Raw genomic sequence first — 69,084 nt, 5'->3', positions numbered from 1 at the left:
TTGCATGGGCTCTTGCTCTTGGAGTTATGTCTTCGACGGCTTCAGCTGCGATTGTGGAACACATATTCAATGTAACGTGCTTTCCTCCTTTTAGAACTTCTTTTCCAACTATGTACTTACCACCACGAGGGTCTTATGTGCCGACCCGTTTTATATTCTTGTTCTATCCAGTCTTTTTTGTGTGCAGCATGATTTTGTTATGCATGCAAGACCTAATTTGATCGCTCATTTATCTATCTCTTAGTTCTCTGGGAATAACTATATCGAAGTAGCATTCGGAGTCTGTATAGTCTCACTTCTTGATGACCAGGTGTCCCCTGACTGCGAAAGCATGGATTAAACTTTGATTGCACGAAAAAGAAAAGCTGGCACGGGAGTAATTTTCTCCCTTTCAATGATCAATTTCATTCATCACGTCGATGCTCTCTTATCTAGAATTGACTTTCCTCTCAATTATCCACTCAAGGGGGTGTTCATATATGGGTGCAATGTTTTGTTTCAGGTGGAGAACGTGACGGTGAGGAGATTATGCCAGAAACATGTCATCACTGTAGTGAATGGAGCTCTTCCTGGCCCAACGATTCGAGTCACGGAAGGTGACACCCTCGTCGTTCATGTCTTAAACAAGTCCCAATACAACGTCACTATTCACTGGTAAGCAGTTTTGACCATGCAACTGCGTCAAATAAACTACATATGCACAGGAAGTTTGACCTTGACAAAGTACAAGGATAGTCTTTCTTTTCTGTTGTTTTCTTTCATTGCCTTCCAGCTGTTTATAATTGTTAACGAGACAAAGAAAGATGGAATCAGCAAATTGCCTTTTTACTAAACCATTGTTGATGACGTACGATCATGAGACTTCACCTCACCCGCGAATTGGTGAGCTATTCGCTTAAAATAAATGAGTATCAGAATAATGGGGGAAATAAACACCTTTGTCCCGATGAACTTCCCAAGTGGCTCCTTTGCGATGTCATTCATCTTCATCTTTGTCCCCTAAAGTTGCTAATGATGACACTTAGCTTGACTTACGCAGGCACGGAGTGTTTCAACTATTGAGTAGTTGGGCAGATGGACCGAATTATATTACGCAGTGTCCGATACGTCCCGGACATAGTTATATCCAAAAATTTACTATCACTAAACAGGAAGGCACGCTCTGGTGGCATGCTCACGTCTCGTTGCTCCGCACCACCGTCTACGGCGCTCTCATCATCCTCCCCAAGTCGGGTCACTACCCATTTCCCACACCCCACAAAGAATTTCCTATTATTTTAGGTATCACTCTTCACCCAAATTCTAGACTAGTCAAAGAAAGCGGATTCCATGATTGGATGATTTGTCAACATGATAATCAAATTAAGTTTGCTAGACTCGATTTTTCCAGAATTAATCTCTTTCAATATAAGCTTGACAAGCTGTTAAATGTGTGGTATCACAGGAGAGTGGTGGAACGGAAATGTGATCGATCTGCAGAACCAGGCACAGGCTCTCGGCGTGCCGCCTAGCAATTCAGATGCATTCACCATTAATGGAAGGCCCGGAGATCTCTATCCTTGCTCCAAAAAGCGTAAGCAACCACGAACAACATACCGCATCTTTCTCCTTCATATCACCTTGATGATTAAAAATAATTGCACAAGGTTCAGAGGAATGTTGAAATGGAACAAAGGTCAGAGAAATTTTAATTGGTGGTTTATCGATAATTAATAATTAGACACGTTTGTTTTCCTGCGCAGACACCTACAAGGTAAAGGCAGTGCATGGGAAGACCTACATGCTTCGCATAATCAATGCTGCACTCAATAACCAACTCTTCTTCAAGATAGCCAATCACAGATTCACTGTCGTCGCTGTCGACGCCTCATACACCGACCCCTACGTCACCAACGTCGCTGTCCTGGCCCCGGGCCAAACGGTTGACGTGCTCCTCACCACAAACCAGACCCCGGGGGCCTACTACATGGCGGCCCGCCCATATGATAGCGCCCAAAACGCACCGCCGCCTGATAACAGCACCACGACTGGGATCCTCGTTTACAACAAGCTGCCCTACACGAGCCCGATCATGCCTTTCTTGCCGGCCCTCAATGACACCCCCACAGCCCACAAGTTCTCCTCCTCCTTGACCAGCCTCAGGGGGAGCTCGAATTGGATGAGGGTGCCGACTAAGGTGGACGAGCAAATGTTCATAACAGTTGGACTGAGCCTCTCCCCGTGCGGGCCGACAGCCACGTGTAAGTTGATCCCCAATATTCCCTCCCTCCGGTTGTCCGCAAACATGAACAACGCGTCGTTCCAATCCCCGACAAGCCTGTCCCTCTTGCAAGCGCACTTCTTCAACGTCAAAGGGATCTACACCACTGATTTCCCCGACCAGCCGCCGCTTAACTTCGATTACACGAACCCTGCCAACAGCAACAACCTAACGTTGGCATTCGCTCCCCGGAGCACAAGGGTGAAGCAAGTGAAGTACAACGCAACGGTTGAGATCGTGTTCCAGGACACAACCATCATCGGCGCGGAGAATCACCCTATGCACTTGCACGGTTACAACTTCCACGTGGTGGGACAAGGGTTCGGGAACTTCAACCCAGTCCAGGATCGGAAGAAATTCAATCTCTTCAACCCAGTGATACGTAACACGATCGGTGTGCCCGTGGGTGGTTGGGCTGCCATCAGATTCCAAGCAAATAATCCAGGTAATAGTATTCTCTCTTTCATTATATTAATTATGATAGCATATACCACGTAAAATCATAATGTTAGAATATCGTTGGGGTCCAAAGAGGGATTTATTGTTTGTTTAAGTATGATTGACTAGTGTAATCGAGTAATTATATAGGGTTTAATCTAAGCATGATTATTTCCTAGCCAAAAAAGAAGATAATCAAGTATGATCAATGATCAGTTGCAAGTGTAGCGGATACATAGAACCTTTTCTTGGGAGTAATTAAGCAAGATAAAAGGGACTAAATCCACGAAACATGAAGCAATGTAATCATTATATTTAAGTTAACCTGTCAACCATTGTATTTTGTCCTTCATAGTGACGGTTCATACGTTGATATCATTTGGCTTGAACTCACATTTTTGTATTTGCAAGCATGAATGTTTTCCAGGGTAGGGTGTCAGAATATTAGACGGGACGAGTTGAAGGATAGTGACGGTTCAACAAATCCTTTAGACCAGTTCGATGATGAACGCAAAATATAACATACTGAAAAATCATGATTATTTTAATCACTCTAAACAGGTAGATTAATGTATCTCAACTTTTTGTGTATTCTATAGGTGTGTGGATATTGCACTGTCATCTGGACAGCCACTTGGCGATGGGACTGGCGACGGCTTTCGTAGTCGAGAACGGGCCCACCCTGTCATCGACATTGCCTCCGCCTCCTCCTGATCTGCCTCAGTGTTAGGACCGAGAGCACGCGGAACACGTTTCTAATTTGTCCGGTGGCTCGGCTATCTCTTTCCATTCTTTCCTCATGCAACCCCGCAACCCCATTACGATCAGTCATCCATCGCTTCGTTTCTTCGAAATGCCGTTACGATGAAGAGATTTCATGTTTTCCCACCCTTCGGTTCAAATGCTTTTGGCTTATTTAAAAACGCAATAACAGAGGATGCAAAGAGAAGAGTCTCTTGCATCCACTTCGGTTGTAACTCTAACTATTTGAAATCCGATATATGTGTTGCAGGATGTTCTTCTACAGCAACCAGGTGGGTTCATATGTTGTACCAAAAGAAAAAGTAAAGAAGAAAACAAGTAATTAAACGAACTGAAATGAAGTCTGGCTTGTGTGGTAGGAGTAAGTGATTGGACACCATTAGCTTTGCCAGATCCTTGAAAAGTGATCATGGGTTTTATACAAGCATTGAAACAAGACCTGGTCAGATAGAGTTTATAAATAAATACAATTTCTTGAGCCCATCCAAATTGGTCTCGCACCTAGCAAGCTGTCGAGAATTTCGCTACAAGGCCCATGGGAAGGTCTAATTACAAATTAATGTCATGATGAATGGGATTTTCCATCTGTTACTCCTTGTTTAGCAGTCAAGTTGAGGGCAGCCTTGCTGTTCAGGCATTGCCCGCCTATGCGATGTCCGTTTTCATAATACCCATATCCATTTGTTTAGCCATTAAGAAAAATATTGCCTACATTCGGTGGAAGAATTCAGAAGCTAGAAAGGGCATTCACTCGAAGAGATGGGTGCGTCTTGCATAGAAGAAATGTTCTATAATCTGTATTGCACTGAAGTTCTCAAAGTCGAATGCGACTTGGGCCAAGGCCTACCAACCAAATTTTCTTTATTTCAGATTGAAAGCTAAATGGAGTCTTTCCCCCATTTTCCTCTTCTTCCACTTCAATTAGCGCCTTTGAATGCTGCATCAATTTCTACAACAAGGACATATCCTCTCACCTTTACGACCTGCGATAAAATTGCTAGTTTGGTCCATTTGACATCCGCCCATCTTTTTCACAGCCCTCAAATTTCAGTTGTCTTGCCCTCCCCATTTTTTGTTCACATAAAATGAGGTACAAATATAATACATGTCATGCTACGATAAGCGCAGTATAAACATAAGTTAAAGATAGTTATGTTGGCACAAAACGAAAAGGAAAAAAAGAAGAAGATAAAGACGTCTAATCATAACCCAGTGCACTATTTAGCTAAGGTATATGCGGTGGCGTTACGCAAGAGAAAAAAGATAATGTAATTACTGCATAATTTGACCTTTATGTATATGCATCATTGCAATGTTTACCAAGAAACGAGGAATGGGATGGAAACCGGAGGCATTGACTCAAACTCCCGACCTTAAATGGCTTTAGTGATCGGTGACTACAGTTTGCAGAAATGACAAAGGATTTAAAGTGATCAAGTGCTCTACAAATCGAAACTCGTATCTTGAAACCCTCAAACCAGTCGGTAGTAGAAGAAGAGAAAACATTTATCTGGAAAGTGACTGTCCAACCTTACTCAGTCTTTGACCGGAGAAGCACAACCACGTCGGGTGCTCAACCAGTCAAAGGAGGATTGTGGAACTTTGATGGCTGAATTTACATACTAATAGTGTTGCTGACTGGTCAGCCAATGCCCACCGCAAAAGCTTATTGTCTTCCAACCGGGCCTTGTGTTGCCACAGGATTTTTGGATCTGATTATGTGAAGATGCATGTAATGCACTTTCTAGTACCACTAAACCAAAGGAAGAGATTTTCCTGACCAAAAGGAAAATTTTGACAGCAGGCGTTTAGAACTTTCTCGACAAACAAGCGCCGCTAGTGTGGTATGGCAGAATTAGTGGATGCTTCATCAAACATGGGTGAGAAAGAGCATGATTGTCTCTCTGTATGTAGATGATCTCATTTATACAAATAAGAATGAGAACATTTTTTAAGAATTCAAAGAAGACATGATGAAGATATTCAAGATAACAGACTTGGTGTAACAGTCCGAATTTTCGATCCTTTTCCCGGAATTTATTAAATGAATATTTTGACCAATGCACTTATAGTGAGATCTCACCCGGAACCGCGCATTCTCGGGATGCTAACCTTAGGGGTAAGGCCATTACGGGATTGAGTTCGCACGACCAAAGAACTCGACCTTGGTTCGACCTTCGACCATAAGGATTGTTGAGGGAATGTTTTGGGCCAACAGAGAGCGATCTAATTGATTGATCGTGTCCGAAGGGAACTAGCGACAGACCCTCGCAATTACATGACAATCGAGGTCGCCTTGGTTCGAGCAAACTTAAACGTGATTTGACTCAGTGTCGGTCACGGGTCGAGAGCGCGTAATCCCAATGAGCCACCCGTTAGCAAGAGATAAGCTAAAGTCGCGATTGTTCGATTCTAGTCATTTCTTGGAATTCGGGCCCGGGAATCGAGAATTTTGAAAGTGACAATTTTGAGCGACCGATGACGTTTTTGGCTTGGCCAACCTTGGGGCCACCCATTTCTACAAAAAAAATGAATTTCGGTCAGGGGCCGGAAAAATGACCATTTTGCCCCTGGGACCGCGAACGAATTTTAAGGACTGGATTAAGTTGGGGGACTGAGAAATACCCAGTATGGCCGAAAATTGAAGGACAAGAATGCCCCTCTCCCTTTTTGGATAATTACATTTTTGCCCTTTGGCTTGTTGGATACGATTTAACGGAGGCCGTCGGATAAGGATAAGATTAAATCTCGGCCATTGGATCGGAGGGGTAGTTGGAAGGGTATTTTGGTAAATTCCGAGGTGCAATTATTGGGTTAGATTATTTATATTCTCTCTCTCTCTCTCTCTCTCTCTCTCTCTCTCTCTCTCTCTCTCTCTCTCTCTCTCACCCCCCTCCCCACCGATCGGTCTCTCTCTCTCCGCTCCCCCGTGCATGAGCCCCTTGGCCGGCCACCAGTCCGCCCAGCCGCCTGGTCGCCGCCGGCCAGCCGTTCGCCGCCACTGCCCTTCCTTCCTCAGCCGCGCCTCACCACCACCCGTCTCCCTCTCTCTCTGTTTTCCTGTTCCGATCAGCCCAGCCACCGCCGAGCCACCTCTGGCCGCCCTCCCCTGTCCTGTACGACCAGGACGCCGCCCCCAACCGCCCGTGAGCCACCCTCCAGCAGCCCGTCAACGGAGGAGCAGCCGCACGCCCGCCTAGTCGCCGGCGACGCTGCTGCTGCTGTTGCTGGTGGTCCGGCTGTTCCAGCCCCTGTCCGGCCAGTTTGCCCTGTTTTTCTTAGGTAAGTGACCTCCCCAAATGTCGCCTAGGACTTCGGGTATTGCTAGGCTCGTTTAGGGCTCGGTTTAGGGGGTTTATGTGGCTGTTTTGGGCGTAGATCAAGGCTGGATGTTCGGGTTGTTATGGACTGATTTAGTGGTTGAAAATCTGTGGTTTGGTAGGTTCGGATATGGCTGAGATAGGGCTGAGGTGTTATGGATTGATTGTGGATAAATTGTGCGATTGATTGGTAGGAATATGCCTTGAATCGAATTGTGTATGTGGTTGTGCAAATTGTGGATGTTGGCTGGTTTAGAATATGTTCTGGGCTGATTGTGGTTTGGCTGTGTGCCTCGTGTGTGTGGCCGTGAGATGTGGTGGTGTGGTAGTGCGATTGCGCAATGAGTTCGCGTGTCAAGTATGGGTGTTTGTGTGGTGCTTGTGTGGTGAGAATGTATATTTGCGAAGTGTATGTGGAATGTGAGATTGGGTATGGCCGTGTGTACGTGTGGTACGTGTGGAGAGTGTGGAACGAAGGTACGGGAATGTAGGATTGGTTGGAAAAGGTCCGTCTTGAGGCGTGTTCGTTTACGCGGGACGATGCCGTCCCTGACGAGGTGACGATGCCCGGCCCGACGGGGTGTCGATGCCTGACGAGGTCAGAAGACCGTTGGCCTGATGCGTTTTACGCGGGCGCGGTAGAAGGGAAGTTGAGTGTAGGATTCCGTCCTGAGGCGTGTTCGTTTACGCGGGACGATGCCGTCCCTGACGAGGTGACGATGCCCGGCCCGACGGGGTGTCGATGCCTGACGAGGTCAGAGGACCGTTGGCCTGATGCGTTTTACGTGGGCACGATAGTGGTGGAAAAGTTGAGAATGAATTGGAATTGGCAGACGTGGGGGAATTGACGCATGGCGTGAGTTCGCATGCGAGTGTGGTTGGTATTGCATAGAGTAGTGTTCGATTATAGGGTAAAAACTACTAGGCATGGTATGGGACGTGCCCAAGTGGGTTTTGCATTATAATCGAGGCACGCGCGCGGCTGTGTTGTATTACTGTGGAATGTGGACTGTAATGTTATCTAACATGCAGGGACGTGCATGATGGGTTCCAGGTAAGAGTGCATGTGTTTGTGAGCATGATTGATCGTTGGGTGTTATGTGTGTTTCGTCTGGCGGTACGTGAGTGCCTACGTGGGGTTTGGGGTTGTACACTTATTGAGATTCGTCTCATAGTTGTATAATCCACAATTTCAGACCCCCAACCTTAGACCCAGGAGGCCCGTCTCCCCTTTTTGGAATTTTGAAGAGCTGCCCATGGTGCCTAGTGGAGCTGTAGGTGATCCTCTGGAGCAAAAGCCCGAAGACTCAAGCGCAGAACGGAAAATGGCGATCGGTAGTTTCCCCCTAGGGTATTTTAGGGGTTGTGCAGAATAGGTCGACCTATAGGGAAGCTAAGTTAACCGGGCCATCTGACCTTTTTGTTATGTCGGTGGTTCGAATGCTTGTCTGTTAAGTTTGCTGTAATACTCTGTTTGTATGCGTGGTGTAATAGCGTTGTATATATAAATGAATAGTTGTTGTTCTTTGACTGTCCTGTAGTCGTCTTTTATAGTCAGGGGTTTTGTGTTCGCTTCCGCATGTGTTTCTGATGTTTGGGTTGGGTCGGCGATGTTCCTGGGACGTCGCAACTATTCGACCAGAGCAGGGGATGTCGCGAGCTCGTTAGGGTTCGGGGCGTGACACTTGGGCTTGATGCATTGAGATCAACCAAAATGAATAAGGAGTTTTCATCTCACAGAAGTATTGGCAAAACAATCTTATGAAATTTTAATGATTCTAGGAATTCCTTGGACAGTACCAACGGATCGTTCATAAAGGTATGTGCTATTATCAGGTGATAAGGATCAACATTTCATACCATTATCAAATCTTGGAAGATGCTGGTAAATCATTCATCTCAAGATGACCGTTAATCGAGAAGAAAATAGCCGTTGACAAGGGTTGGACGGAAACTAGTCAGAACAACTCTCCAAATTTTGGTCAAACAATAAGAGGAACAGTTGATATAACAGCGGTAGCAGACTCTACTTTGGGAAACCATGCTTTTGTCAGTAGGTGCAGACTGTATGGGCAGCCTGGATCTTGGTGATCGGTCCAATCAACTCCCACGGCTCTTAACTCCTCAAAAGGATCTTCAACGAATAGATTGGAGGGTGAATGAGAAAGCTAGAAGGGATTGGACGGACAACTGAGAAAGCTTACTCTGTTATCATCAATCTTTTTCTATCTCAAGCAAACTGTGTTATTATCTATTTGATATTCTCTCCGTTATAGAGTTCTTGTTGCTTTGTAATCAGTAATAAGAGAAGTGTATAAATTTAATAGCTGTAAGACAAATTGGGTGGACCGCCCAAGATGGGCCAAACCCGGCCCGTGAGCCACAAGGGCCCACGAGGTAGTTATTTGCCTATCTATAATAGAAGGCACCTCTTGGAAAACATACGTGATTTTAACATATGTAAACACACTCCTTCGATACAACGTCTTCTCTGTTTTCCTTCGGAACGCACGTAAGTACGAAAGACGATCTAAGAATTCTCAAGCGCAAAAGTGGCACTTAATCTGTGATAATACCGGGTATGTTCGTTATGTGATATGCCTGTACGATCGGTGATACAAGTTGATGATCCTTGGGCACGTTTTCCGCATTGATCGAATTCGTTCCGAATATGTTTCGAACGCGATGATCGGGGATTGAGTTTTCCCAACATTGGTATCAGAGCCCGTTTACTTGTTTCCCGATCATGCATGTGTACCGTCTCTACCATTGAAGTGTATACTGCTTGTTTTTTTCGTTTCGGCCTTGTTTTTTGTTCGTTTTCGTCGCGTTGCCGAACTGTTCATGCATGTTTCGATTTTTGTTTTTCTTCAAAACTTGAATTTTATTGTATAAACAGAAAGGGCTCGTCAAGACGAGCAAAATGATGGGCAACGCGTCGCCGGAGGACGCCGCACGCGCCCTCACGCTCCGGCAAGGGCCGTGCGCACGACGGCGCGTGCGTACCACGCGCGGCCGTGCGAAACGGCGCGTCGGTCGCCGCTAACCACCGATGATGACGTCATCGTGACGTCATCAGGAGCGGACCCATTGACCCGACCCGTTGACCGTTGACCCAACCCCGTTTACCGTTGACCTGACCCATTGATCGAATCGGATTGACCGTTGACCGAACCGGTTGACCGTTGACCGGTCAAACCAGTCGAACCGGACCGGTTCAAACCGGCAGAATGACCCAGTTATTTCTTTCGGCCCGTTCGAGCTCATTTGAACTCTGATTTGGGCGTTCTTGGAATCGACGTGCTCGTATCGGAATGCTCTACGTTATGGTATATTCATATTACATTTTTACTGCACTTATGAATGTGAAAATGCACGATAAACCCTATGTACACGTACTTAGGGGTATATTCTTTGGTATTTTCTCTAGTATTTCTCTATAGTTTTTTGAAATACAAGTGCTAGATCATATGTATATGAATAAGCATTCCTTATCTTAATGTATCATGGATTATAAGTAATCCTTCGTTCTGCATTTGTTGCAGGAACAATGGTACATTTGAGACGCACTCCGATAATCCCCAGAACGGCAGCTCAAAAGGAGAAGCTTGAGAACTTAAGAGTCAAGCTAGCTCTTTATCGATGGGACGCTAGAGATGATATGATGAAACACATCATCAAGGTCAACAAAATGATACAGGATATCATTTGGAACGGTTTTGTAATGCCGGAATATGTAATGGTCGGAGCCCTAAAATGCACTATTCCTGAGGAGTTGGGAAGAATGCTTGATGAGGTTAGAGAAACCTTAAAGGGTCCAAGCTATAAGATGCTTATGGAGAATTTTCTGCAACAATACATAAGGGTCGGGGCAAGGAGAACACCAACCCTTGCATTGAATGGGTCTCGGCGCAAACCATGGCCCGGATCTAAGGTTTTTCCGGGAGCCTCTGTTTATGTTCCGAAAAAAATAAAACTTTCTAAAGAATTTTATGAGTCCTTTCCTGTCTATGTGTTGGATTGGTACACTTGATGTTGTTCTTTTAGGATTTGGAATCAACTCTGTACATGTTTCAAGTTGATATTACATATTCTTAAACATTTGTGAATGTGTTATGATATATATATGACTATGAATTTTTGTGATTTCTCATTTTATATTACCATATTATGTGTTATGTTATATGTGGGAAGTTCTTAAAAGTTTGAATAACTTTTGAAGAACCAATTTATTTACATAAATGATTATGTTAATGGTAATTTCAAATTAGGTTTGTTAGACGATGATTGGGAACATAGTGAACTTTCGACTCTAAGACCTTTTGTGAAACTATTCATTAATATGATTAGTTTATGTAATCATGATGCTGATGAAGCATTTAGATAGGCTTTAATAACTCGTGCGTATGTGTCTGAAATGTTCAGATACGATGGCTTCAGCAACTAAGAACATAGTGGCCGAACTAAATAAGGGAGAAAAATTGAATAGCGACAATTATGAGATTTGGAGTCTCAAGATTCAATATGTGCTGGAAGAGCAAGAGGCACTCGAAGCTCTTAACCAGATTATGGAAGAACCTGAGGATGGGACAACTGCCCAACACAAAAGGGACAAAGATGCCTTTGCTGTTTGGAAAAGAAAGAACTCCCTTGCTCGCATTACGTTGCTAAGCAGCATGGACAATGACATCATGCGAGAGTTCGGACGTTTCCAGAACGCCAAAGACATGTGGGCTGCATTGGCATCAAGATTTGGTCGAACTTCTGTGACCAAACTGAGACAACTCACTATCCGTTTCGACTCATACAAGATGTCTCATGGAAAGACCATGAAACAACATTTGAGGCAGATGTCGAATATGATTAGTGAGCTAAAGGATGCCGGGCACATACTCACTGATGAACAGCAGGTGCAGGCAGTAATCCGCTCCTTGCCTCAAAGCTTGGAGCACATGAAGATCCATTTGACCCACAATGAGGGTATCAAGACCTTCGAGGATGCTATGCGGCATCTTGAGCTAGAGGAGGATCGCCTCATGGCGGCTAAGCCAGAAACTGATATTTACTTTGCTGGTTCTAGCTCGCATGGAGTTTCGGGCTCCAAGAGGAAGCACCCTGCTGGGTCAAAGAAGTGGAAAGGCAAAGGGCCAAGTCCTTCAGGGAAGAAGCCGAGGCTTAACCAACGGGAGAAAGGAAAGCGTCCTTTCAAGAAGAACATTTCAAGAGTGAAATGTTTCAACTGTGGCAAGAAGGGTCACTTTGCTCGCGACTGTGGCGAGCCAAAGAAGGTAGAAATCCTTAGCATTCATGAAAATGCTACTTATGTGTCTAGTTCAGTGTTTCTAACCGAATCTAATCCTTTGTGGACTGTAGACTCGGGAGTCACAGACCATGTAGCGAAGGACAGAGAAGCTTTCGTGGAGTTCCGACGAGTTCCACAAGGAATGAAGTGGATATACGTGGGGAACAATTCAAGAGTGGAGGTCAGAGGCATTGGCACCTGTCAACTACTTATGCGCGGTGGACGCACATTGTTCCTACATGATGTGCTATTTGCTCCAGAGATTCGTCGGAACTTAGTTTCAGTGTTGGTTTTAGTTAGACTTGGTTTTAATGTAAACTTCCATAACAATGGTGTAGACTTGTCTTTAGGTACAAGTTATTATGGTTCCGGATATTTCTTAGATGGTTTCATTGTATTAGATGTTGACTATTGTGAAGTTAATGTTAGTTATTCCTTATTTACATCATCTGATTCTTATGAGAATGATGTGAACATGTGGCATGCTAGACTTGGTCATATTAGCCAACAAAGAATGAATAGATTGGCTAAAGATGGCTTATTGGGCAATATTAAAAAGGTTGATTGGCCCATATGTGAGCATTGCCTAGAAGGAAAAACAACACGGAAACCATTTGGAAAAGGAACAAGAGCTGAATTTCCTTTGCAATTAATCCATACTGACATCTGTGGTCCAATGAATGTAAAAGCAAGGCACGGGTCTGTTTATTTCATCACATTCATTGATGATTATACTCGATTCGGACATGTCGATTTGATTTCTCATAAGTCCGAAGCTTTAAATTGCTTTAAAAGATTTATGAGCTTAGTGGAAAATCAATTAGACAAGAAAATAAAAGCATTAAGATCCGATCGAGATCGAGAATATCTGTCTGATCAGTTCAGAAATTTATGTAATGAAAAGGAAATAGAAAGACAACTGACTATTTCATATACTCCTCAACAAAATGGTGTTGCGGAAAGGAGAAACAGAACCTTAATGGAAATGGTTAGATCAATGATGGCACAAGCTAACTTGCCCATCACCTTTTGGGGTGATGCTTTGTTGACTGCTGCCTACATACTTAACCGTGTGCCTTCTAAATCAGTTGCTTCTACTCCATATGAGTTATGGACAGGCAGAAAGCCTGATTTAAGCTTTCTAAAACCTTGGGGTTGTGCTGCCTATACTCGTGAGTCTTCTCACAAGTATGGAAAATTAGGCCCAAGAGGCAAAAAGAGTATTTTTATAAGATACTCAGAGCACTCGAAAGGATATGTATTCATAGGTGAGCAAGAAAGCGGAAGTATAACTGAATTTGAATCACGGGATGTCACATTCTTAGAGAATGAATTTCCTAAAAAGGGCGAAGTAGGTGGTGATTACTCACTATACGAATCTGTGGATCGTGATAGTGAAGTTAGTGGGAGCATTGTGACAAATGGAGAGTTGAATGCAACCCAGTCTCAATTGCAACCACTTAAAGAGACGACACCACCATTATCTCATTCGAGTGGGAGCGCAATGGAACGTGGTGAATCATCAGGAGTACAACATTCCATATGACAGTCAAGTCGTAATAGGATTCCCCGTCGACGTTTTGACATTGAAGGAGAAGCTTTCATGATCGCCCCATAAGATGAAGATGAGCCGAAGAATGTGAACGATGCTCTAAAGTGCCCTGATAAGGAAGAATGGATACATGCAATGGAAAAGGAAATTGAGTCATTAAGATCAAACCAAGTTTGGGAATCGGTTGACCTTCCAAAAGGACGCAAAGCCATTGGGAACAAGTGGGTTCTCAAAATAAAGCGTAAGGCTGATGGCTCAATAGAGAGGTATAAGGCTCGCCTTGTGGCGAAAGGATATAATCAACAGGAAGGAGTTGACTTTGAAGAAACTTTTTCTCCTGTGGTTAGATTTACCTCTATTCGTCTTATTCTGGTAATAGTAGCTAGTATGGATCTGGAATTACATCAAATGAATGTAAAGACTGCATTCCTCAATGGAGAATTAGAGGAAGAAATTTATATGGAACAACCTGTTGGTTTCATTTCAAAAGGCCAGGAGCACAAAGTGTGTCAACTATTGAGGTCGATATATGGCCTTAAGCAGTCTTCGAGACAATGGTATATACGTTTTCACAATGCCATAATGGCATATGATTTTGTAATGATTAGTGAAGACAATTGTGTATATATCAAAAGATCCAAAGATCAATTTGTGATCTTGTCATTATATGTTGATGATATACTAATTGCCGGAAGCAGTATGGAGTTGGTTAATACAGTCAAGAATTGGTTATCTTCTAATTTTGAGATGAAAGATATGGGTGAAGCTGCATACATTCTTGGAGTTAAGATTTCAAGAGATCGCTCAAAGAAATCCCTATCCCTTTCACAAGAGACGTATGTGAATAAAATCCTTGAGCGATTTCGTATGCAAGACTGTAAACTAATAGATACTCCTATTGCAAAGGGCGAAGCATTAAGTGACAGAATGTGTCCTAAGACTTCACAAGAAAAGGAGCAAATGGAACAAGTTCCATATGCTAGTACTATCGGAAGCTTGATGTACGCTATGATGTGTACAAGACCTGATATTTGTTATGCAGTTGGAATGGTAAGTAGATACCAATCTAATCCAGGTCAAGCACATTGGATCGCCGTCAAAAGAATCCTGAGATATCTAAAGGGAAGTGCCGACTATGCGCTGACTTATCAAGGAAGTGATCTACACCTTGAAGGTTATACTGATGTTGACTGGGGAGGAGATTTAAAAGAAAGGAAATCTACTTCTGGATACGTGTTCTTACTGAATAATGGTGCCATATCTTGGAGCAGTAAGAAGCAACAGTGTGTAGCCTTATCTACAATGGAAGCTGAGTTCGTGGCTCTATTAGTAGCGGCACAAGAAGCTGTTTGGCTTAGAAGATTTTTGGATCACTTAGGTGTTACTGAGAATGCTGCAAACCCAGTATTGGTCTATTGTGATAGCCAAGCAGCAATAACGTACACTAAGGATCTCAAGTACCATGGAAAGACCAAACATATAGATATCAAGTATAACTATGTCAAGGACATGGTTGCACGAAAGGAAGTGAACGTGAAGTACATATCTACACAAAGGATGATAGCAAATCCTATGACGAAGCCGATTCCTAGAGAAGTTTTCCATGGTCATGTGAGATATCTAGGACTGTGTAGAATATGATGTACTGAATATTGTAATTTTCCCAGAATGTTCACTATTAATGAAGTTTGTTATTATCAAAGTCTATAAGTTTGTATGACGTTTGTGAATGTCGATGCTGAGTGCATTATATTGAAAAGGTATGTCGGACAGATGAGAGATTAGCCCACTCACACGGGTAATCGCCTCTACTCACTGTGTGATGAATAGAGATGAGACAGTTTTAAGCTTGTTATCTAGGTGATAATTGAGAGCTCAAGCTTGAAGCATGGACGTCGCCTTAACAGAATGTTAAGATGAGGACATATAGATTATTATGTCCGAAAGTGAAATGACCCACATATTTCACTTTACCTGTCTTTAATGCCAGATGTGAGTTCTGATAGATGCTTATGAATAGAGTAGATTTGTGAACTCAAGTTAGACATTGAGTATGTCTAAACTATCATCTGTACGGTATTGAGAGTAAAGACATACGCTCTATGGGAAAAGGAGAGAATACCGTAATACGTATTTCATATTACGTATGCATGGGACGACCGATAAGAGTTGGCAAAAAGTTATGATCTCAACTTTTAAGTCGTGTGAGACTCTTGAGGAAAATAGTTTTTCTCAATTAAAGTGCCCTCACGACTCTTACTTATTTTCGAAATTTCTATTCAGTGTTTGCTATCTTAGGATGTTGCCAATGATCATGATAATTCGGTCTAACGGGGCATTTCTAGAAAAGCGAGTTGGATTGAAATGGAGAGGTTTAAGGAAAGAGGAAGATCAATTTAATTTATGATGTCACAATCTATATTTGTATTCACAGGTCGACCAATTATGATTTTGAGTAAATCATAGTTGTGAATACAATATACGAGATACTAAAAGAGATTAAAAGAGATGAAAATTGTGACTGATTGATCTAAGGAACTGCATACTAATTCTACTCTGGATAATGCCCAATTTGAGCTGTTATATATTCCTAACAGATGTATAACAACGAGCTCTCGTAGTATGCTGATCACACGGATTATTTGCCAATATGAACTTTGCAAGGAAGAGAGTTGTGTTTAGCCCACCGTGGGCAAGTGGGAGATGTAAGACATATTGGGTGGACCGCCCAAGATGGGCCAAACCCGGCCCGTGAGCCATAAGGGCCCACGAGGTAGTTATTTGCCTATCTATAATAGAAGGCACCCCTTGGAAAACATACGTGATTTTAACATATGTAAACACACTCCCTCGATACAACGTCTTCTCTGTTTTCCTTCGGAACGCACGTGAGTACGAAAGACGATCGAAGAACTCTCAAGCGCAAAAGCGGCACTTAATCTGTGATAATACTGGGTATGTTCGTTGTGTGATATACCTGTACGATCGGTGATACAAGTTGATGATCCTTGGGCACATTTTCCGCATTGATCGAATTCGTTCCGAATATGTTTCGAACGCGATGATCGGGGATTGAGTTTTCCCAACAATAGCAATACTTACTTTTTTATAATGTGATCTTTTATGTGGTAGAAATACTTGCTAATTGTTATATCTCTTGAAGATTACTAATGGATTCCAACCACTATTAAGGCTGTTAGCTTGGAGAGTAAACCTAGGTTTGGTTATAAGTCAAATCACTGTAAATCGTTGTATGTTATCATCTATATGTTCATTATTATTTGAATCTATTAGATAAAACTATTTACATGTTTGGTACTTTCAATATGTTTATGCAACTATCAAAATGTAACTTGTTAGATTCCTCAAGCTCGTTAAAGTTTTCAAACAACCTAATCTTTCTTTTCTTTTTCTTTTTTTTTGGCTAAATTTCAAACAACCTATTCACTCCTCCCTCTAGGTTGTACTATTTACCCTAATAGATAATTTATATTCCTAGGCTATGCATAAGGTGAGCCAGCTTGTTTGTTGTGGTGCCTAAAATTAACTTCACCCGTTATCAGCAAAGAAGTTACATTTAATGAGTCTCCAATATTTCTAGATAGAGGTGATTGTGGTGGTGTTTATATGAATTTGGACGGTGTTCAGCTGAAGGTAAAACTGTAACCAAAAACTCCTAAGGTTCCAGCGCGATAATCAACACAGATCATGCTTGTAGAGAGGTGGAGCCTATAAAATCAACGGTTGCTGAGTTTGACAAGGTGCGTCTTCGATCTCCTAACATGTGAATGCAACGATTGTTTCACTCTGTTTGTGGTAGAGGAGGTAGCATCAGCGAATCTTTACGGAGCGATTAAAGGTGCAAGTGGAGTTGTGTTATGATGAGATCCACGGTCATGGCGAAGTTCAAGCGGCTTGGACTTGGAAGATATCTGTGACAGTTGAAGAGCCCAAAGGGGTTATAAAAGAGTAGCAGCGAAGTTCAAAATCTAGCGAAGTGATTATGACTTAACTCAAACATTGAGCCAAAGATAGAAATTGTTGAAAATATGTCTCGAGTTTAAGCCCGAAAATGAAATTTTTCAAATTTAAGTAAGTTTCCTATTAGAGCGGTTACCTAGTTTGAGTACATTTCCTATTTTGGATCTAAATATTTTTTAGATAAGAAGTGTGGCTTCTTTGTGAAGAGTATCCAGGAGGCTGTTTATTCGTAAATTATTTACGTTGAAGGGATTTGAGAGTGTTGAAGTCAATCAATCTTGTGTTAAGATTTTTTATAATTCTTTTGTGATATTAAAATATTAATTCGAGAGGAATTATGAGGGCTAAATAATGCGTGACGAATTAGGTGTAATGGGGACTAGAAAATACTGAGACTATTTAAATGACTTGAGTGTGAATGTTATCTCTGTTGTATCATTTGATATATAGTGAAATTCTGTGATGTTCTTCCCGTAGAGGTAGATCTCATCGACCAAACTACGTCAATTTGGTGTTCCATTTATTTCTTAATTCTGTTTATTTTATGATTCAATCGCTTGTTTCTACAACAACCATTCGGTCATGGAAAGGTCCAATATAGGGTAATGTTACAATAAAAGGTTTACCATTTATTGCTCATAATTATAGCCATTACCACTTTAAGGTCAAAGAAAGCTACTCAAGAAATGAGACTTGACACATATGCTTCATATGAGACAAAACACATTATAAGGCAGACAGATTAGTGTACTTCATTTCAATTAAATACCCTAATGATCGAATTCAGGTGTTTTATCTCAAAGCACTTATTTAAATGTAACATCGTATCTAAAATTTCGTTAATGAACATATGTTATATTGAAAGCGCGCAACAAAAGCCCAATATCTTCATCCGGGAAGATCGCCAAGAGAGAGCCCAAATTCGAACTCGTCAATATATGCAGTTGGATCTATCTTCACTCAAAAGCTTAAGACAATGATTTATAAGCCAACTTGGATATATTAATTGCTCCACACCAAATCAATTCTCAGATGTGAGATTTCTCCAACACAACTCACATATGTATCTCAACAATCTTCACCTCACGTGTGAGCTCAGTGTTAGGTCTCGTCCTCTTTAATCAAACTATCCTTCTGCACCAAGATATCTCAACTTGAACTCTATCAACACCCAACTTCATCACCGATCTCTTTTTCTACACCAAACTATGAAGTCTGCCATCGGGCTTGCAATTTCATCACTGGTCTCTTTCTCCAAACCAAACTATGAAGTATGCCATCAAGCCCTCGTCGTTATGCCGCAATTCCCACCGCCCAGAAACTATGTTGGTCACCAGATTCTTTTTTTGAAATATTCACTAAACACCGGAACAGATTAGGGGCCCACTGATATACTACCAGCACTAATACCGTCTGTTGGGAGCATGTAACAAAAGCTTGATACCTTCACCAAGGGAAATGACCAAGGGAAAGCCTATGTCCGAGCCCATCAACTATTTAGTTGGACCCACCCTCATTCAAAAGCTTAAGCTAATGATTTATGGGCCAACTTAGATATATTAATTGCTATACACCACACCAATTCTCTAATGTGAGACTTATCTAATACAACTTATACGTGTATCTCAACGATCTCCCCCTCACGTGTGAACTCGATGTTAGATATACTACCCCTTAATCAAAGTATCATTCTGCATCAAGATATCTTAACTTGAATTTCCATCAACGTTCAACTTCATCACTGGTCTTTTTCTCCAAACCGAACTATGAAGTCTGCCATTAGGCCCACAACTTCATCACTGGTCTCTTTCTCTAAACTGAACTATGAAGTTTGCCATCGGGCTTGCATAGTTACACCACAACGCCCACCACTCGTTCTATGAAGTCTATCATCGGGCCTACGTTGTCACACCACAACTTCCACTGCCTGGAAACCACGTTGATCACTAAATTCCTTCTTTGAGATATTCGCCAAGCACCAAAACAGATTAGGGGCCCATCAATCTACCACCGACTCCAATATCATTTATTGGGAACATGTAGTATAAGCCCAATACCTTCATTCAAGGAGATTGCCAAGAGAAATCCCAAATCTAAGCCCGTCAACTTATCCAATAGAATCCACCTTCACTTAAAAGCTTTTAACTGCTTCACACTATACAAATTCTCCCATCTGAGACTTCTCTAACTTAACTCACACGTTTATCTTAACATGTTCCACTATTTGTGGAAACCCAACTAAAGTTGGATGGTTCAACTTTAGAGGATCCACTGGGGGCATTGTTCATGATAATCTTGATATTGGTTAAAGTTTGTTTTACGTATTAGTTAGGAGATAATTTAGGCAATTTGTACAACAGACTAATCTCGCCTCATCTATCCGATCTAAGACCTGTCATCCAAATTCAGATCAAGAGATTTGAAATAACTATTTTCATAGTCGTCGCCTAAAATAAAAATATAAAATTCGAATTTGAAACATCAGATTTGGTGAGGCATGTTAAACTCTAAAGAATGGACGAGAAATTTGGTATATGGAACATGGTTTTGATTTGGTAATGTCTTTGAACATCTGGCACTTGAAAGTTGAACTTGCTGCGAAACTTGTTTACAATTTATCATCTGTTCATGATTACATGAGTTTTGAATTTGGTCTACGTGTTCTATGTTATTGAAACTGGACAATTATACGAGGAAGGGAACTTGTGTTGGAAGGGATAATTGTCTTGAAAATCCTAAACCATTTGTCCAGCGGCCAATTCAGTCATAAGCCTTTCGTACCAATTTAGTCATAAATCTTTCAATTGTGTCGATTTAGTCATAAACCTTTTGAATATATATCAATTTGGTAATCAACCTATTATTTGGATGTTTAGCTGGAAGGACTATATTGACAAATCATCAAAAGGTTTAAGACTAAATTGACACAATTGAAAGGGAAGTTTAGGATTAAATTGGCAAATCGTCAAAAGGTTTAGGACTCAATTGGCACAATTGAAAGATTTAGGACTGAATTGACCTCCATACAATAAGTTAAGAATTTTTCGGACAATTTTTCATGTGTCGGAATGCGATGGTTGTGGGAAGCAGGACAGAGGGTTCGATTGATGCTTTTGAAAATCCTCCAACCGATGTTGTGGTTTGTGTTATTTTGGATTGTTCTTATTGGGTTAGAATTTATGCTAGATCCGTTTTAGGATTTCGGTTTTATCATTCACTAATTTCCCAGGATTTATCTTAAGATATGCAGCCCGTATAACCATATATTACACAACCCACGTTCATCACCATTGACAAAGAACTCAGTCGCTCTTTTGAATTAAAACTGCCCATATCAGTGGCGATGAAAACGGATTGTGTTACAAGTAGGTTATCTAGGTCGTGTATCGGTATAAGAATCCATTTCCTATTTGTTCATGTTTTAAGCAGTTTTAGGTTGAATTTTTCATTGACTTCGTGTTGCGGCATGATTGTGAGCTCCCAGCTCCCGTTGCGAGCGCGACTAAAAACACTCGTAATTTCATACTCTAAGTCCTAATAGATCTATGTAATTCCACCTCAATCGTACTATTTTGGGGGAGGGGTCATAGATCTTGATGTCTTCCATAAAATTGAGATCATAATTCATGCAACTTATGATGTTAGGAAAATAGGAATCAATATATACATCTCTTCCAAAATTGTAGGGGTCAACCCAATTTTCATTTTTGGCCCTCTTGTTTTAAAACATGCATAGTTTGCCATTGCCACAACTTTACAACCAATTTTATGTCCCTTATTCTATAGGAAGTCTCGCGCATGACAAGTCTTTATTTATTTGTTTATTTATCCATTTATTATCATAACAGAAAACAAATGAGGAGAAAAAAAATAACTAAAAATAATATATATATATGCATTCTTGAACGAGATCTCAACAAGCCCGACCCAGATACAAAGAATTTAGAGTAGACATCTCTCTCCATTCTCTTCTTAGCTAATAATTCCTCTTCTGCAATCTAAAAACAGTAATTACCAAAGGCAACGAATCGTACTACCCAGCAACAAGGTGCAGAATGGCTTGATTACATCGATAGATTACATGGGCGACGGAGCCGGAGAAGCGCCCATGACATCCAAGGACGAGCTAGGCGTCGGACCGGCTGCTGCACCGGAGCTCAACAGCTCGATCATTGCACGGTGGGGGTTGGTCCGTTGCACCTCGCACAGGTCCGGCAAAAACACTCCTGCAAAATCGTGTCGATGCAAGAAAACATTAGTCAAATATTCTTTTTTATTAACTTTGTGAACGGTGACTTCTTCACCAAGGAAAATCATAAAAAAGAATTGAATTTGGTCAAATATCACGATTGAATAATTCTTTTGGTCAAACAGAAGGATCGAATAAGGAATGTTTCAATTTTTCCGTGGCGAAAGCAAAAAGGACTAAGCACAAACTTTTTCTATAGCCTAATTTTGCGTAAGACATTGTTGTCATGCTTCTGACGTGGATGGTGAATCATGTGTCGATACCTTCGCCGGCGGCCAAATTGAAGTAGAGGTCGACAATGTTGGGGCATCTCCGGTAACACGACGGGGAGCAGAGCTTGGCGGTGAACTGCGGCTCAAGGAGCGCGTCCGAGGAGATGCCGACGGCATCCCTATCGACCCCGCAGGCGCGCACACACTCGTCGGTCTCGATGTACCCTGCCATCCTCTCCACCACGACCTCCGACGTCCGGCACTGGTACTCGACCCCGCCGTCCCGGTTCGCGTACGTCTCCAGCAGGCATCTCTTCCCCGAGGATGCGATCGAGAACGCGCACAGATCCTTCGGCAATTCCTCGCACACGATCTCGGCTGCAAGACCCGACGGAGAGAATTCCGATCACGACACGATCAACGCAAGCAATTCAAGAACATGGGAGGAAATAATCGAGGGTTTCGAAAAACCGACACATAAAACATTGGATATGTTGTTGTACCTAAAGTTGCATGGAGGAAGAGGGAAGAGATGAGAAGAACCAATGCCAATTTGCTCGAGGAAGCCATTGAAAGCCTTGCCAATCAAAGAAAATCTCGGGTCTCGTTTGGTGAATCGATAGAATCTACGAGGAGGGTTGGCCTTTTGTTTCCTTGAATGTAGCGTTTGTTGTCGCAAGATCTAAGGATGTACGAGGCAAACATGCCCATATATAGACGTACGTGCTTAGCTTTGTTTGATTTGCATTGGGTCACCTGTAAACCGAAACGCGTCTTTGAAGCTGAAAACGCTGACGTTTCATGGCGGTGGACGGGTTGGACAAGCCTTCCTTTCCTACCTCTAGCTTGTCGCTCGTACGTGATTACGTCGAATATAATTAGTAATCGGGTATTTTAATTTCCGCTTACCGAGTCAATTGTAAAAAATTAGGAAATTGGGTTTGTCACTCGGGTCGATGATGACTAGAAACATGAAAATTCTTGGGTAATTTCATTTGCTGACCGAGGATTGACCGTGCTTTACGGACGCCAAAGCAAGAATATTGGGGGAGTCTCCTAGTGGTGGAAGTTGGTTTTAATGTGGTTGAAGACCGAAATTGGCCCGTCAATGGTCGTCCAAGAACATATAATAAATTGGCAATTGATGTTACATAATTGCATCTAGCTTTCAGAGAAAGCATAGGATTTGGACTCATCTGCTGATTGTCGGATCCACATGGCCAGTGAGAATACCGATTCATCTCCGTGTATCGATGGGAGTCGTCTCGTCCACATGCACCGAGTAAGACTTTTCCTGTGTAGTGACGATGCGCTTCTTGCGATTTGGATGCGGAATTTGCAATTTTAAAATTACACTCAACATAGTTTGGCACTTTGTAATTGATCAAGTTTTCGTCGTCATATTAATGGGTTAGTCCATGTTGTGGGACAAAACAAACGTGCCATCGCATTCACGGTTCAAGCACAGTTAAGGAAGGTACCGTCGTAGGAGCGTGTCAAAGGAGTTGCCTCGTCAACATTGACCGCCCAAAAAAAAAAAACAAGAAAAAATTTAGAGAAAGACATGATATCTTTGCAGTAAGGTCGAGTTATGAGCTGGTTCGGCGGTCTTACATAATGAGAACCCAAACTACACGAACATTCGCTATCAAATTGACCGTGTTGGAAAAGTTGCCAAGTCTTCCTATTGTGAAACGTGGAAATCCAAGGCGGTAGGCGGGCAGTTGAAGAAGCCAGAAGGTTCCCATTCATACGTGTCGTCCTGGAATTGCGTAGTATTCCTTTTTTTAGGACGCGTAACAAACATCCGACACCTTGGTCACCGTATGGATGCGCGCTTGCTCACAAGTTCTAGAAAACTTAAGTAATAAGCTATGACCTAATTAAGTAATATAAACCCATTCCGCATTATATCAAATGTTTTTTGATGTGTGTGAGCTCCAAAGTTAGGGATACTCTCTCCCTTAATCCATAGATCCTTCTGTATTAACATATCCTGACTTGAATCTCCACGCATTGTTGCAATGCACCCGCAAATTATGCACATCAACCCTACCATCAACTGCCAACACGTTGCTGTAGCCCAACGTATACTTCCACCCAGGGTCACTATCTCACATCGTCAAATAGACCATCCATAGTCTCTTCTCGTTAGATCAACCGTAATGGCAATTTCCATCGAAAACTAAATTGATTTGTGGCCTATCAATCGACCATCGTCTCCGATACTAATTGTTGTGAAAACAAGAGAGGGAGAGGAAAAGAACAACACCATATTTTACTATAGATCAAGTGATACAACGAGATTATAATCATATTTGAGTCTCTTTTGCAATCTCAGATTACACCCAATAATCTAATAATACTTAGCCCTACACAATTTCTCATGAAAGAAAATCACTCGATCTCAAAAAAGAAGCGCTAAATCTTACCACAAAATTTGAGCGATCGTACGCACTGCGATTATTTCCAAGATGCAAATTCACAATGAAGCCACCTCTTTAATCTCAAGCCTCCAACTTTAATGCGCACAAAGGCAAATCTACGGCGGCTACTACTAGAGCCCAGAAATACATCATGCCTAAGAAGGCTAACAACTGTAGGTGGGGTATCAAACTAAAACGTGCTCAATGATTGCTTCTTTTTTTCAGAAGAAAATATCATTCACTTATAAGAATTTAGCGAATACAAGTCCTTAACTTCATAGCAAAGGAAATAAAAACAGCAGGAGGGAAATACAAGATCCAATTGCTACACAACCTTCCAAAGTGCTAGGCTTTAGCAACTAAATTCGTTTTCCTACTGCAATGGGCCAAGGAATGGCCAGCAAAACCTCTCAATAAGTCAAGGGCCCAGGTGGTAAGTGTTGATCGAGTGCTTGTATGAGAGACGTGCATAACGATAGGTTCAACGACAAAGCAATTGGTAGCGGGTGTTTCTCTTTCTAATATGGCAATCAATTTATGTGCTTTGCATCAAGTTCAAACCCTAATGCCTTTTGGAATATGGGTCAATGAGAGAATTACCAATATAGTTTTCTGATTTGTTTGGTTGTGTGGTGTGTCGAGCCGAAGTATATGGGCTGGCTTAGGATCGGTCGACTCAATATCAACTTCCCTGAAAAGATATGTCTTGCTTACGCATGTGTTCAACTTCTCCTCGCCCGAGGTCAACCTCGCCGGCCCTCACCTCTGGCCGGTTGACAACAACTGGTGACCGGCTAGAGGAGGAAGAAGGGGAGGAGAAAGAAACAAGAAAAAGAAAAAAAAGGAAAAAGAATAGAAAAGAAAAATAAAAAATCTAAAATATTAAAATATTATTAAAAATTATTCACGTTAACGCCGCGTAGGCCGGCCTGCGTCCACGGCAGTACTTTCTGGCCAAAATTGGCTGGATGAACTGAATTGGCAAGAAGTGAAAAGGCTTAGGACTGAATTGACAAAAATACAATAGGTGAAGGATTTTTCGGATAATTTTCCCCAAATACATTCTTGGGAGCAACTGTCTGTCGGGTTTTGGGCTTGGCCCAAGCCCAATCCGTTTGCATTTGCGTGGCCCTTGGAGGGAAGAATAAAAAACTTCTCTTAGTAAAAAGGCTCCGTTCGTTTGGCGGAAAATATTCTCCCGGAAAATATTTTTCAGATTTTCCGGTGTTCGGGGGGCGGAAAACGTTTTCCGTGGGAAAACATTTTCCTTCCCCCCTCACAAAATAGCCTAAGTCTACGGAAAATGACTTCCGCTTCTTCAAAAGCGGAAATCATTTTCCCGAGCTTCTTCTTCTTCTTCACTAAGCGCCGCCGGCCGCCGCCGGCCGCCCCGCCTGCTCTGCCGCCGCCGCCGCCTGCCGGCAGGCCGCTGGCCGCCGGCAGCTGCAGCCATGGCCGCTTTGGCCTTAGCCGCCGCCTCGCTGCGGGCCGCCGCTTGGTCGCTGGGCCCGCTGCCGCCGGGCCGCGGCTGGGTCGCCGCTCGGCCGTTGAGCCGCCCGGCCAGCGGCCGGCTGCCGGCCGCCGCCGCTGCTGCTAGCCGCTGGCCGCCGCCGTCGGACGCCGGACGTTGACCGTCGGTCGCCGGAGAAAAATATTTTCCGAAACTTTTTCATATTGATCGCCGAACACCGGAAAATTATGTTCCGGGAAAACATTTTCCAGGAAAATGACTTCCGGGAAAATATTTTTCAAAAGAAGAATATTTTCCGCCAAACGAACGGAGCCTTAAAAAGAAAAAAAAACTTAACCACGCATGGTGCAAAAAAACTAGAGACATCTTTTACACAGGAAAAATTAGAGACATGAAAGCGCTCGTAATAAGAGGAAAAAGATTTCTCCATTTTAATAAGAGAAAAACGTTTTCATTAGCTAAATTCCACATTGCTTCAGGGCATAGGACATAAAAAAAAACCTTTAATTAAGTTTAGAGCATCAATAAAGCTCTTTCTTTCTCTCTCATTTATTATCATATAATACTTTCGATCAGTGAATTTCCCCTATAAAATTTTATTTCATGGCATTGAAATGGAAAGCACAAAAGGCATTTATTCATATGTCAAAGTAGATTGTGCTTACCATTTCACTTCTTCCCAGCTCTAATTTTGGAACCAGAGAAAAAGAATCAAGAAATTGAACACTTTCATGTATGTATGCGTTTATAGACTTTATTGCTCCTTTTTCGATATTTTCTTTTTAAAAGATTTTATTTGAAATTCATCAATCTCTAATCACTCATTTGAGGTTCTTAGTACCAAGAATTGCGAACCAATAGCTTCATATTTCATTTAACAGTCTATAATTTCCTTTATATAGTTTAATAGCACTGCATAATCTATTCTTAAGGAAAATATTTTAAGAAGTGAAAAATACATCAAAAAACTACTTCCTTCTCATTTTCAACTCACAACCAAATAAGGGAAAATCAATCACTTTTCTTGAAAATGAATTTTGGGTAGATCATTTCCTTAAACATAAAATTTTTTCATGAAACAAACACACTCTCGAAGAGAAGAAAAATCATACATTGCTCGTCTGACTTGGTGCTGAGACAAAGACCAGAGATTCTCGAACAATTGCAAGCAAGTGCTCTTTGAGATCAAGGGGCATATTTGTTGCGAACATACATGGCATGTTCCGAAAATACTTTTATTTGGGAAAAAGTCATCAAAAAAAAACTTCAAAGTATGCCGACTATAACACATTTATCCTAAATTTTTTCTCGTGACATAAAAAACTCCAAACTTATACACGTGACACGTTTGCCCTCTATCAATGTTCCGCTGGTTGATTTTTTAGCCAAAACAACGCCGTTTTTATTTCATAACACCGTTATATGCATATTTTTAACGGTGTTTAATAGAGTATTTAAATATTAAACCACGTCTTCATATAACAGTTTAAATTTTTAAAACAGTTAGCAGTGGTTCCACAAAATCTCATATGATATCAGAGCTAGAGGTGCTGAATTCAAATCTTTCGGAGCTCCCATTTATCTCCCTAATTAAATACGTCAACTAAGCATGAGGGAGAATGATAGAGTATTTAAATATTAAACACGCCTTCATAAGTTTGGGATTTTTCATGTTACGGAAAAAAAAAAGTTTAGGGTAAATGTATCGCATTGAATATAGTTTAGGTTTTTTGTGGCTTTTTTCCCCCTTTTATGTTTTTACGATTTCCATGTATTTCCCCGGCAAGGTCTCTGAAATTTTCTTCATGGAGTAGAGTTGAACTCTTTGTAGTGAACTCTAAAGATACAGAGAGTCGAGTTTCGCAGTGGGCAACCACGATCACAGAAAACGCAACGCAAGCCAATGCGAAGGATAAGTGGGCCCCGAGATTTAACACAAAGTCCTTTGCTGGCCTCACATTCCCCTCCTTCAATGCTCCACTCAATCTCACCAATTTCACTTCGTTCCATCGTCGGAGCCAAGAGCAAAAAAAATATCAGCAAGAAGTAGAAGCACAAGAAGAAGAAGAAGAAGAAGAAGAAAGCGAGAAGAACACGTTGCAGAGGGAGACCCCGAACAGAGAAAGACTCGTAGAAGAAGCCTGAAGCCATGGCAGCGGCAGCCACGTCGGCAGCGGCACCTCGCCGCCTCCTCCTCCTCTCGAACCCGTCCTGCTCCTTCTCCAGCGTCTCCTCCTTCAAGACATGCGCGCTCGACTCCAGGGCGCTCGTCTCGTTGAAGAAGAGGCATGCCGGAGACGCCGCCACGGGAAGAGTGAGGTGCATGGCGGTGGCGACCGAGGCGGTGGAGACAGCGAAGAAGAAGAAGAGCGGGTACAACATCCTGACGCTCACCACGTGGCTGCTGCAGCAGGAGAAGGACGGGGTGATCGACGCCGAGCTGACCATCGTGCTGTCGAGCATCTCGATGGCGTGCAAGCAGATTGCGTCGCTGGTCCAGCGGGCCGGCATTTCGAACCTGACGGGGGTTCAGGGGGCCGTCAACGTCCAGGGCGAGGACCAGAAGAAGCTCGACGTCGTCTCTAATGAGGTACGTCACCGCCCTCTCTCGGGCTCGGTCTCTGCCTTAGCATTCAAAACATTGACAGCAATGCTGATTTATATTTCATGTGCGTGCGTTCGATTTAAGGAGATGACAACGACTCGTTTGCCTAATCCATTCGTACTTGTCAGGCTCTTTAACCGCTAAACTTAGCAGTACTTGAAGTTGAAGAGGGTTAGATAGATTGATGCTTAGGGCTTGACTCTGAATTTGGTCAAAGATTACTAGCATGACTCGCAAACCTGGCTATACTGATGGTGATAATGATCTCTTTGATGGAGTCCAAGCAATAATATTGCTCTGTGTCTACGTCTACGTTTGTTCATTTATTTGGAGATTTTGCACAGGTGTTCTCAAACTGCCTGAGATCAAGCGGGAGGACTGGGATAATAGCGTCGGAGGAGGAGGACGTGCCGGTGGCCGTGGAGGAGAGCTACTCCGGCAACTACATTGTGGTGTTCGACCCGCTCGATGGATCATCCAACATCGATGCCGCCGTTTCCACCGGCTCCATCTTCGGGATCTACAGCCCCAACGACGAGTGCCTACCCCACATCAGCGACGATGAGAACGTAAGCCTCCCCTTTCCCCTCAACCGGAATAAATTGCCTACGACACTCATCAATAAAAGCCAATCTCTCTTATTGACTAATTGATTAGTCCTGTGCTGGGGTAGAAATACTGTTAGATACACTGAAAGAACGATTACTTCTTCCCAAATCCATCCTCATTGTAACATCCATGAGACCCCGAGCGGCAGTCGATCCGAGGCGTGAATGCTAGATGCCACCCTTTACTGTTTTGTCATTTTGACATTGAGGGCTTGCTTTGATTTGAAGTAGTTTCCGGCGAGGTATTGAAAAACCTTTCTATTCGAGGGACCAAGCCGATGAGAAGGCTTCCTTCTCGCCTTCTTTCTCTCATATTTCCGATGGATTTCAACTGCAAATACAAGGAGATTGAAATATTCGACATGACTCGAAATAAAGCATAGCACACACCGAGCAAGGTCAAAAGGATTTTGCCCACGGGATCATCAGAAAGCAAATTAAGTCCACACTGTATTTTCTCATTCATGCCGTGATCACTTGAACAGCTCGACAAAGCAGAGCAGACGTGCGTGGTGAGCGTGTGCCAGCCGGGGAACAACCTACTGGCGGCGGGTTACTGCATGTACTCGAGCTCCATCATCTTCGTCCTCACCATCGGCAAAGGTGTCTATGCCTTCACCCTTGACCCGATGTTCGGCGAGTTCGTGCTCACCCAGGAGAACATCCAGATCCCGAAGGCCGGCAAGATCTACGCCTTCAATGAGGGAAACTACCAGCTGTGGGATGACAAGCTGAAGAAGTACATCGACGATCTCAAGGACCCCGGCCCGACCGGCAAGCCGTACTCGGCCCGGTACATCGGGAGCCTCGTGGGGGACTTCCACAGGACACTGTTGTACGGGGGCATTTATGGGTACCCGAGGGACAAGAAGAGCAAGAACGGGAAGCTGAGGCTGTTGTACGAGTGCGCTCCGATGAGCTTCATCGTGGAGCAAGCCGGAGGGAAGGGATCGGACGGTCACCAGCGGGTCCTAGATATTCAACCCGTCGAGGTTAGTGACTTGACATGCTATCTGCAGAGTGTTTTTGGAGTAGATTTCAGAAGATGAATAACAGGCTCTGCTTTGTGTGGGCTTTGTGACAGATTCATCAGCGAGTGCCGTTGTACATTGGTAGCGTGGAGGAAGTTGAGAAACTGGAAAAGTACCTTGCTTAGCAAATTGAACTACCTGAAGAACAGGGTAATTTTTGTTGTAAAATGAAATTTCCATATAGTGAATCCTCACTTTAAAAGTGTAGAAAGAATTCAAATCGAGGTCACATGATTCCGCGCATCCTCTCTCCGTAAACATGTCGTTATCTCTCTTTCAAGACTACATCTGCAAAAAGTTTGTCTACAATTCAGAGAATCATGATAATTCATGATTGAGAAACTTAAGAAATGGCATAACTTTTCAAAAAGTAAACCGGGGTGGGCTGTTGCTTGTAACTAGAGGTGAGCATTATCCGGGTGGACGGCTCCCATCCTAGAACCGGGAACCGGCCACTCACTAAGGACCAGTTCGGAAAAATTGAAATCAAAAACCACCCATTGATTTCATGGATCCACTCGGGCCGGTCCGGTTCCTAGGTGGGTCTGTGGAACCAGTCCTACCAAGCTTCACACTTCGGCATTGTAATAAGCAACAAAGAATTACAGAAAAATACAACTTCGCCTGTTGTTCAAGTTAGGAACTTCCTAACAAGCCAAAGCCAAGGACCGCAAACCTTCACCTGCTGTTGAAGTTAAGACTTTGCAATAGCTACATTTAGGAGTGTCTTAGCTTTCCACTCCTTTTTCATGTGAAGAAGCCATATAGCACTGCACCGTTGTGGCAGGTTCATGTCAATGTGATGTTCGAAGGAACATTAAGGCTCCGTTCGTTTGGCGGAAAATATTCTCCTTTTGGAAAATATTTTCCCGGAAGTCATTTTCCTGGAAAATGTTTTCCCGGAACATAATTTTCCGGTGTTCGGCGACCAATATGAAAAAGTTTCGGAAAATATTTTTCGCCGGCGGCGGCAAAGACGGCGACGGCGACCGGCGACCGGCAGCGGCCGGGTGCAGCGGCCGGCGACCGCGGTGGCGGCCGCGGCCGGCGGCGGCCGCCGACCGGTGGAGGCGGCCGGCGACCGCCGGCCGCGGCAGGCGACCTTAGTGAAGAAGAAGAAGAAGCTCCGGAAAATGATTTCCGCTTTTGAAGAAGCGGAAGTCATTTTCCATAGACTTAGGTTATTTTGTAAGGGGGGGAAGGAAAATATTTTCCCACGGAAAACCCGAAAAATATTTTCCGAGAGAATATTTTCCGCCAAACGAACGGAGCCTAAGAGCCTTGAGTTGTTCTTTGCATTAGGACGTACTCATGGATAACCCTGGGTTATTAACCCATTTCTATTAATTTTGTTTTCTTCATGCAAGTAACTTTTGGCACTTCCTAATAGGAAGTGTGTAAGCAAGAGAGCACACTCACCAAATAAATATATATGTTATTGGTCCGGTCCGGGTGGGTGGTTCCACACCTAGAATCGGGAACCGGACCGGTACTCGCCAGTTTCAATAAATTAGAATCGGGAACCCGACCAGTTCCCTTAGGAAACGCCGGTTCTAGGTCGGTCCGGTCCTGTTCCGAGCAATTCCCGGTTTCTTTGCACACCCCTACTTATAACTAATGGACCTAGAGTACAAGACACCAGACCTCGAGGCCGGACTTGGGACTCGAGGGCGCGACTAAGGGCCTTCGAGGAACTAATCGAGGTCCCCATGTGTAGCACTCAAAACTTGGCATCTAGTACCAAGAATCATGCTTTAGGAACCTAGTGTCCCGGATCTGAGTGCCTATGTCCCCCGTCCATTCGCCAAGTCCTACTTGTTCCATCAGCAAATCAAAGCAAATATCAATGGTCAATTCCATTGATCAATCTAGTGCTCAATATCCAATTAAGATCACACACAAAACCTTATGACAAGGGCTAACAAGATACCCTCCCTTGGCTAGGTCTCTACATATACCCAATCAGTGACTCGGCTCAAAAGAACATTTGAAAAATAGTATGCATACTATTAAACCCTCAATGGGTTCTGAACATAGCAATAATGAACATCAAACCACTAATATCATCCTTCAATAATCCTCAAAGCCAATCTAAAATCGATCTCACTAATCAATTTCACAAACCAAAACACGACCTCTCACAAATCAATTTATTAAGCTGAAAACATTTCTTAATCCAGTTTCATAAACCAGTACTTACAAGCTTTCAAAAATCCTTTCATAAAGCATTTTTCAAATCATTCACAAACAATAAGCTCAAACTATTTCAAAAGATACTTTGTCATTTTAAATGACCAAAAGGGTAGTAAAACGTCCGATTTGGCTTTGTGCAACAAATATGCTCTAAACATCGCTTTTTTGTTTTAACAAAACATACCATGCAATGCCTTACATAACTTATAATTTATATAATCCCTATCACTTTCAAAAGATGAGTTTACAAATTCATAGAATAGGATAAACACAACTCACTTGGGGTTGCAAAGTCAAACAACAAAAGCTATTGAGCCGTCGAACTCGAAATCCTATCAATAAGTGAGAAACGGATATCAAAGATCAAGTAACTACCTTAATTAAGATTGACTAAACTAAACTCATTCAGGAACCAAATGACTCCTACGAGCCAACAAAAACTCGCCCATAGCAAGAACATTTATTGTTGTCCGCTAAAATGGGCAGCTCAAGCACCAAATTTGGTTGCGCCATATTTCTCTCTAGCATACTTCAATTCAAGCGAGCTCACTATCAAAATAAAGCTCTTCCAAATATTAAAAGATCCTAAACTTCACTGACTCCAAAGATGGTTGGAGACAAGCGAAAAGCATCGCCGAAAACAGTAACCCGTAACCAGTTTCAGCAGCGCGCGAAACTTAAAAGATTCACCATGACCTAATCATTGCTCCAGATTTGACCAAAAAACAATCATTACTCCATATCGATTTCTGTAATATTCCACGGCTCAACGGCACCCAAAAGTTTCTTCACAATATAATATAATAGCTTACTAAACTCTAGAATGAACCAAGCAAATTAAAATCTACATTGATCCGAATTTCCAGCTCTATTACGATAATTCTTCGATTAGACAAATAAGTAGTGCAAATCCTTACTCGGTGCCACGAAATGGAGTTAATCCGACTCGTCGAGTCATTCGAAGTGCGCAAAGCATATCCCCCATCTCTCTTTCTCTCTCCTTTCTTGCTTGCGATTCTCTATCCGCTCTTATTTTTCCGTTTTCTGTTTTGCCGACTGGTCCCTTTCCTTTTCTTCTTTTGATTCTTCTAGCTGCATATATAATGAAGATGGGCTTAAAAGAGGTTGGGCTAAAGGCATGGCTTGAAATAAAACATGAGCCCAAACATCAAAAGACCGTCCATCGATGGTCGACCAAGACAATGTCGCAATCGATCATGTCCGACATAGTGATGTTGGCCATGATGCTCCAGCAAAATCGAGCTCTTTGACAGCGAGTAACACTAAAGTGGCTAGAGTGCCCAAAGAGGACATGAAATCCGAAGCCGAAAATGCTGTTTACGCATTTTTCACTGTATATGTGCACAAGATTGGTTTTAGTGTTCGAAAGCAATATGGGTAACAAGCAAAGCAAGAGAACATAAAAAGGTGAACATTTGTCGTTTGGGATTTGATTATGGCCAAGCCAAGCTCAACGAAGCTCGAGCAGCCATGGCTGCGAGCTTGACAAGCTCCGCACCTGATAAAGGATTTTGAGATGTTATAGACTCCTTCACTTAATTAACAATGTCTTCATTACTGTTGATTCATATCATCCGACGATATTTCCCTATTTTATTTGCGTCCGATCCATTCATGCCCATTCCACCATTTCTAAAGTCTCTTAGGAACTAAACCCAATCCAAGCCTTTTCACCCCAAATGATCAACCCCGCCTTAATTGGACCAGGTACAGGTGTTCCATCTACAAATCACACATCTACTGGGTAATCCCATGATTTGATATCATCCGTAAAGGTTCGACTTGTTTTACATGGGCTGCTCCTTTTGGGTGACTCGACCTGTACCACATAGATCAAATCTTAAAATTCTAAATGTAAATATAATTTGATCTCGAAATCCCTTTTTCTAAGAAGTTACTTATTCTTTTTAGAGATAAGTTCACTGAAAGTCCTAGAGCTTATCACTAAAGTGCAATTGAATCCTAAACCTTTCAAAAAGTGTAATGAAGTCTTGAAACTTGTTACAAAAGTGCAATTAAGTCTTAAAATTTTCAAAAAATGCAATCAACGAAAGGACTTGATTGGATCAATTTGACAAGTTTTAAGACATTATTGCACTTTTTGAAAATTTTATGACTCGGTTGCACTTTCATAACAAGTTTGAAAACTAAATTATGTTTTTTGAAAGTTTATTTTAGGACTTAACTGTAGTTTAGTGATAAGTTCTAGAATTTTAAGTGAACTTATCCCTTCTTATTGTTGAGGTGATGTGCGACAAATTGTCCCTTCCCCGATTTAACTTGGGATCTAGTAGAAACCGCCACTTGACCGTTGCCGTCCTCTTAGTCAGACAAAAGCATCTTGCAAAGAATCAAAGAACGAATCACACCGACGTATCACAGTCACACAAGTGCTAACCCCGGATAAGTTAGAAAGGGCAAAGCCTCCAGAGAGAAAGGGAGAAGAGAGGGAGAAAGAATAGCTCATGCAGTTTCGACCTCCTCCTCGCACGTCCTCATCTCTCCTCACTTGATGTCCAATTCCATTCTCAAGCTGCGCCACCTGAAATCGCGGGATGCTCCTTCCACCGCCGCCGCAGCCTCACGCACACGATGCGAGGCCACACGGTCCACGGTGACGCTGCAGCTCGGAACTTCAACAACCACCCTAACGGCGAAGGCGAAGAAGAAGATCAGCTACGAGATCGAGAACCTGACAACGTGGCTGTTGAAGCAGGAGCAGGCAGGCCGCATTGACGCGGAGCTGACCATAGTGCTCTCGAGCATCTCCTTGGCCTGCAAGCAGATCGCGTCGCTGCTTCAGCGGTTGAGCATCATCAACCTCACCGGAGCTCAGGGCACCATCAACATCCAAGGGGAAGATCAGAAGAAGCTCGATGTCGTGTCCAATGAGGTTCGTATTACATGTAGGGTACAATTCGATGCTACATTTTGTCTGTGATGAGATCGAAGTTTGCTTAGCGTTCTGTCGATGATTCAAACACAAGGTATGAGTTCTCATGTCTCGCGAATTCATCGGAGACTCAATGTCAGATATGTTGGAACACCTTTCCGAAATCTGCTGATCAAGTGATCTGCCGAAAGTTTTATACCCTAGCATTTTTCAGTGAGATATTGCACTTTGCATATGCAAATCGAGCCTTGTATGTTAGCTGAGGCACTTTTTAAACAGACCTTAACTGAGATTTAATAGAATTTCAGGACCCTTTTAAAAGTAAGAACATGACAGATCAATTTTTCTGGTGAGTTCCTGCGGAAATTCGACTAATGTTGGCAATGTATATAGGTGTTCTGCAATTGCTTAAGGTCGAGTGGAAGGACGGGGATCATAGCATCGGAGGAGGAAGATGTACCTGTCGCCATAGAAGAGACCTACTCGGGAAGCTACGTCGTCGTCTTTGACCCTATTGACGAATCCGCCAATATCGACACTGCATTGACCACGGGATCCATCTTCGGCATTTACGGCCCGGACGAGCAATGCCTCTTGGCTGACGACGACGACTACTCAATGCCCACAGTAACTGTATTGTCCTGCCATTTTATTTTCGTTCTGTTACCAAAAGTCATACTTCTTCTCATATATAGTTTCTGTGTCCTAGTTAATGCACAGAACAGGCTATTCTTTCTTTCACATGAGGCTACAAGTATGCTTTTTCAATCCTAATGCGAAACCAAATAAGCTTATCCTCTATCCTGTCAGCGAGTTCCTGACATGTTGGAAGCTACTCAGATCTTTAGTCTGCTCTAGAGTATAACAGATGCCTGTCATATCGTAATTTGACCTCTTAATCCCGCCTGCCAAATTACTAAACACTGCTAATGGCACAGCTCGACCAAGCTAAAGAGAGGTGCATCACCAGCGTCTGCCAACCGGGCAGCAACTTGCTGGCAGCCGGTTATTGCCTCTACTCTAGCTCGGTAGTCTTCACGCTCTCAATAGGGAACGGGGTGTATGCTTTCACCTTAGATCCTGCATACGGTGAATTCGTGTTGACACATGAGGACATCAAGATACCAAAAACAGGTAAAATCTACTCGTTCAATGAGGGGAACTACAACCTGTGGGACGAGAAATTGAAGAGCTACCTCAACCATCTCAGGCAGCCAGGCTCCAATGGCAAGTCCTATTCTGGCCGTTACATTGGATGCCTCGTCGGAGAGATCCATCGGATGCTGCTGGTTGGTGGAATATATGGGAACCCCAAGAACAATAACGCTAAGAATGGGAATCTGAGGCTTCTGTACAAGTGTGCACCAATGAGCTATATGGTCGAACAAGCCGGAGGAAAAGCAACCGATGGCATCCAGAGAATACTCGACATCAAACCAGAAAAGGTAAGAATGTACCATGACAAACTCTTGCCACTGTAGACATTTGTTTTATCAGTTTCTTAGTCAGACTCACTACATTACTTTCAACCCAATAAGCTCTGTCATAAAGATGTAAGTAGGAGCTATGTTCTTTGACCCAACAGAGCCAATACTTTGTTTCATCATGAATCAATCAGCACAAAGCCATTTTGCAGAAAGCTCATATTCATTTCATTTGGTTTCTTTCCATTGGCAGATCCACCAGCAGACACCAATATTTGTCGGAAGCCCAGATGAAGTGGACAAACTACAGAAATACTTGGCTTGAGTCAGGTGCCTCCCTTGTGGAGTATTATTATACAGACTCAGTTTGTCGTTGATATGGTTGGCATAAGATGTTGCATCATAAAGCAAGGAAGTCCGGGAATTAGCGAGCAACCCCAAGTGCTTGAAGTGGCCTCAAGTGGGTTGAATTTCGTTAAAGGTGGCAAGTCTTAGAATTGTAAAAGCAAGGTGAGAGCTTTTTCCTACAAGAAAAGCAACACTTTTCCACTTCAACTACGTTTCTCATTCGAGCTAATTGGAAATGGCATACGCGCAGGACATCATTCTGCTGCTTATGTACATGTAGATGTAGATACTCGCGGCCATACAATCTTCAACCTCTGCCTTTTACGGCAAAAATGTTTTACAAGTGACCAGCAAAGACACCCAGAGACATAGCTAAAAACAATAGTCAGTCCTCTAGGGATAGCATCCAAAGTGTAAATTACATGTTCGTCTATCAAATGAGACTGATGGAATGCTGTAGAACAATCGCTCAGAAGTTCAGTTCATCAGAAATGAAGAAAATGACTATGCTTACTTTAGATCAAATAAACATTCAACAAATGGGAATGGAGTGGGCCGGCCAATTAGATTTAGATCATGTCGCAGTTAGTACTGTAATTGCACCACATCTGCTTATACTAAAGTTCTCCTTGAGGAAGTTGGTACTCGGCAGCACAATTATCCAGGTCCATCTAAGTCTTAACTCAAGAAGTTCAAAATTTAATATATACGCTCAAGTTGAATATCTAAAGACAGAATGCGAAACATGAGAAACTCAAATTTAATTCCTTTGTCGTCAAAGATTTTACTATTGCAATGTTTATTTAGACCTGAAACAAATTTACTCGTGTCTTCTCCTGCATGTTCATGAGAATGGCCGTCACAATTGCTGGAGATTCTGAAGATGATGAGCCCCCAAGTTATTACCCTTTGAATCATAAGAAGACGAGCAGACCACATGAAACACATGGATAAAAATTAACCTGTAGTTGGCTTGGCAAATTCAATATTGATAGTTTTACAAACAGTACAGTTGATTACAGGTTTTCCTACAAATTTCTGATCACTAGAAGAAAACTTAGGAGATCCTAGAGTGGAAAACTCAGTTAAACTATTGCATTCTTTGCTTTCTGTATTGGTTGTTTGTCACCATCTAACTTCATCCAAACTGCTGAATACAAGGTAGTGATAGACCAGTCCCTTCATGAAGTCGTAGAGAATGCATGACAAGTAAAAGAAGTTATTGACCAGGTAAAGCTTCAGCACAATGCTATAATATCAAGCACAAAAATACTCACATTGATAAGATTGACCACATAAGTTGATAAGCAGCTCCTGGAACAACTGATGACCAAACATATTATTAGGAGAACTTTATACGGAAATTCACATGAATGAAAAAATAAAAAATAGAAGAGTTAGTGAAATACAAAGGCCGCTATAACGACCACAATCATGAACATTTAGTATCATCCTTTGCTAGTGAGTTTTGTGCAGATCCAATAAATGACATCCAAGATGCATAAAAGCAGAAACTATAGCAACACTCCATCAAACGTCTTTGAATCCTTTTAGCCCAAAGCCAAATTAGTCAAAGTCTAGCCAAATAAAGCAACCTATTCTGTAGCCATTAGTCAATTTGAGAAAAACCAAAACCATTTCATCCAAGGAACGGCCAAACCCTGCACCTCTACAGAGAGAACTCACCTTGTGAACAGTTATTCTATGCTCTTTGCTCTAAACATGCGCATGCATGGTTACATTAGAAAGAGCATGATGCTTGAGAACAATTATAGAACCAGATAATCTATTACCTCAGTGTGGAAACTAGTTGGTATCAGAAGGCTATCAACTCTTCTGAGATTACTTGCCATTTCTTAACGAGTGCTTCAGCGGCGAGCCACCTCATTATCTGTAACAGCCCTTCAAGCCACTATCCAGTCGTCCTCAGACATTGTCCAGTTCAAAACCGAGTTGTGACCTCCTCTTGCCTCTTATATCCACAGGGATTCTATGCTTGAGTAACGAATATCCTCATGGATGACTCATTCCTCCATCTCATGCATTTCCAATCTCTCTTTTAACTTGTTCTTTTCTAATCAAAGCAAGTACTGAAGATACAGTGATAGAGAAAATTAACCGAACTATAGTACAGTGACCTCAATCAACAGTTACAAGGGTGTCACAGGTACCTTCAGAGGTCACCTACTGACCCGACATCAATGATGCAGGAGATTATCAGTCCTGTTTTCTCTTTACTACCAGGACTACCAATTGGTGTACCCCACCTCAGATATCTGAATGGAAGAAGTATTTCAGTCATTCTTGTTATGGTAAATAAGAGGCTCATGTTCTTAGCCCAGCACCCCGCCGCCACCCCTACTACCCTTTCATCCCTGCCACCATGCTCTGCCAAGTGGCCTAGAATAAGTATGCCAATGCATGTGCCTTCTGACTCATATATCTTGGGTGATATAGTTCCTACAAGAGTCACCAATGATCTCCACAAGAACATAACCCCTCCCTGAAGCGGTGGAAACGATTCACATCTCTGACAATTATAACCCTCTTTGTGACCTTTGCAATAAGTTTCACAGCAGAGTGGCAATCATCACACATCCTTAGATTCTTGATGACACGCAAGGGTGCTTCTGACGGTGCTTTCAAGAGACCGTATGCTATGGCCAATTTTTCACTGTGATAACTGAGATAGTCTTCCTTTTGTTCATCTTCCACATCATGCAACACACCACCAATATCCGGTACATAACCCAAATCTTTGATCTTGGCCAAAAGTTCCCCAACTTTCTCATATATCTTTAAATACTCAGGGTGTGAATTGTCATCTGAAACAAATACGTGTTGCGTCTTTAATTTCTATCCAGCTGACCCCCGGTTCTTTCTTGATACTCCTCTCTTTCATCAGCTTCCGAATGTTCACCACCCCATCCCACCTCTTTGCCTTGGCATACATATTAGAAGCAAGTATGTATGTCCCAACATCAGTAGCATCCATTCTGATGACAATTTCTGCAACACGCTGGCCTAAACCATATTGCCGATGGACATGGCAAGCATTGAGCAACGTGCGCCAGGCAACAGTATCCCACTGTACAGGTGTAGACTTCATAAAATTTTCAGCTTTGTCAAGCGAACCGGCCTTGGTCAGAAGCCTAATGATGCAGGTGTAGTGCTCTACTCCAGGTTCTATCCCATAATGTCTCATCAGATGGTTCAAATAAAAAAGTGCTTCCGGCTCAAGACCCAGGTGAGCGCAAGCAGATAAAACTCCCACAAAAGTTACGTAGCTAGGAAGCTCCCTTGCGGCCATCATTTCTCCAAAAACTGATAAAGCTTCCCTTCCAAGCCCATGTTGGGAGTATCCACATATCATTGAATTCCAAGTAGCAAAGTCTCGAAGCACCGTGTTTGAGAAAACTTCATATGAGGCTTCTATGTCGCCGCTCTTGGAATACATATTAATTAAAGCATTCCCAACGTTAGTGTGGTTTTTAAAACCTGACTTCTGCACCAACGCATGTAAAAGATACCCATGCCTTAGTGCAGATAAAGCTGCGCAGCAGTTTAACAAAACAACAAAGGTGTAATCATTTGCTGGAACGCATTCATTCTCCATTTCCGGCAAGAGATTAAGTGCTTCCTCAAAGAATCCATTTTGAAAGTAAGCGGTCATCACGGCAGTCCATGTCACAACGTTTCGAATCGGCAAACTACTAAAGACCTTGCTTGCGTTCATAACCTTGCCACATTTGCCGTACATGTCGATCAGTGTACTGCAAAAGAAGTCATCACAATCAACTCGACTCTTCAACATCCGGCAGTGAAGCGATAAACCCAGTTTCAAATCTTTGAGAGAAGCACAGAGCCCAAGAGCAGTACAGTAGGTAGCACCATCCCAGGCTGCACGATCGGCCACCATTCTAGCCAAAACGCCCAAAGCTTCCATTAAATTCCCATTTTCCATGAGTCCATTCAAAACCAAGTTATATGTGAAAATATCATAACCAGGTAAAGTGTCCAAAACCATAATTCCCGCCTTCACGTCCCAGCACCTCAAGTACATGTTAAGAAGTGCATTCTTCACATACTGATGAAACTCTAACCCAGACTTGACCACATACCCATGACATTGCTTGCCTTCATCGCCTCTTCTGTACTCTGAACAAGAAGACACAACTGTAGCGAGTATATACTCGTTTGGAGGGACACAGTCCAAGGACAGCATACACTTGAACAATTGTATAACTTCCGAAGGGGACCCACTGCGTAAGTATCCCGCCATCAGAGCCCCCCAAGAGACTTCATTTCTCTCGTGCATATCGTCAAACAGCTTGCGTGCACTCGACATCTGGCCACACTTAGAGTACAGATTGATCAGAGAGTTAGCCTCCACGATACTACTTCGGGAATTTTCGTTGGATGCGATCAGCTGCGCGTGAATCATTTTGCCGATTCTTAAGTTCTCCGAATCAGCGGACAACTTCAAGAGCCTCGTGGGGTATGCGGTGATCGAGTCTCTGCGACGCCCTTCGAACAGAAATGGCGCGTACTTGGTCGGCGTGTGGATGTTCCTCGAGGCTCTTGAAGTCATGGACGTGGCTTCGAACCTCACAGTCAGTAGATGGCGCAGTAGACTACCATTGAACATTTTGATGAAACGAAGACCAGACAACAGTCCGAGCAGAGCTGTAACAGCGAAACTGCGCCATGCACGAACCCCAAGTGCACGAAGAACTGAAAAGGAAGCGTCAGACGTAACAGGGTCGATCCGGCCAACGGACTGAAGCGAGTTTCGCCTTTACTAGGCTCGCGTCGTCAAGGGAACCTCTCGCTCCATACCATTCTTTGGGCAAGTGGAAACCTTTTCCGCTTCGGGAACTCCGGGCCGTGCGCGTCTATCACCTTACGGTTGCGGGCGATCCGTCACCGGCGGCGGAAGCTTCGATCGATGGGCTTCGAGTACGGCAAAGGCGCACCCTTTTCTGGTCTAGGACTACAGAGCCATCCCTCGCGTGAAGGTGGGGAGAGAGAGAGGTTCAGCTCTGCCGGAAAAGCCATGGGGGTTGATGCATGGAGCGAGGTCGTCAAGGATCAAGAACCGTTCTTTGGTCCCGCTGCGCACGAAAGACTTGTCGTCGAACCAACGAGGTTGCAGGCGTGCAAGAACCTCCGGAGGAAACCTATGTCGTTTCCGCTGTCCCGGCAGAATTACATGTTCTTGCAAGGCATTGTAGGATGGCTAGAAGCATATGGTTTGCTCTTCGTTCACCGTTTATCTTGAAGTTGAATTCTTCGTGTATGTTCGTCCAATACCTAGATATTCTGATGATGACGAGATAGGTATCCAAAGAAATGCTGAAACTTCGAGGTGGGATGAACTCTTGAAAAGATTTAAACAGCGCGATCGAGTTCCAAAACTTTGTCGAATTGAAGTAATCGAGTATTTTAGTTAGCTCCATCCAATTTGAGTTGATGGAAGAAAATCTAATGTCACTGTTAGCATTTTCGAGAATATGTGATGCTGCTGTGATGCCAAGCGAGTGTCGCTTCATAAAGGAAAGTGATGGCGCTTTCCTCTGGTCAAGTGGGCTAATATGCCCTCACGCGGTGGTGACACCACTCTCGTTTGTGATTCGGTGAGAGTCGCCGGGAAGACGAGGCGGTATCACCCATTCCAACACCTCTCTACACTCGCTCCTTCTCTCTTTCTAACTCTTTTTTTCATCTGTAATGTTGACATTATTTTTACATGACATCCGTTTAGAATCACATCAACATCATACATTTTCGAAAATATCATGAAATATCATTCAAATTAAGCACGGTTGATAAAAGTACCATTTTTTAGTCAAAATATAAAAGTATTTGATTGTGCATTTTTGTCAAATTACAGAACTTGATTGCAATGATTCAAATTTTTTTAAAACTTGAAGACCACACTTTGGCAATAAATGTTAGGACTATGGATGCCCTTATTCTATCCTCAATGGATAAGCATACTATGGATTTCAAAAGATGCCCATATTTACCCAATAAGATATTTGACTATAGCAAGATATAATATTTTATTTTGCTTTCCAAATTTTTATGGCTTGCACTATTTCCACCCGTCAAATAGCTTTAAACACCATAAAATTTAATTTGTCCAAAATAACCCTCATTAAAACCTCTTTAATAGTAAGATTAATGGAAAAAGGGAAAACATACATTTGATGTGGATCAATCAATCTTGGAATTTTATCCACCTCTCCTTAACTCTATTTGTTTTGTTCTTCTTTTGGGTTTAAAAAGCCTCTAAAATTTTAGTATTTTAATTCATTAATGACTGGAATTAGATTTTAAAAGAATATCAATAAAGTTACGGTGTTCAGAACATTTATTTACAATCTCTCTCTAAAGTTCAATATCTAATAACTCCCGGACATATAAAATTTTTTGGTTCATTCTTTTTAGTAGAATTCTTTGGTTAAAGTTGTGAGCCCTTTATGATTATAATTGAGATTGAGATATGTTAATTACTGAAGATTATCAATGTTCAGACTCATTGCAATAAAATCCTTCCCGGAGTTTAGCTTAAGCACATTGATAAGTATATGAGAGGAAATGAAATTTGTATAAAAATGAATGGAAAAACACATAAGGTGGTGGAATAAAACATTCTTTTATTAGAGATTGAACTTTAAAGAGATTGTAAATAAATGTTCTAGACACAGTAACTATTTAAGTATTCTTTTAAAATGGAATTTTAATCATTAAGTTGATTAAAATACTCCAATTTTAGAGGATTCTCGTTAGAAAAGAGAGAGAGAGAGAGAATGAATCTGTAAACTTCTCTTGTATGAACGCAAAAGACAAAAGAAGAAGAAACAATAATTTAGGAAATGTAAAGAAGATTACCAAAAAAGTCCTAAATCTATTACAATTGTGTCAATTCAATTTTATACATTTTTTTTTATAATTGAGTCATGAACATTTTGTATTTGTATCAATTCAGTCCATCCAACCAACTTTGATTGAAAATCGCTAATGTGGTGCCGCTAGCGTTGAGTAGATAATTATGATTTTTTATTATTTATTTTATTCTCTTTTTTTTTCCTTTTTTTAATGTTTTTCATTTTGGCCAGCAATGTCGTCGGAGACCCTTGCAGGCTGGGCGAGGCTGGACCTCACCAGCGGCTAAGCTGGCGAGGTCGGGCCTTAGACGAGGGATGACCTTCGCCGGCAACGCCACGTCAATAATTTCATATCAAAGTTGGTTGGACAGATAATATTGGCATATATACAAAATGTTTAGAACTCGATTAACAAAAAAAAAAGAGTTTATGACTGTATTGACACAATTAGAATAGATTTAAGACTTTTTTGATAATTTTTTCGTAAATATGGATAATATTCTGAAATTGATCGATTCACATTTAAATATGTTTAACCTTTTTCATCAATCTTACCATTAACGGGTTTTTCTAGTGAGGTCAATTATAGACGATATAAATTTTGCGGTATGTTTATACTAATTCGAGGGTCGGAAATAGCGCGAGCCAATTTTACTTGGAAAAAAAAATGAAACTTCCATACAACTTCCTCCTCGAACTCTCTTTAGTGTGATGTCGTGGAAGAACGCAGCCCGCAATCACCACGACCAACCGCCACCACTCGTCTCGTTCCATATATGCAAACCCTAAGCAAAGCTCCCTTCACAGAAACACACTTCCAGAATCTTACGTGTATCTCCTTCAATCTTCTTGATCCCTGCATCGAGCCGGATCGAACTCTCGCTAAGATTCCCAGAAATGGGCACGGTTCTCGGCAAGATCTCCGTCGAGACCCCGAAGTACCAGGTCCTCAGCTCCTGCGCCGACTACGAGATCCGCCACTACGCACCCTCCGTCGTCGCCGAGGTCACCTACACCTCCTCCCAGTTCGGCGGCAGGCGCGACGGCGGCTTCTCCGTCCTCGCCAGCTACATCGGCGCCCTGGGCGACCCCCAGAACGCCAAGCCCGAGAAGATCGCCATGACCGCCCCGGTGATCACCAAGAGCGAGAAGATCGCAATGACTGCCCCGGTGATCACCCAAGTTCCGCCCGGGGGCGGGGAGGAGGCGGTGACGATGCGGTTCGTGCTGCCGGCGAAGTACGGGAGGGCGGAGGAGGCGCCGAGGCCGCTGGACGAGAGGGTGGTGGTGAGGGAGGAGGAGGGGAGGAAGTACGGGGTGGTGAGGTTCGGCGGGGTGGCGACGGAGGGGGCGGCGACGGAGAAGGCGGAGATGCTGAGGGAGTGGCTGGAGAGGGACGGGCACAAGGTGGCGGGGGAGTGGGTGCTGGCGAGGTACAACCCGCCGTGGACGGTGCCGCCGTTGAGGACCAACGAGGTCATGATTCCGATCGAGTGAGGAGGGGCGACGCAATGGGAGTGGGCAGGCAAAGCAAAACAAGATTTGGCACTAGGGTTTTTGGCTTTCTTCTGGTGTTTTACGTTTTCTGTGATTTTCTTTGTTTTCGTTATTTTTCTTGTTCTTTTTCTTATTTTCAGTATAGAATGTCGAGAACGTAATTTGAGATGAAAATAGAGCAAGTCTCGAATTCTTCAACTATAAATCTGGTGGTCCATATATAAGCTCTACATCATCAAGGATTTTCCTTGATATCAAGAAATCCTTTCTTTCTCGTCTGCCCGGGGGTGCGAGAGGTGTACTATGTCAATTGCGCAATGAGCTGAACAGAGGGCGAAAGCACAACAATTTAGCTGCTTGTTCACAGCCGGCCTTGGGAAGACGCTGCTATCGTTGGCGAAGGTTTAGTGAAGAGGAAAATGACAAACAGTTTTTAATTTTGACTTGCAACGTGGTTTATTAATTTTTAATTTATTTAATATTATTTCTAAATTTTTTTTGTATATGTTCAATTTAATCCCTCGTACATTTTCGTATAATTTACAGACTATATACCAAAAGTCCAGTAATTATATGGAAAAAAGTTCGGGATCACATTAAATATTAGGCTAATTTAGAATTCATATTGTAAATTGGGTTAAAGTTCAGAAAGATTGTCTTTGTCATTATCCTTTGGAGAAGTAAGAAGCGATGGGATTCGTCCTTTTTTTACTGAACTGTAGGTTTTACTTGGTCTTGTTGACATGAATTCGGCTGGACAGATGGGCTTAGTTTGGTTTAGGGGGCCTTGGGCTAATTTCAGCCACAATAAGAAAGTGGGCTTGATCAAATAAGCCTGTTTCGTTTTAAGGCCTTTAGCGTCTTCCGTGACCCGGACCCGTGAGGTCCATGCCCGGTGAGACCTGCATCCGGACCAGGCCATAGGGGCCGGCCCGAGACCTTAAGAAGATGTGAAAGCGCCTTTTTCTCTCTATAATAAGGGTGCCTTCCGAGGTGTGAAGCGGGAGAGAAGGGATTTCAAAACTGGGACCATTGGAAAATCATAGAGTTACCTCACGGGGAGTTTGTTTACTTTTGGAGATGCTTCATTTGCTCTTGCTCTTCTTCTTCCCGAATAAGAGGTTTAGGTCTTACGCCCTTTTGGGCGACGATAGTAGAAAATAACATACAAACAGGCTCGTTAAAAAAAAAAAAAAGACTCTGGTACGGCACCTTAATTTTTCCGCAACTTAACTCACCCAATCTTACCTTTCAATAGGAATGCAAGAAAGGAAAGCACTTGGAACAGGTCGGACTCTAAAAAGAAAGCCTAACTTCGGAACTCAGCTTAGCCCAAGACTTTGGAATAGAGCGCAGGAAAAGCGCTTTGGGTCTCTCGATCCAAAACTACTAGAAAATTAGAAACTTAGTTAGGAAAACACTACTCCTTGTTTTCTTAGTGTAATTCATGTCTTTGCCCGGTTGGTCGCTGGTTGATTTGTGTGCTCAAATTGAAGTGTTTAATTGTCCTTACTCATGGATACTTTGATTGCTTTTCAATTACATGTATGCGTCACGGGCCGGCAGTTCTTTGATGGCGGAATAGCCCGTGCGACGCCTAGCGAGTCGCTCACACCAAGCCATCCCTTGTTCTCTAGTTGTTCGAAAGAGCAATATGGCAAATATCTTTCTCATATCGGATTATACCACGCCCAGCATAGCTCGGGTGTCTGATCCATCGAGCAAGACACACAAATCTATTTAGATATAACAACTAGTTCCCGCCTGCCATGACCTCATCAGGACAGCGGCATCAGTTCCTGACCAGTTTGTGCACGGGAGGCTAACTCCGCCTTCAGAGCTCCTAAGGGTATATTCTTTCTATCCTACAACTCTTAGCACCAATTGTCCTACTACCACTCCCTCGACCCAGTTGTATTCATCTGTTATGCATCAATCATTCTTCATCCGATAACCCCAGCACCCCTCACAAAGGTACAGGAGTATGAGATGATCACGCTTCATAACATGTGCATGTTCTTTGGCGGTTAGCTTAAGTGAGGAATTAGAATTCTAGGAATTAATGATGATAGCCTACTGTTTTGCGAACACAAGCGGGGGTTAATAATCGTTAACTTAATTAAGGAATCCCTAGTTTAATTAGGAGATGGTTGGGTCAATGAATTGCATTGGTTGAATCAAATGCTCAAATCCAATTCCCATTTGCTTATTTGTTTGCCAACTAGTGAGTAGAATTAGGCTTACCATAGATAGGATTATTCTCTAATCTCAAGCTTATGGGGTTCATGTCCCAATACTCAATGACAATGCCACGTGTATTATTTGCCTGACTTATATCGGGTTTTCATTTCCCACACATCTACTTATATGTTTTAAATACTTGGTTGTTTCATTACTGCAATGTCGTTTTAATAGCTTGCTTGTTAATTTCTTTTCTAGAATGAATAAGGCTAGTTTAGAATCATAATGAACCCCTCAAAAACATGTGCATGATTACTTAGTAGCTTTGATACCTTTAAGATCATAATAAGTAATCAAGATTGAATGGCCACTTAGATAACGACTTTCCAAGTTGATGATACCAAAAGGGTGCTAATAGATATTAGAGTAATCAAGTCTTTGAACTAGAATCTCTAGTTACATAAAAATCGAGATGATACTCTCACGTCTCGATTAGTTCCTAGCCAGCTCCAAAATGGTTAGTGACAACTCCAAAAATCCAATAAGTTAATCAAAACTCAAAACAAAATCCAACGTCACACGATGTATTGGCTTGGAAGAGCCCGCTCCTAATCAAGGGTCATTAGCCTATATTAGGCAATGCTCCTAAACTCTTTCTCTCCCCGTTTTCCCGAGATGAAACCTGAAAAGAGGGTTGCAACATTTGGCAAAAAGGCCCTTGTAAATATTTTACCAACTTTAGTCCCTTATAAAAAATATATGCATTTCGACCAACTTCTACATTTAAATTTTGAAACTATCTCTTCTTATTAGCCCGGTTACGGAAAAAATTGTTTTTGTCATTGACTATCACCCAAAACATTAATACCTCTAAATGGCCAACACGTGGCATTATACTCCCGAAACGGTATTTGACTGTAATTATATACACATTATATACTTTCGGCTATCTATATAGATATATAATTACAAACTATTAAGCATTGCCTTTAAACTTGACACTGAAGACTCTAGATAGCAAGAGGTTTTGATCATTCTCATTACAAAAGTAGTTCGTTTACGCTCTCTACCTTTTCACTTCCAGTCACGTTGTGGCCTCATTCGATATCATAAGTTTCGTTCCACAAAGAAAGGAATAATAATTGGCATCAATGAGTTTGGATGTTGGTAATTGACGATTATGAAAAATTACAGCACTTCCCACAAATTTTCCTACTACATATTTCTTTAAAAGATTTTATTATCTTCTCTCCAATCATTTCTACGCAAAAGTAGCACGAATTATCTGGTAGCAATTCGACATAATGCTTATCATTGCACAGATGATATTATCCAAAAATATCTTTAAACAAATATTTTACAACAAAACCCAACCGTGGTCTTCCAACAATCATTTTGTGAAGATTACACAATCAAATCTCAACTCTCGGTTGATTCTTATTTTCAACCTTTTTTAACCTTTGTAATGAATAATCTTTGAAAGGGAAAAGATATATATTCTTTAATAATTCATTGGCATATTATATTCCTCTATACATCTTAAAATGATGAAAATACTCAGGAATCTGTTCTTCCAATGTCTAGCTGTACATCAGAAGAAGGAACAATTGCTCCGGCTCGCTTTGACCGCATGGAAAGAGCCATGAACTTTAATAGGCTGTCGTAGGATCTCGAGATCACTCAGATACCGCAATTGCCTGCCTATTTGACAAATTTACACCGTGATACCCAACAAATCAATGGATGTTTCTTGGAAGATTTCATGCATGATCTGGCCATCTGTCCCCAAAATATGTAGTTCTCTTCGCACGTCTCATGTCTCCCCCACCAGCAATCTCCTTTCTTTGTGGTTGTAATGTTTGGGGAGCTCCCAACGAGACAGAAATAGAGGAAAGAAAAATGTATATGATGTGACTTGCCTCTTAACACATTGCCCTTACCGAATCTCTCTTTCCACTGTTGCATATTTAACGCACCGTTTGATTTAGCATTCCCAAAGGGAAAGCCTCTTGAGAAAATGCTGGAGCATTTGGCAAGCATTTCCAATGCTGGCTTTCAGCCAAAAGCCAGCATTGGGAATGCTCAAAGGTAGTCTGGACCAGCTTTAGGCTTTCAGCATTTACTAAATACTGAAACTAATTTTTTTCTTCCCAAATTACTCTCACTTATTCTTTAATATTCCGATTTTGCCCATTTGTTATTGTTCATTTTCTTTGTGCTCCAGCAAGGGTCGACGACACCGGATTCGGACGGCGAAGGGCTGGTGAGGTCGCCCGACCCCAGGCGACGGCCGCCTGAGGTCACACAACCTCGTGCGACCAAGCCAACGTCGCCTAGAGTCTCGCGACCCAAGCGACGGCCGCCTGGGTCGCGCAACCCTGGTCAGGGGTCGCCCGACCTCGGGTGATGGCCGCCGCGACCCAGGCAACGACGGCCTGGGTCGAGCGACGACCGCCTGGGTCGAGCAACCCTAGACGACAGCCGCCTGAGGTCGTGCGACCCAGGCAACGGCGGCCTGAGTCAAGCGACTCCAAGCGACGGCCGCTTGGGTCGCGCGACCCTCGCCGGGGGTCGCCTGACCTCAGGTGACAGCCGCCAGCACCAGATCTGGCTCGCCAGTGACTGTAGTCCTTCGCCGGCTCTGGCGAAGGGTAAGCTTTTTTTTTTTAATAAAAAAGAAAATCCCAAGGCCCTTTTGCAAAAAAAAATTACCCAAACACTACTTATACTAAAGTAGCTTCACAAAGGTTTTTTTACCAAACATCATTTGCATTTCCCCAATGGGCTTTAATCTAAAGGTATTTGCATTCCCTCAAGGCTCATTTGCAAAGTTGAACCAAATGGGCCCTAAGTGTGATTTAACATTCCAAGAATTAGAGCAGCTTTTTGTATTGTTAGCTAGGGTGACTTGAAGATTATTGTATGAGTAATTACGCTTTGTTGGAAGCAATAACGGCACAATGCGCTAAACTTTTCGAACATGGTGCTAGGAATAGTGATGTTACCAAAGTTTGAGTACCTAATGACCCCGTAATATTCGACGATTACTGGTCATTGTCACATGGGTCGTCATTCAAAAAAGAACTTAAAAGTTGCGATTTTATCAAAGTTTGAGCACCTAATGACCCGGCGCGATCCGATTATGATCAATCATTGACACATAGATTGCCACTGACAAAAGAATCAAAAGCAGTGAAGTTACCAAAGTTTGAGCACCTACCGACCCCGCAAAATCCGACAATGATCGATCATTAAAGCGTAAATTTTGATAAAGAAAGAATCCATGTCAACGGTACTAGGGGGAGATTAATGTATGAGAGAGGTGCCTTTTAGAACGACAAAGAAAAGGCTCTTATCACACATTCCATGTCCTATGTTGGAAAGGAACTTTGAACCAGCTTTACAGATCACTTTCTGTTGTCGGGCATATAAAGTGACCTGGGATTTAATTGCAGACGAGAGAAGCACATGGACAGCCGCTCGAATGTTCAACAACTAAAAGCAAATTCTCTATGTTGAAAGGTTGGAAATGTTTGCACTTTCTACACGCCAAAATGTACACTGATTACTCTGGCATTGTCTCAAGAATCTGCAAGTATTTACACCAAATGCCTGAGATGGAGCAATGCAAGTCGGTACGTTAATTGATCAGCCCCATCAGCTCATCTTGGCCCAATAACGTAACAGATCATCCGACCACGAGTATGATTACGTGATCAATGAATATCCGTTGCTCGACTTTTGGTCAAATTGGAAATGTTTGGACAAATTTAATGAACAGAAGAAAAATGGTTGTGAAAAATAGCAAGAAACATGTGAAAGGATTCCACTAATGTACACCCTGTGGAACTTACAATTTGTGAACACAGCCAAATTCGGCTATTCCGTCGAATTTACCATCAAATAGGCAAAAAATTATCAAACAAATAAACGAATCGGTGTGGTTTCTACTCTTCAGTGACAGGGGGTTCCCTCTGTATCAGTATATACCTGTAACTTGCAATCTAAGCTAAACTGATCTACCCTCTACAGGTGACCCAGAATCGGAATTCACATTCCTCAAATCACTCGGCACACTTGAAAGCTTCGGTTATTTTTTTCAAGCACACGAGGAACAGCCTAGGAGTTCACCCTCTTGTTTGCATGTGAATCCTCTTGATTAGGCCATTCAACTGAGCATTGCAGAGTCATATCAACCTCAGCAAAGAGGTCAACAGATTCTTGCAGTGAGCACCAACACAAATGAGAGCCTCGTAACCTACCTCTGCAACTTGACCTTCTGTCTCTCATAGTAACTCACGCTCTTAATCTGCTCCTGCAGCTTGTTACACATACACCCAGGAAGAGGATTTGCATAAAAGTTCTCCTCGAACCTCGGCGACTCCCCCACTTGTCTGAGATAAGGCGCCCCGAGCCTGTCTGAATGCAACCCCTTGACCTTCAAAGAGAAATCATCCCACGATAAATCTCCTTGTTCCAACTGATCCACCAGTTTAACATAATTTTGCCTGCAAGATAAAATAGGAAAATGAATTAAATTTCTACAAGAATTTTTGGAGTGATCCAGTAACTCCACGAACTGGCACAAGCCAGCTGAGTAAGCAAACATTACACAAATTTCAGGATTAAACATCCGCTTCCGTAGATAACAAACTATATCTAGCTGAGGATGTAAGAATAAGCATGAAATCAATGCAAACCTGTCAGGGTTTATTGTCTTCCGAAAACCTTCAAACCTCCTATGTCCTTGCACCGCCTTCGCCATGTTCCCATCGTAAGTGTAAACAAAAACGTCACTTTCAAGGGCAACAATATAGTCCAACGCGGCAAGGCGGTTCTGATATAACTTAAAAGGTTCAAGCTCTTCCTCAGTTGCCAATGTGGAGTGAGAAAAGACATTTGGGTACTCTAACCGGAAGGCGTCCATGCTGTTGCTTCCATAGATCTCGCCTGCAACGATATAGATGGTTGTAGTGGGAGGATATCCCATAGCCTTAAGGAAGAGAGCCGCCTCATGAGGAGACATGGGGCACCCTCCTTGCAGACGGCGCGCCACGCCGTCTATCTCCTTCTCCTTCCAATGCTTGACATTATACCTCATAATCCGAAGTTCCTCTGCCTCTGTTGCTGTAAGGTTGTGGCTGCAGCCAGTGAAAGCCAGCATGTCTTTCTCGTATCTGCAAAAGACAGAATCAAGAATGACTTTAGTCCTACTTGTATTAGGTCCCATTTGCCAAAAGAGGGGGCCCTTTCTTTTAAGGTGCTTAATTTTTCAATAATGACTTCCTCATATCCGCAACCAAAATCAAGAATGACCCTCATAACTTAATCATGTTCCAGATAGCAAACAACTGTCTCGCTTGCATTTGGTCCATTTGCCAAAAGAAAAAAAGGATTCCACAAGTACGGTTCGCCAAAGCGTGCAAAACTAAATTTTGCGAGACAAATCAGTCACTCAAAAAATAATCATGTGCGCATGCAAAACGTGGAAATGTGCAGTTCCCCTAGCAGTTTAAATCATTTAACTTCTACTACCCTCGATGTGACAGTACCTCAAATGTAGAGCAATGTACGGCTCGCTATTGTTCCTCAACCTGTCAACTAGTGTCTTCCCAAGCTCCTCAATCTCCTTTGCATATTTAAGAGCTTCGTAATTGGCTCGACATCTGAGTCTCTGAATGGAAGAAGCGAGGCCATTATTAGCGAGGCGTGAATCAGTATGGGTGAACTGTACCACCTTGTGCCGCTTTAACAGTGGAAGTATCTCTCCTCTATAATAACTGGCCTGTGAACAAACAAAAAAGGATTGTGAGATACAATTCCAAGACACATAAAGCATGAAGAGTTTGGAATGGGGAAAGAAGATCCATGTACCTTTGACCATGAAATAGGGGCCCTCACTAAGGGATCCTTTGCAGCATATTTGGGTGGTAGGGACTCGATAATCTCGATGTCGTCTCTCAGAACCTCTATGAAATGCTTCCAATCGAATATATCTTTGAAGTCGCTGCAAAAGCGATCTCGCTTTTAATGAATGCCAGAACTAGCAATAATATGGGAGATTGATGCCAACCATCCAAGATAGAGAAAAGATGATACCTGGGATCGGTCCAAAACGATTCGTGATCGAGAGAAGGAAGAACCAGAGTGGCATTCATAATCTTTGCGACCGCAACCATATCGCAGATCTGGGTAGATAGAGATTAAAGATACATATCAAACAAAAGAACCAATCAGATGTTGCAAAATCTGTCCAATGTAAGAAACTTACTCCTGTCCTCATCTGATTCAAACCCCCATTAGCATGAACTAGCAGATAACCATTGGTTTTCGCACCCGTTCCTGGAGAAAAACAGAGGATCAGTTTCGATGCTGACGAAGAAATTTCATCACAGGAAAAACAATGCTAGAAAATTGTGGGAGGGAAAACTCAAACCGACTTATTCGATTCTTCGGTCGAGTGACGCACTTGTAGTAGTTGTCACTGTTTGGCTTCATCCAAATTTCTGGAGTCTGTAAAATGCCAGGAGACCCATCATCTATGTTAGATCAGATCATCACAATATCGCGAGAAAGCCATAGAAGTGACATTCAATTCAGCATTGCATTAGCCTCTATTGACATATAAATCCGCCAAGAAAGGGACACTCAATAAAGCCTGAACAATATCCCAAGAAGTTTTATTTGAATCACAGAAAATCCGGTTACGATCAACCAAATGGGGCAAAAGAAATTTCTGTTCTGGAAAAAGAATGAGCTTTATCGTTCAAAGACGTGCAGTAGTTGTCAAAGGGAAGAAAGATTCATTTTATCTCGAACTTTCCCTTGAGAAGGTTAAAAAATTCAACGGGAAACTTTCACTTACAGACAATTTCTCCAAAACGCGCTTCGGCATAGATTCGCCGTCGCCGCCACCGCCACCATTCTCGGCGGCGACGGCGCGCTGGGCGTACGACCAGTCGTCCTTGAACGTCTGCAACCGCAACAGCCCGTTGTCGGCCCTCCTCCCTCCTCCTCCTCCTCCTCCGACTCCGCTGTCGGCGACGTAGCCGCTGAAGAGCGACGCCTTGAGGAAGACCGAGAACACGACGAGCAGGATCAGGCCCGCGAACACCTTGCGTCCGGCGGGCCGCCGCGACCGCACCCCGTGCGCCGCCCACGCGGCGGCGTCCTCGATCCTGAGGGCCCAGGCGTCGGGGAGGACCTTGCGGCGGAGGAGGAGGTACCGGACGGCCGGGTGGTGGTGGCCGTGGTGGTAGACGAAATTGCCGTTGTGGAGGAGGTGGGGCCCGCCCATCAGAGAGACGTTGGGGTTGCCGCTGTCGTCTTCCTCGTCGGAGGAGAAGGAGGCGTCCATGAGGGAGTCCGCCACCCGCCGCCTCTGCGCGGCGGTGGGCCCCGCGTGCCTGGGGCTAGCGTTGCATGAGTTCGTGGTGCCACCCGACGCCGTCGACACCATTGGCCCGTCAACACGAAAAAAAAAAAAAAAGAAAAAGGGGGAAAGGAAAGGAAAGGAAAGGAAAAGGAAAAACAAGACGCAAACTTCCCCCCTCCGCCCTTCCTCGTTCTTGAAACTCTGCAGATTTTCTTTCTTTCTTTCCGGGAAAGAGGAAAGGCTGGAGGGGAACGAAAGGGAGGGAAAACTAGAGAGAGAGAGAGATGGGTATTGCAGGGGTAGAGAGAAAGGAGGAGGAGGAGGAGGAGGAGGAGAAGGAGGGACGGTCTGTCTCTCTCCGTGATGAATGGCGGGCGGACGCGTCGTCAATGGTTTTCTCTCCCCTCTGAATTCCCCCCCTTCGCCCCCTGTTTATATATAGACTCTCTCTCTCTCTCTCTCTCTCTCTCTCTCTCTCTCTCGTCTCTGTTTCTCTCTCTTCTTTCTCTCTCTTCAACAGGCGCAAGTTCTTGTTCCGTAGCGCTGGTGACGAAACGGGACGGATCTGCCCTTCGAGACTCGAGGCGCCATGGGAAGATACGATTAAAAACTTCGGGTGGTGAATTCGAAGGATCGTGTCGGATGGGGCGACAGGACAGAACAGGACAGAACAGAACAGAACAGGGGGAAGGGAAGGGGAAGAAAAGGTAAAAAGGAAAAAAGAAGAGAAAAAGACAGACGGGTGAAGGAGGGCGATCGATTGGGTGGTGAGATTCTGTCAGAATTTGGGGAGGCGGATTTCGAGGAAATTCACGGAATGTTTCGATCGGAGAGGCCCCCTTCATCAGATTCGCTGCACTGATTATGTAACCCAATTGCACGTATCATGTCAGATGTGGCGTCCTAAAGTGCCCCGCACCTTATAAAAAAAAACAAAGGTAAGAGCTTTGAAATTAGTAAGTTCTTCCTCTCAAGGTAACTTATACGTGTGGTAAGATTTGATTCCTTATAAGCTGTACCAAAAATTAAAAAGGTAGATTATAAGGTTTCTCGATTTTTGGGTTTGATTAAGGGCCGCCGGGTTGGATCAGATGAGGAGGAGGAGGAGGAGGGGTGATGAAAAGGGCCGGTAAATGGATCGATGGACTCTCGGATTCATACGGAGATTACCGTCTGTCGTATCCACGAATGGAGCCCCTGAATTTTGATTAATATCTCCAGAAATCATGATGACTTTGCAATTTATCTGCATCGAATTTAATTATTTTCACTTTCGAACTCACGGGTCTGCAGTTTTCTTTTTCCATCTGTCGGGACGTTAATGTAAAATTACTCTAGCCTCTTTCTTCACAATTTCAGCACGCATATCACATGCATGATATCGTCCAATAATAGAGAAAAGCAGAGTCACTTAGCTGGCATGTAATGTTAGAGCCACAACAAATAAGTACCAAATAAACATTAATAGGTCCTAAACTTGATGCATACCGTGACATTACGTGGCGTTTTAAAGTAAATTGAGGTTTTGGGATTTAAATCAAAACCTAAAATGGCAATATCATTTGGTCAAAGCTTGTAACTTTAAAGGGTACAAGAGTAAGTGCCTAACTAGATTGCTGAAAACAGAAATAAATAAATAAAAATCTATTTGATGATGATTGAAAAGAAATAGCTAAATTTTATCAATGTCTCACCAAAGATAGAGCAATGATAATTATTGGTAGGTTTTAGCAATATGAATAACAAGACTTTTGTTGCCATCAATTATTTTTGCTAATGAATGAATTAAGCAGTCCCTCCCTCATTTGCCACATTAAGTGGATTTTTTTTACTTAATTGAGTTCAATTTGTTTTTGAATATAATTTAATTATTTTGACCAAAAAATAGATAATTTATTTATTTCCTTTTAAACATGTTCTTTCCTATATTCAGCTCTATTTTTTTTTTTTAGCTTTTTTGCTAGTTATAATAAGGAAAATGCAACATGTGTATTTCATTGCACTTGATACACTCTTAAAAGATGGGAAGGAAATTATTCTAAGGCTCCGTTTGTTTCGTGGAAAATTATTTCGGAGAAAATATTGTCCTCATTTTCCGGCGTTTGGATCGCTTAGCAAAATGAGTATGCTTAAATTTATGAAAATGATTTCCTTTTTAGTAAATTGGAAATTGTAATCCAAAAAATGACTAAATATCGGCGCTTAACCATAAACTCTACGCTTGGGGATGGGAACCCTACTGCTCATTCCCGGGTCCCCGGCATCCACAACTAAATAGTGCTTGTATATTCAGGAAAATCAAATCATATTTTCCTTTCCAAACAACGGAAAAAAAAATTCGATTTTTTTTTTCAGAATTTAGCCAGATACTGGCCAGGAAAATGGCAATATTTTCCTGGAATATGACTTACTTCCCGAAAAACATTTTCCTAAGAATGTAATATTTTTTGTGAAATAAACGGAACCTGAGATTATTTTCTTGTTGGGGGTGAATATGGTGTACATTACTCAATTTTAATGCAATGAAAAGCAGAAATTAATAGCTTTTTTTGTTAATTGAAAGATCATTGGCGAGAGGTCATGGATTGGGGTCAAACTTGGATCCCATGTATAAATAGTATTTTGACTTTCAAAGCGAAATTGCCTTTTACGTCTATGACTCTCTTACCCCATTCTAAAGTTGTGGGGCAGCCGCTTTTCTTATCACCTGGTCTTCAACACGTTCACGGTTCACGGCTTCAAAGTTCATGTCGAATGGCATTTATGCATTTGCCAAAGTTAGGTAAGGCCCCTCGGGCTCCAAAAAAACCCGACTAAACTCATGAATCAAGTAATAATCGATTGAACTCGTGTCGTGTCGTGCGCTCATTCACATGCATCTAAAGCCGACACTATGTGTGGGGTCGCATATATGAAGTCGAGGCGTGCAAGATTAGTTCACATAATGGGTACTAAAAAGACATGTCACCCACTTATAATTTGCGAATCGATTAGTATGTCAATTTTAGTATATACCCAGCAATTCTCTTCTACTTTAGCTAGTTTCCATACGAGCACCTATCTGCCCTCTTAAAACTAGATAAAATCTTTTTTTTTTGTTGGGATTCCGCTGTTACGAGAATACCTTATGAGGTGATACAAAAAGATCATGAAATTGGAGATACGAATCTGGTGTTTTATATAGATCTATAAGGTGTCAAGATTAACTGTAAGCGTTATTTAAGTTAGTAGGGACTGACATAAGCATCCGACACGAATTTGCTACATTACTCTATAAAATCTATTAAATATACTAATCGTGATGATGTGGGAGGCTACAATTGAAGATGTATATGAGTATAAAAGAGGTCTTAAGATATAATTAGGAGTGGATTAGGTTCCCTCGCAAGTAACTCAAGCTAAGTTCGATGATTACTCGAGATTAGGTTGCCTAATTCGAGCTCGAGCAACTCAAGGATTATGTCCGGTCGAGCTCGATCTCACGCTTACCAAAATACTCGGTTCAACGGGCTCATGAGCCTAATGGAGTTCTATTATTTCTTTGAAAATAGTTAATAGTTATGGAAATAGACCTGTTCATAAATCCTTAAAATTTAACAACATGCCCCATACGTAGCAATGGAGGAATTATACTTGAACTCATTAATCTCGAGCTCAAGTTTTTTTTATAACTTAATTGTAATTTAGCCGAGCAAATTCTAGGCCAAGTATTTTGATTTTCTATCAACTCGAGCTCGGACAGGGAAATTTATTATTCGATCAAAACTCGACTCGATGTTCGACTACCTAGCATGTAAATTAAGTTGTGCTTGACCTAAAACTCGAAACCAAAGGGCTCAACGCGAATGCATCCTCGGCCACAACTTACGAGAGCGCTCAACATCTCGCGACAATAACTAGCCGATGCGAAAAATGGAGTCTCGAGCTTATGATCTTCGGCGCTTCGGTCGCGATATAAAACGCCGATGCCGATACACAAAAATAATAATAAAAAATTCGCCTTCGCGATACCCGTTCGAAAGATGAGCAATTTAAACTAATTAATCAACTAATGATCCTCAAACAAATTTACATAAAATTACGCAAGGCGAGGAATGTCGAAAGGCGGAGCAATAGACTATAGAGTACAATTTTCGAACGTTCCTCGATCCTCTCGTTGGATGTCTGAAACAGACAAACCCCCCCGCTCCCCTTCGTTGTCACTGTCCATCTCATCTTTGACCTTGAAAAGGCAATATCTATATTAAAATATTTATAAAAAACAAAAGATGACAATAATTATTTGATCCGACGGTGCGTAATCTCATGACAGTCCCGCTTTCTCCCCCATCGGTCAATGTCAAACACGTGTCGCCTTCCCAGGCCGCTGGCGTCGCCCCACCGTCATGCCCTCGGCTGTCGCGTTAATTTAGCTCGCCCTTTCCATTAGAAAAAAAAAGGAAAAAGAGAAAAAAAAAACCCGCCGCCACAAATGTGGACCGTCGGATCGGATCTCCCGGCACGGTGCTCGGCCACGTGGCGGAGGGGGGGGCGGGGCGCTGTCGGTGATTCTGAGATGGACGTGCAAACCGCCGCACCGGATTGGCCCCCCCGGCCCCAGCGGCCACACGCGGGGTCCACGTCGCTGCGATCGGTGGGCTGGCCAATCATGTGGGAGCGGGACCCGAGTTGGGGGAAGAAGTCGCGGGGCCTCAACGCGGAGAACCGACCGGGATCATTTCGCACGCGCAATCGTCGGCGAGGCCCCCTTTCTCTCTCTCTTGGTTAGTAGTTGTAAAGGTCATGATTACACACGCCGGGAGTAAGGGCGAGCAAGATGAACTGCCCGAACCGGTCGGTTCTGGGCTATTCTCGAAGGCATCGGTCCGATTCCCGATTCTACAAAATTAGAACCGGTGAATTTCGGTTCGGTCGCCGGATCCAGTGTGGAACCACCCAATCGAGCCACCTGGACCGGGACGTTTTGTTTTTAATTTTTTTTGTTTGTTAAAAATCTGTGAAAAAAATCATAATCTATCTCCCATTTCACAAAAGAAGACCCTTCAAAACTGGAGCGACTAACTTTTAGTTATGCATGTGAGTAAGATAACAAGAACAAATCAAAACACAACAATAGTTGCTCATTTTAACCAAGTTTTGCCACAAAATTGAAAAAATCTCTGTGACACCTACAATGTTACGTGTAACTTATTGATAGTAAAAATGCATTGATGAACAAGAACATATTCAATTTCATTTTGAACATTAACGGCTCCATTAGCCCACTCGGGAACCGGACTGCTTGGGAACTGATCACCCCTCTCTATGTGGCCATATTTTGGTAAAACTGAAACTGAATAAAATCAAATATCAAATGCTAATCATTTCAAGTATTGGAACTTTATTAAAAAAAAACATATTATTCGATAATGGTTTAATATTGAGTATAAAATATGGTGTGGGAAAAAATTTAATTTGGTCACGTAACTCACTCCGAGCATGGTTTCATAAGCAAGTATAGTCTGTCGGTTCTTGTATTTGGTAGATATTTTAACTATGCACAAGGTCCACTCGAGGAAACCTATAAGGACTTCTCTCTCTTTCTCCGGTATGTAGATCGACGACCGCTCCATTAGATCTGTCCAAATAGATCATAAACCCATTTCTTGATCATATTTGATGAGTTGAGTTGTTATATTATAGTTATATTCAGTAAATGAGTTATAAATGAGTTTACAATGGTAAAACCTAAAATATTATGGGCGTTAAATGGGTTTACAACTTACTTAAAATAAACTCACCTCTATGATTCTCTCTTCACTCTCTTTTACCCTCACTTGATTCGCGCTTGCTCACTCTAAGCTCTCACCTCAGTTTTAAGATTAGATTCAATATGGAAGTGCTTTAATAATATATGGATTAGGTTGATTATATATCACTACAGTTGTATTGCACGAAAATTATGTCAATTTGGGTCAGACTATTTTCAACCCGATCCACCAGTTTGACGAGTCTACGCCCCATTATTGTACGAGTGCGAGGGATGCTCGTCCCTCCTTGTCGTGCTCCATGGCCATCTCATCTTTGCTCCCACGTGGCGTTCTACTGCTTAGGTTTGGATGCCTCGTTAGTTTCGCATGATCTAACAAATGAAATAAGTAGGGTGTGTATGTTCACACATGAGCTGTCCTTGGGTTTTTATGAATCCGAACTTAAAGTATTACCATGGGCCAACATATGCAGAATGTGAAAAATAAGCAAGCAGTCTGGGACCTAGCGCAAGAAAAAATGAACTTGGCTGTACTTTCCTCTGGTCAAAATCAAACGAAACTCCCCATCTGATGTTGAATTCGATTGAAGAAGCATCGAAAAGGTGGGAATCGAAAGGGAGTTCCATTCACAACGTGGGCCAGCTAGCAGCGCTCCTGTACTGAATAGCTACCGCCGTACTCGTTCGTGCTCATCACATCTCCCCAGTTCCTGTGCGCGAACCCAAGAAGGCTTCGAAGCAAAGGACTCGATACTGGTCCTCCACCATCCCAGGTCAACCTTTCGACGTGTCAAAGGTATATCAGTAGTGCTTTCTTTTCCCCTCTAATAAAGAGCACCGATATCAGTCTTCCTTAACAACAAAAGAAAGCCAACACGATTGGAGCGCAAGATCAATGCGTGAAACACAGGAGAAGTACGAGGTCTAGGTTCTTTCTGGGTCGGTGTTGCCGATCAGTACTATTATATTGGAAAAGGGCATCATCTTCGATCTGATTCATTCGTGATGCCCCGACAGATTGTGCGATGATGCACGACACTATCTGAGAGATACTATTCCTAATGATGATCAGTACTATTCTTTTTCGTTCTTTTCACGACTTGTTCTTTAGGTGGTTCTGGTCCTCCCTTATTTTTTATGAAATTATGGAGCATGCATACACACATCATGTTTTACAACTACATTTTCTTCATCTTGTTGAATGGGCGAGCATTACTTTTTTCGCACTTCCTTTTTTTTAATTTCCGGGTGTAGATTGAGATAATCTATTTCATAAAGCTTTATAGAATTGTTTAGTGTTTGTTTCGATTGTTTCGAATTTCAAAGAAGATCGGCTGATGTCATTAGTCGGTAGGGGGAACGTACCAAAAAAGTCATAAATACATTATATTGGTATCAATTCGGCTATAAACCTTTCAATTTGATCAATTTAGCCCTAAACATTTTGTATTTATGCTTGATTTCATCCGGCCAATTTTGGCCAGGAATCGCTGACATGAATGTTGGCCGTCCTGCGTGGTACAACTGGCGCTGCTGTGGATAAATTTTACGAAATTTTAATATTTTTCTGAATTTTCTATTTTTTCAGTGTGGTCGGAAAGGGTCGCCAAGCTCTCGCCAAATCTCTATAGGCAAGAACATTGAGTTATTTGATTGATTGATGGGGCTTTATATAATCTATCACTTGTTGATAATAAGCAAAAGTTGGTCATTTTTTCGTGTAACAAATCCATGAGATTTTGGTAGACCACAGCCGACTATTGTAAAAGCTTAAGCTGTTAGATAAAGACGTGATTTAATATTTAATTATTCTAACACTCCTCCTCACGCTTAGTCTGGTCTTTTTGCCTAGTACTAGGTGTGGACGTATTTAATTGGGGAGCTCTAGTTCTGATACCATGTGAAATTTTGGTGCACCACTGTCGCGTGTTCTAAAAGCTTAAACTGTTAGATGAAGACGTTGTTTAATATTTAATTATTCTAACAAAATCTTTCTTTTCTCTTTTTTCTTTTTCATTTTAGACATTAAACAGAGCCTAATGCTTCAGCTATTCCTTATTAGTCACAGACTCGTGACAGAAACCTCGATCGCCCAGGTACTTTGATGCTTTTTGATTTGTCTTAACCCCATGTGCGCATTAGGCGATTCTTATGCCGATATGGTAGCTCACGGGTCATTGCATATGATGATGGAGTCATCACATCGGTCGATAATTTACGATTAAAATGGTACGAGAAAACCATCATAACTCACTAAACAAACCTGTTACACATTATGTTTTTTTTCCTATATGAAGACAAGGTGTGAATGCACACTGGACTTTTGGACAACATTGCAGTACTCTGTGATGACGCTTTTGTGTTTGCAGCATTGTTTGTGATCTTTTTTATATGGGCTAACGCCAAATCCTTTACAAGTTTCGCTGGGCCACAGTCATCGACTTACTTATGTAGCCACCAACCTCATTCAGAAGTTTTTCTTCGTGGAAGCATCGTCTTGAGGAGATTCCACGAATATTATTACTTGGGTATCGACTAGCAAGTGATAATTGCAAATACATAATCTCAAGGCACCTAATTTTGTCGACTAGGGCAAGGCTGAGATGGAAATCGACGCTTGAGAGAGAGAGAGAGAGAGAGAGAGAGAGAAGTGCACCTATTTCTTGACTAGTTGGTCGATTAATCTTTCCTATTGGCATTTGCTCTTATGGCAAGTGGGTTTATCCTGAGATACATTTGAAGGGGAAAACCAATTAATCAGGCATGTAGGCCTCATTGATCGGTCGATGTCCCAAAAGAATATGGGTATTCTTCTCGTATTTTCTATATGAGCAAGTCTTCGATTGCTCGAGACGACAAGAGGCGGCAATAAGAGAGCAGTGATCAAAGGGAGTTTCACACAATTATGACGGTAAAGGACGTCCAGCGTTAGCTCACGAACATGACAACTTCATTAACATCAGAAACATGATAGTAATCTTTACTCCAACATGCCAACCCCACGTGGAAGTTCCTATTTTTGTGTTCGCACCCACATGTTCTATATGCATAAGCAAAATAAAGGAACAACTCCAACCCAGAATTTGTAAAAGCAAGAAACTCAATATTCAATGACATTACCGCATGATGAAACACACAGACATCACACAAAATGTACGCCTCAAAAGCCTCGACCAACCCAAAGCACCACAAGGACAAAACGAAGGAAGCCAACATGTAGCAGTCTCTCTCAACGATGTCAAACTTGCTAAAGACCTTATTCGGCATGTACAATACACAAGTTCGTAAAATATGGAGACCTTCACGCTTATAACTTCAACCACTCCAAGCAAGGACAGAGTCCCCAGCAAAATTGAGCAGGATAGTAGTCCTTCAAATAAACCTCCCTGCTATATCCGATGATGTAGAAGCTGAAGGCCCTCTTACGATGCGTCATGGTCACGCGCGTCACTGGCACGACCGAGATCGCGTGCCTCTCGCATATCACCCTTGCAGTTGGAGGCACAGAAGCCCTATCGGAGATGACTTCGGAAGAGAACTTATTGAGGAAGAACGAGTCCGCAAAGAAAGCTGGAGTGCACTGATATGCTTGAGTGTTGCACAACTGGACCCCTCTTGCTCTGTGGAAAACTTCGTCTGGAACCGAAGCGGCTCCACTTGTTGCACTCACTTTTCGGGTTGACAGAGTCTTCCTATAATGACAGAAGAGTATCTTAACCAATGTTTTGTTCAACCACCTGATGTATACTCGAGGCAAGCAAGTTAAACGGTTCTACTTCTACCTTTTAAAGGTCACCTAAATATTCGAGAGCTATGAAAACCAATACACTCATACGAAACACACACCTCACAACGTGCTATCACAACTGAGCACTGCAGACATTTTTCTAACAACATACTATCACAACTGAAAACATGAAAGCACGTTATCCAACACAATTCCTATTGTTGAATTTAAGTAGGTACTCAAATTAGAGCATCTCCAGTTCCTTCACTCGAAAGATTTCCATGATGGCTTCTCATTAAACCCTTAATGAGGTACCATTTGTGCCATAGGTAGCTGTTATCATGCTAAGTTGCTGTTAAGATGCAAACTATAGAGTCCGACAGTGGAAGCAAGAGTCAACAACACTCTGGAGACATTGAAGGTTTGCTTCCTATGGAAAAACACGCATATAGTTGTGATTGTGCAGTAACAGAGGGAGAGCAAGCAGGCATTATACATATCTTTGTCAAAAAGTACAGCATCAAGACTTCTGTGCGTTCAGTTAGTTCACCCACTAGTTCTACAGTGTAGTAAAACTTCCAAAAGCACGTGAGCACACGTACCATTTGACAACAGCAACACCTCGTGAGAGAAGAGACCCACTTCCGAGACATGTTTCGCATTGAATAAGTCCACGAGATCCACAAGTTGCGCAAGGAATCTTCCCCTTGCCAGTGCATTTGGCACATCTACGAAAATAGAATTATTAACACCATGTCATCCACAATAAACAATCAGCGTCCACTGGACGCCGTCCAGTATTCTGATGCAAGTATACATCAGGAACATCAGATGAACCAACCAACCAGTCTGCCGAAATCATCTCGCCCAACATCATGAACTATGGTGATGGGACTGAGATTTTGCACCATAAATTTGAGTTATGCAGATATTAAGCCCTAGTCTACATGGAAAAGAATGCTGATGACCCGAGAACAAGATAAAGCTTAGGAATATGTAATCAAAATTGCAAGCTTCAGAGCAAAGATATTACATGGAATCAGATCCATCTCTATGGGCAATTAAACCCCTTCCATGACAACCAGGGCATGGCGTCATCTGATTTTCTTTATAAAATCCATGTTCCTGATCTGCATTGCAAGTGGGACACACTCGATCTCCCCGTCCACCACAACCTGCACAACTTTCCTCAAGTTATGCTAGTTCATAAACAAAGCCACATATCACATGACTGATCATAATCACGACATAAGTAGAACTTCCTCGTCCTTTATATCTTGTTTTTAACCTACCTAAAATGATTATCATAGACGGCACACAGCAGATAACAGAAAAATGCTACAGAGAAGAAGGATAAAGATGGGCAGTATCACAAATGGAAACATCCTTACATGAAAAGCGGTAAAAAAATATTTATCCTAAAACATACCTGAGCATTTCTCTATAGTCTCAGAATGAGGAACTTTTGTCCGTGTCTCCTTGTAGGGAACAAATAGGACAGGAAATTGAGACCTCAGATCCAATTCCCAAATTCCCAGTTCAGGACCCTTATCCTTTCCGTCGATGTTGCCACCACGGTGGGGTTCTGTTTCTCTTATAATTTCTCTCTCCTCTAAAAAGGTATCTAAAGTTCCCACGTAAACATTGCAATCTTCAACTGCGCGAATTTTCCAAGTACGAGCAGGACGACTTCCCCAACAGCAGCGATGACCAACATGATCAATAAGCAACTCCCGTATCTCTACTTCATCCAGTATTTGCCTACATAAGGTGACACGGTGAGTAGACCATTGTTTTGGAACGCAATAGGCAAGACTTTTTAACATAACTTATCACAGAGCATAAAACAAAGGATAATTGCAGCTACACGTTAAAGTGTCATTCTAACCATGTCAAACACTGATTTCGTATGGCGAGCAATAAGGACACCCTTCAACTTTTTCTAATCGAGTTCAATACAGGATGGGATTCTGTTGGCCTTACTAAAAGGTACTTGCTATAGTTCCACACAGCGAATGGATGATAAGCCAATGTTATCACTCTTGAAAAATAACGTAAAGGAACAAAGGCATGGGTTGCAAATTGCAGCATGAAAGCATGCTGCAAATCATGTACTCGGTCCAAACTATACTGATTAAACACGGCAAGAAGGGACCTTGCGTTTTCTTGACCAGTATAATACCTAAACCCTGTTAGAAGTTCAATGAAAGGAAAAATCTACATCCCTAATATTAAAGGAAAAAGTCGTTTTTCCACTAAAGGTTCGGAAAAACAGAACTCACTTTTTTGGATATACCAACTTTCCTGAAGAGACACAACAGCATGCTTTATTACAGGACAAGACTGAAACTTTACGGAATTTCCAAAGACAAAAAAAAAAAAAAAACTTTCCTATAGGAATTGGCCGGCGAGATTTGGTTATTCCTCAAGGTTAACAGTAGCACTCCTAGTAAACCAAGCTTTCTATATAAATGTTGCGAAAGTATTCTATTAACGTTATGAATGTACCAATAGGCATCCGAAAATTAACGAAAATTAATTCATGAAATGTTTGCAATCCACAGAAGTGTCATGATCTTGCAAGCTGATTGAACAAAAGGGCGAGAGCACCAGAAAATATAACATGATGAAGATGTTTCAGCTGAGCTGAATGGACAACTGAAACTATAGCAACAACATAAGTAATTTGAAGTATAGAAGGCTGGAAGCACAAGAAGATGAATGAAACCTATGTGTCGCAACTCGTAAGGGTATGCTTGTGGAAAAGCAAAATGGTTTCAGCTAACTATTACACGCATGAAAATGATCCTCACGAAAAGCAAGGGCGACTTTAACAGATCGTACCTCTGAAATTCACTGGTGGTTCCGCCATAGTCCTCTCCATATCCACCTTGATATACAATTGCTTGCTCTGCAGAGCATAAAATTCGATAGTGACAAGAACTAAATTAACCTGCACACGTCCTAAAGTTTCGACTTTCGAGCATGAAGAGTCAAACCCAAAATCAATCAAGCCAAAGGATCACGCTTTCCTTAGTTTCGTAAGGCGAACAATGATCATAATTACAACGCTTAGCAAGTAATTACCTAACCCACATTCTTTTCAGAGAGGTATTAAGCGAACTCAGATAGACATCTACCAGAAGCGATCTCAGACACGCTCGACCCAAAATCCAAAACTCGGAGATAGCCACGCACGTACCGCCGGGATCGGGCTCGGGCGAGGAGACGAGGGCGGCGTGAATCGAGGGCGGGTAGCGTTCGGAGGCGGCGGCGGCGGACCGAATCTCGTCGACGCTGACTTCGGTGCCGGCCAGAGACGCGGTGGTGGGGATCACGGAGCCGGTCCTCCCCAGGTACTGGTACGAGCGCCACTTGTCGCTTTCCTTCTCCCCATTTTCGCTCCTTATCTCTTCAAGAAGACCCGGAAAGTCACAAGACCGCGGCTAGACATGCCAGGCAAGAAACGAAAACACCGAACCCAGAGAGCAATGGATGCGTACCTGAGAGCAGCGGTTCCTCCATCATCTGGGTCTCGGAAGGCACACACACAGAGAGAGAGACTGAAGAGACACAGAGGTAGACGTTGAATATAAATGCGGGAAAACTTGTTTCCTTAGCCAAGAAGGAAGAGAAGCCAAAAGGGTAAGCGCTTTTCGTCTGAATTCGGGCCGTAGTAGCTAAGATGGAGGAGGGTCCACGCGTTGCAGAAGTCGGTACGTGCGTGCGTCCTCGCAAATCGCTTTCATGGATTCGCGCAGGATCGAAGAGACGATTGAGAAGGCGCGCGGTGAGAAGAAGAAGGGTCGATTGCAAGAAACTCGCCACGACTTTCCTTTTCACTTCCTTGGGTCGATCCATGTGAAGTTGCCACCAAATTTCACAGGGCCGACATCGACATTGTCGGATCACAAAACCACGAATCTCGATCGCTCGTCGAACGTTTTCTCAATATTTGTAAAGTACGATGTTCTATTTAGGAGGTGTCATGAAATGCGGTCGGATATGGCATTCTTAATACGGTGGATAGATCATTCGAGGGACCGTAAAAGTCCCTAATTTTCTCGACCTAAAAATAATGGCATTTTTAATATGGGGGAAAGTTCATGAACTATACTTTTTTTTTTTTGGGGTCGAAGATGAGCTATTGAACAAATTAAAATTTTATATATTAGATTGAATATTTATGAATAGTTCATGGATCACATTAAATTAAAAGTTCGAGAATAACATTGCATATTGGGTCAGCATTTAAGGACTCTTTGTGTCATTATTCCTAATTATATTTGTAACTTGTTGCAATTTGTATCTACAACAACATATGAAAATTAGGTTAATTCAAAAAAAAAAGTATCAACTTTACCAGGAGCAACAATTATGGCCCAAACTTTATTGTGTCTTATAAAAAATCACCAACTTTCACTCAAATCTCAAATTTGACCCCCGTGATGTGAAATTTTCAATTGTTCGAGCAAGATTCAGGAGTTAAGTAAAAGTTGGTGATCTTTTATGAGATAAAATGAAGTTCGAGCCATAATTGTTACCAACGGGCTAGATTTTGGTCTC

General features: G+C 42.4%; 8 protein-coding genes and 2 long non-coding RNA genes across 11 annotated transcripts in view; 4 read left to right on the top strand and 6 right to left on the bottom strand.

Annotated features, from left to right (window-relative positions):
* Positions 1-3,712, top strand: part of LOC115672367 (laccase-7-like) — a 3,819-nt gene extending 107 nt beyond the window's left edge. Inside the window, exons 1-6 of one of the 2 annotated variants that reach the window (XM_030594168.2) lie at positions 1-71; positions 503-654; positions 1,040-1,233; positions 1,445-1,573; positions 1,743-2,705; positions 3,298-3,712. The exon at positions 1-71 is cut by the window's left edge and continues 107 nt beyond it. In XM_030594168.2, coding sequence (XP_030450028.1) covers positions 1-71; positions 503-654; positions 1,040-1,233; positions 1,445-1,573; positions 1,743-2,705; positions 3,298-3,428 — 1,640 coding nt within the window. In that variant the 3' untranslated portion in view covers positions 3,429-3,712. Of the gene's footprint in view, positions 72-502; positions 655-1,039; positions 1,282-1,444; positions 1,574-1,742; positions 2,706-3,297 lie in introns of both variants that reach the window. The other variant, XM_030594166.2, reaches the window with a different exon arrangement.
* Positions 3,713-21,477: 17,765 nt separating this feature from the next.
* LOC115672292 (uncharacterized) lies at positions 21,478-22,774 on the bottom strand. Its single transcript, XM_030594068.2, has 3 exons — positions 22,580-22,774; positions 22,128-22,454; positions 21,478-21,841 (listed from the first exon to the last, which is right to left on the bottom strand). The coding sequence occupies exons 1-3, from the start codon at positions 22,644-22,646 to the stop codon at positions 21,693-21,695; spliced, it is 543 nt and encodes a 180-aa protein (XP_030449928.1). The 5' UTR covers positions 22,647-22,774; the 3' UTR covers positions 21,478-21,692.
* A 5,180-nt stretch (positions 22,775-27,954) lies between these two features.
* Positions 27,955-30,460, top strand: LOC115667479 (fructose-1,6-bisphosphatase, chloroplastic). Its single transcript, XM_030589050.2, has 4 exons — positions 27,955-28,563; positions 28,923-29,147; positions 29,672-30,178; positions 30,271-30,460. The coding sequence occupies exons 1-4, from the start codon at positions 28,123-28,125 to the stop codon at positions 30,340-30,342; spliced, it is 1,245 nt and encodes a 414-aa protein (XP_030444910.1). The 5' UTR covers positions 27,955-28,122; the 3' UTR covers positions 30,343-30,460.
* A 4,214-nt stretch (positions 30,461-34,674) lies between these two features.
* LOC115672291 (fructose-1,6-bisphosphatase, chloroplastic-like) lies at positions 34,675-37,266 on the top strand. Its single transcript, XM_056316752.1, has 4 exons — positions 34,675-35,324; positions 35,718-35,957; positions 36,263-36,769; positions 37,002-37,266. The coding sequence occupies exons 1-4, from the start codon at positions 34,944-34,946 to the stop codon at positions 37,071-37,073; spliced, it is 1,200 nt and encodes a 399-aa protein (XP_056172727.1). The 5' UTR covers positions 34,675-34,943; the 3' UTR covers positions 37,074-37,266.
* LOC130139547 (uncharacterized) lies at positions 35,950-36,995 on the bottom strand. Its single transcript, XR_008817667.1, has 2 exons — positions 36,494-36,995; positions 35,950-36,404 (listed from the first exon to the last, which is right to left on the bottom strand). It is a non-coding gene; the product is annotated as an uncharacterized LOC130139547 (long non-coding RNA).
* Positions 37,267-38,043: 777 nt separating the features above from the next.
* Positions 38,044-39,362, bottom strand: LOC130139546 (uncharacterized). Its single transcript, XR_008817666.1, has 2 exons — positions 38,374-39,362; positions 38,044-38,275 (listed from the first exon to the last, which is right to left on the bottom strand). It is a non-coding gene; the product is annotated as an uncharacterized LOC130139546 (long non-coding RNA).
* Positions 39,363-39,372: 10 nt separating this feature from the next.
* Positions 39,373-42,458, bottom strand: LOC115672290 (pentatricopeptide repeat-containing protein At5g39680-like). The gene is given in 2 exon segments (XM_030594066.2): positions 39,373-39,938; positions 39,940-42,458. Coding segments are annotated over 2 exon segments (2,178 nt in total). The 5' UTR covers positions 41,745-42,458; the 3' UTR covers positions 39,373-39,565.
* Positions 42,459-44,778: 2,320 nt separating this feature from the next.
* Positions 44,779-45,738, top strand: LOC115672185 (heme-binding-like protein At3g10130, chloroplastic). Its single transcript, XM_030593961.2, has one exon. It carries the CDS (start codon positions 44,887-44,889, stop codon positions 45,484-45,486), a length of 600 nt encoding a protein of 199 aa, XP_030449821.1. The 5' UTR covers positions 44,779-44,886; the 3' UTR covers positions 45,487-45,738.
* Positions 45,739-51,475: 5,737 nt separating this feature from the next.
* Positions 51,476-55,381, bottom strand: LOC115672169 (O-fucosyltransferase 19). Its single transcript, XM_030593937.2, has 8 exons — positions 54,533-55,381; positions 54,108-54,180; positions 53,939-54,009; positions 53,767-53,855; positions 53,542-53,674; positions 53,220-53,452; positions 52,368-52,844; positions 51,476-52,175 (listed from the first exon to the last, which is right to left on the bottom strand). The coding sequence occupies exons 1-8, from the start codon at positions 55,124-55,126 to the stop codon at positions 51,926-51,928; spliced, it is 1,920 nt and encodes a 639-aa protein (XP_030449797.1). The 5' UTR covers positions 55,127-55,381; the 3' UTR covers positions 51,476-51,925.
* An 8,338-nt stretch (positions 55,382-63,719) lies between these two features.
* On the bottom strand, positions 63,720-68,279 carry LOC115672217 (uncharacterized). The gene is made up of 7 exons (XM_056316485.1): positions 68,022-68,279; positions 67,721-67,930; positions 67,363-67,429; positions 65,948-66,279; positions 65,552-65,693; positions 65,121-65,246; positions 63,720-64,483 (listed from the first exon to the last, which is right to left on the bottom strand). Exons 1-7 carry the CDS (start codon positions 68,044-68,046, stop codon positions 64,099-64,101), a joined length of 1,287 nt encoding a protein of 428 aa, XP_056172460.1. The 5' UTR covers positions 68,047-68,279; the 3' UTR covers positions 63,720-64,098.
* Between the last annotated feature and the right edge of the window lie 805 nt (positions 68,280-69,084).

This window comes from Syzygium oleosum, unplaced genomic scaffold (genome assembly GCF_021117445.2).
Source record: "Syzygium oleosum isolate NSW1041296 unplaced genomic scaffold, Sole_v2.1 Sole_v2.12, whole genome shotgun sequence".
NCBI classification, from domain to species: domain Eukaryota; kingdom Viridiplantae; phylum Streptophyta; class Magnoliopsida; order Myrtales; family Myrtaceae; genus Syzygium; species Syzygium oleosum.
Note: the sequence above shows the minus strand (reverse complement) of the source record. Positions and strands in the feature narration are given on the sequence as shown.

What these genes read in the sequence shown, in the direction of transcription:
- LOC115672292 (XM_030594068.2), bottom strand. Translation starts at nt 22,646, where the DNA reads ATGGCTTCCTCGAGCAAATTGGCATTGGTTCTTCTCATCTCTTCCCTC. An exon ending in CTTCCTCCATGCAACTTTAG is followed by an intron (nt 22,455 to 22,579) that starts GTACAACAACAT and finishes CGGGTCTTGCAG; the next exon opens with CCGAGATCGTGTGCGAGGAA. An exon ending in CAATTTGGCCGCCGGCGAAG is followed by an intron (nt 21,842 to 22,127) that starts GTATCGACACAT and finishes ACGATTTTGCAG; the next exon opens with GAGTGTTTTTGCCGGACCTG.
- LOC115667479 (XM_030589050.2), top strand. Translation starts at nt 28,123, where the DNA reads ATGGCAGCGGCAGCCACGTCGGCAGCGGCACCTCGCCGCCTCCTCCTC. An exon ending in ACATCAGCGACGATGAGAAC is followed by an intron (nt 29,148 to 29,671) that starts GTAAGCCTCCCC and finishes TCACTTGAACAG; the next exon opens with CTCGACAAAGCAGAGCAGAC. An exon ending in TAGATATTCAACCCGTCGAG is followed by an intron (nt 30,179 to 30,270) that starts GTTAGTGACTTG and finishes GCTTTGTGACAG; the next exon opens with ATTCATCAGCGAGTGCCGTT.
- LOC115672291 (XM_056316752.1), top strand. Translation starts at nt 34,944, where the DNA reads ATGTCCAATTCCATTCTCAAGCTGCGCCACCTGAAATCGCGGGATGCT. An exon ending in ACTCAATGCCCACAGTAACT is followed by an intron (nt 35,958 to 36,262) that starts GTATTGTCCTGC and finishes CTAATGGCACAG; the next exon opens with CTCGACCAAGCTAAAGAGAG. An exon ending in TCGACATCAAACCAGAAAAG is followed by an intron (nt 36,770 to 37,001) that starts GTAAGAATGTAC and finishes TTCCATTGGCAG; the next exon opens with ATCCACCAGCAGACACCAAT.
- LOC115672185 (XM_030593961.2), top strand. Translation starts at nt 44,887, where the DNA reads ATGGGCACGGTTCTCGGCAAGATCTCCGTCGAGACCCCGAAGTACCAG.
- LOC115672169 (XM_030593937.2), bottom strand. Translation starts at nt 55,126, where the DNA reads ATGGTGTCGACGGCGTCGGGTGGCACCACGAACTCATGCAACGCTAGC. An exon ending in GCGTTTTGGAGAAATTGTCT is followed by an intron (nt 54,181 to 54,532) that starts GTAAGTGAAAGT and finishes GGCATTTTACAG; the next exon opens with ACTCCAGAAATTTGGATGAA. An exon ending in TCGTTTTGGACCGATCCCAG is followed by an intron (nt 53,675 to 53,766) that starts GTATCATCTTTT and finishes TCGCTTTTGCAG; the next exon opens with CGACTTCAAAGATATATTCG.
- LOC115672217 (XM_056316485.1), bottom strand. Translation starts at nt 68,046, where the DNA reads ATGATGGAGGAACCGCTGCTCTCAG. An exon ending in AGAGATGGATCTGATTCCAT is followed by an intron (nt 65,247 to 65,551) that starts GTAATATCTTTG and finishes CTATTTTCGTAG; the next exon opens with ATGTGCCAAATGCACTGGCA. An exon ending in GGTGTTGCTGTTGTCAAATG is followed by an intron (nt 64,484 to 65,120) that starts GTACGTGTGCTC and finishes CTGTCATTATAG; the next exon opens with GAAGACTCTGTCAACCCGAA.